The 64,755-nt window shown below is 39.2% G+C and overlaps 5 protein-coding genes across 6 annotated transcripts in view; 1 reads left to right on the forward strand and 4 right to left on the reverse strand.

Moving 5' to 3' along the window:
* The window catches only part of taok3b (TAO kinase 3b), a 14,228-nt gene extending 13,470 nt beyond the window's left edge, over nt 1-758 (reverse strand). The window contains exon 1 of the mRNA XM_041811118.1: nt 54-758. The gene's annotated coding sequence lies outside the window, so the exon portion shown is untranslated. The remainder of the gene's footprint in view (nt 1-53) is intronic.
* A 5,768-nt stretch (nt 759-6,526) lies between these two features.
* Nucleotides 6,527-10,527, reverse strand: LOC121525464 (heat shock protein beta-1-like). The gene is made up of 3 exons (XM_041811479.1): nt 9,939-10,527; nt 9,729-9,792; nt 6,527-6,953 (listed from the first exon to the last, which is right to left on the reverse strand). Exons 1-3 carry the CDS (start codon nt 10,327-10,329, stop codon nt 6,797-6,799), a joined length of 612 nt encoding a protein of 203 aa, XP_041667413.1. The 5' UTR covers nt 10,330-10,527; the 3' UTR covers nt 6,527-6,796.
* A 1,876-nt stretch (nt 10,528-12,403) lies between these two features.
* Nucleotides 12,404-25,780, reverse strand: LOC121525521 (sushi domain-containing protein 2-like). The gene is made up of 16 exons (XM_041811559.1): nt 25,687-25,780; nt 25,399-25,597; nt 25,148-25,299; nt 24,865-25,032; nt 23,237-23,411; nt 22,934-23,135; nt 21,844-21,929; nt 19,987-20,255; nt 19,777-19,911; nt 17,789-17,947; nt 15,564-15,812; nt 15,274-15,457; nt 14,983-15,077; nt 14,723-14,902; nt 12,841-12,937; nt 12,404-12,759 (listed from the first exon to the last, which is right to left on the reverse strand). The coding sequence occupies exons 1-16, from the start codon at nt 25,745-25,747 to the stop codon at nt 12,714-12,716; spliced, it is 2,457 nt and encodes an 818-aa protein (XP_041667493.1). The 5' UTR covers nt 25,748-25,780; the 3' UTR covers nt 12,404-12,713.
* Nucleotides 25,781-27,638: 1,858 nt separating this feature from the next.
* myo1hb (myosin IHb) lies at nt 27,639-42,520 on the reverse strand. 2 transcript variants are annotated; one of them, XM_041810700.1, is made up of 32 exons: nt 42,495-42,520; nt 41,633-41,794; nt 41,146-41,261; nt 38,608-38,806; nt 38,445-38,525; nt 38,193-38,372; nt 38,100-38,114; nt 37,815-37,928; nt 37,234-37,305; nt 37,031-37,150; nt 36,833-36,900; nt 36,644-36,749; nt 36,367-36,447; nt 36,196-36,287; nt 35,983-36,077; nt 34,806-34,852; nt 34,563-34,643; nt 34,354-34,459; nt 34,126-34,243; nt 32,369-32,482; nt 32,207-32,283; nt 32,059-32,127; nt 31,900-31,984; nt 31,658-31,820; nt 31,484-31,567; nt 31,308-31,401; nt 30,869-30,924; nt 30,655-30,790; nt 30,506-30,576; nt 28,334-28,431; nt 28,145-28,244; nt 27,639-28,063 (listed from the first exon to the last, which is right to left on the reverse strand). In XM_041810700.1, exons 2-32 carry the CDS (start codon nt 41,756-41,758, stop codon nt 28,037-28,039), a joined length of 2,991 nt encoding a protein of 996 aa, XP_041666634.1. In that variant the 5' UTR covers nt 41,759-41,794; nt 42,495-42,520; the 3' UTR covers nt 27,639-28,036. The 2 variants fall into 2 exon arrangements, with proteins under 2 accessions (XP_041666634.1, XP_041666633.1); XM_041810699.1 differs by having other exon boundaries at nt 38,016-38,114.
* A 12,444-nt stretch (nt 42,521-54,964) lies between these two features.
* On the forward strand, nt 54,965-63,917 carry LOC121524814 (synaptic vesicle 2-related protein-like). Its single transcript, XM_041810328.1, has 16 exons — nt 54,965-55,026; nt 55,247-55,380; nt 56,931-57,016; nt 57,107-57,205; nt 57,492-57,563; nt 57,645-57,769; nt 58,013-58,076; nt 58,157-58,282; nt 58,364-58,492; nt 59,553-59,626; nt 60,309-60,385; nt 60,477-60,581; nt 60,818-60,929; nt 61,023-61,104; nt 61,188-61,277; nt 62,995-63,917. Exons 1-16 carry the CDS (start codon nt 54,965-54,967, stop codon nt 63,181-63,183), a joined length of 1,626 nt encoding a protein of 541 aa, XP_041666262.1. The 3' UTR covers nt 63,184-63,917.
* The last annotated feature ends 838 nt before the right edge of the window (nt 63,918-64,755 follow it).

Raw genomic sequence — 64,755 nt, forward strand, 5'->3', positions numbered from 1 at the left:
CACGCGCGCGTTTTTTTAATGCACACGGAGGAAAAGAGTAGGGAGCTGCGTACCAAAGATGCTGATTTGATGGTGGCAATGTGTTCACAGATCTTGCAGTCGAGAGACCGGCTCTTGTGAGAAGTAGGCCGCAGCTCTGGCCTGGTGTCCCTGTGCACAGCCTCATCCCTCACGCAAGCATGGTCCTGCAGGGGGGGAGGAAAAGGAGGAGATAGTGGGGCTGGGTGCTTCCCAGGCCCTCCGCACTCGCCGTTTTTGCTAGAGCTGCTATTATTGCCGAATCTCCCTGAATGCAGCACACATCCAGCTTTAAATGCATCCTTCCCCGGCTTGATCCCCCGCTAGTGGCTGCAAGTTCTTCCTACGAGAGAAAAGGACATAGCTCCAAACAATTGCAGGCAGCTTCTGGGTCTAGTCGTCTTTTTTTTCCCGGCGTCCCCCCTCTTCCCAAAGAGGAAACGGCTCCGGCTGGAAAAAGGGTGAATTATGCAATGCCTACCATTGATAATCGGAGAAAGATAGCACAGGGTTGTATTTTACTGCCACTCTCCTTCTCCGTTTCAAAATGCAAGAAACGGTGGGGAGGAAAAACACTTTCCCTGTGTTCCTATGATCGCATGTGGTCGCATATTTGAAAAGAGCAGATTCAGTAAAGGCACATCCAAACATGGTTTTCCCTCGAATATGTCGCTTGATGATCCGTTAGTATTCCACTCCAATTTCTGTCCTACATTTACAGCGCACTTGGTCATGGTAGGTGGTTCTGGTGCCTTCTATTCATCTCTTTCCTCTGTCCCTCTTCTACACTCCCCCTTCCTTTAAAGAGACACTGCAATACTACAAGCACATCTCAGGATTTATTTGCCCTTTCCCTTCATATTTTACAACAGTTTCTCATTTTAGTCCTATTTGATGGAGAACACGTAGATATGTCAGTTTCAGGAGATCGGTTTAGAACTAGAAGTTTGAACATTATCAAAAACTATGACGGTACTGGTCGTGTGAGAAAAATCTGAAAGTGGAAAGAGTCAAATATTTACAGGCTTTGATGTGGATCAAATGTCAGATGTTTAAAATGAAGCTAATGTGAGTGCATAGATAGTTGCAGTTCCTTGAGTGTCCACTAGAGGCTGGCGCCGAAAGTCAAGGAAGCCCCCTCAAAGCCTGATTTGTGCTTCTGCGTTGCGTCGACGGCGTAGCTACGAATAGCCCTCTGCGTCGACGCACCCCCGACGCGCACCTCCAAAAAATCCTAACTACACGTTGCGGCGACGCAGACCGCAACGGCTGTGATTGGTCCGCTCAAAACGTCATCCAGGTCCCTCAGTGGGCGGACCAGTGTGGTAAATTCATCCGTTCTCAGCCTCGACTCGTTTAGTGGTTGTACAGACCACCTCGGCAAACGTCTTCCCTGTCGTCCGCACTTCAACATTTGCAACAAAAGAATTTGTTCATCAATATGGATGAGCTCCAACTCCAGACACACCCGCTCCACCTCGGTCGCCATGACCGTAAGATAAACAAGGATTCTGGTGTGAAACCACACACACACAAGGTCACACACCCTTAGCGGCATGGAGGTGAATTGCAGAGCAACGCGTTCCCTCGACGCAGAACTTGGTCAACAACGGCGTCGCGTTGCCAGCAAACCTATGCCGTAGACGCGACACAGAAGCATAAATCAGGCTTAACACCCATGCAGAAGTATGCTAACCTTACGCGCCAGGTGGATTTGTTTCACACATCCATGTGGAAAACCTTCAATACTAGGCGTTTGGGAAAGGGCAGAAGATTGGAAAAAAAACTCAGTGTGATTGGATGAACGTCCTGTCTGTTACATCTTTACGGGCCCATCAGAGCAACAAAACACATGACGTGCACAGCTACCAAGGAATAACGTGAACCATGGCGACTGTAGACGTCAGTACTCGACTTTTGTTGTTTTTGAAAAAAAAAAAAACAACTCACTGCTGTTCTTTCTTCTTCTTTTAATGAAGAAATGTCATCAAGTTCTGATCAAACTGGTGCTTTAGCAACATCCGCGCTAATGTCTTCCACCATAACTGCACCGGCCTCTTGCTGCCGCTTGCTTACGTCACGACTCTGCCGCACCTGAAAGTACTTCCCCTTGTCGCTGATTGGTCCTGTCACTTTCTAACTGGGCCCAAACAGTTCAGACGGGAGCTTTGCAAGATGGATTTGCCAGTGAGAAACACGGAAACAAGCGTATCCATCTGCTTTGCAAGGTTAGAAGTATGCACATTAACAGGGGAAATAAACGTGTTTACAGCCTGATTTAAAAACACGTATCCATCTTTTTTAGCTACTTTTTATTACTACTTTATGCTTTAGGGGGGTCACATACGTTAACTTATCTGTTCTGAGTGCATTAAGGCCAGGTGAAGTAATGCAATATTTTGCATGAATCTAATCCATTTTTTAAAGGTTTATTTTGGGCATTTTTGTGTCTTTATCTGATAGAGGAGGATAGTGGATAGAGTTGGAAACAGGGATGAGAGCAGGGGAGAGACATGCGGTAAAGGGCCTCAGGCTGGATTCGAACCCGGGCTGTCCGCGTACATGGGGCACGCCTTAACCACTCAGCCACCTGCGCCTCCTAATCCATTATTTTACTTCAGTGCTTTAATGTACTTTTCTAACCTGACACACCAGATCAACTGTTTAAAATCTCCATTGCATGAAAATATTTCATATTCATCCAGGAAAGCTCCCAGAGAAAGTGTTTGGGGAAGGCAGGGCTTTTCAAAAAAAATTCTCTGATGGTGATTGGAGGAGCATTCTGTCTGACGGGTCAATCAGAGGGACAAAATAAAATGAGGTTGTACGCGTCACTTTTCTTGAGCTGACAGGTCACTGCTGTTTTAGATTTTTCATGGTGGAGTATCTCAGTGAATAAAAGTGATGCAAAGCATAGGGAGACATGCAAAAACGTCTTCTCTATAATAATAATAATAATAATAATAATAATAATAATAATAATATCTTGAATTTATATAGTGCCTTTCAAGGAACCCAAGGATGCTTTAAAGGAACACATAGACATTGACAAACTATGTGAGGGGTAGGATGAGTGTAAGGGGTGGTTTAGTGAAGACTGTAGGCTGTGGTGAACAGGTGGTGCTTGAGACGTTTTTTGAAAATGTCCAGAGATGGAGCGCTACGAATGTCTGCAGGAAGAGTGTTCCAGAGGGTGGGGGCTGCAGCACTGAAGGCTATCAAGACAAGCTTTCAGTGTGGCTCTATGCCCTTGTTAAAAAAAGAAATGTGGTTGAGTTCAGATTAGACTGCCGTTTTCCTACAGCTACATCCAAGCTAACAGCTACTGTGGCAGCAGCCGTTGGGCACACCAGCAAATTTCACCTGTAAAGATCACAAACCTGTGCCGAAGCAGACCGGCAGAAGAGCAAAAACACCTTTTATGTCATGAAAAGCTTTCAGCATTGCTCTTTTTGCTTGTTTTAATAAAGAAATGTTGTTCAGTTCTTTTTTAGCTTTAAATCTAGTAAAGCACATCAATTAGGTTTCACTGGCCTGCAAATTGTGTAAGGCAGTGCTTCCCAAAGTGTTGGCAGGGGTCCAGGACTGTAGGTGGGCCATGAGAGATCATTTACTTCAACTCAAAATCACATTTTAAATGATCATACAAGACCTATTATTTGTTATATTAAGTTTTAGGAGTAACACCCCCAGAAGTTTTAACTCATGTTATCTTTTAATCATTCTTTTTGTTGGTGTATTGGTTTAACTGGAGTTGGATAGAATCCACTGGTTGCCAGGGTTTTATTTTGCTATTAAGCTCAAATTACCTTCTTGTTAATGCTGTTAACATGCTTATTTCCTCTGCTAACCTCGGCCTTTCAGTGCTAGATTGATGGGAATTGAGCCAATTTTGCAGCAAGCCCCAAGTGGCCAGTCTAGGAGCTGCAGGTTTTGGCACTTTGTTCAACAGTGCTGATGTCTAAAAATGGTATCTGGCGTGCCACTCAGAGATCAGTAGCAGGTGCCTGAACTTCAGACTTATTCTGACTGGCTATACAGTCAAAACTGGTGATGAAATCTCAGGGATTTTAACTCCCAGGGAGTGGATTTAACTCCATTCTGAGTGAAATGGTCTTCAGTATTGGAGTTATTTTAAAGTGTTGATCCACCAGTGTTAGTCCAAATCTGTAGATAGTCAATTGATCTGAGCCCCGCCCACTGCCCTTTCCAGCCTGGGTGGCTAGAATTTTCCCATCATGCCCTTGGGCAGAGTTGCATACAGTACAGTGATCCCTCCTGGTTCCTTTTGCTCCTTTCTGGCTGATTATTGTTGCTCTTAATGTTAAACACTTCCACATCCACATCCACTGAGTTAGGGACATCCCACCTGTGGTGAATGATGGATTTCAGCAGAGGGTGGAGTGTGGAGTCAAAGCAAAGGGTTATCCTGAGGCCTGCAGAGATTTCTTAGTACCATCGCTGCATGGTGAAACATGACTTCGCATTTAAGTGTACAATACAATCTGGCATTCTTGATAAAATATTAAACGTGCAGGCTTTGTGCCATTAATGAAAATTGTAAATATTTCAAATTCACACTCGAAATGGAAGGAAATAACACCATGTTGTGTCAAAAGTACACTGTAATCATAGACTGAGGGAGTCTGTTTTGAAAGTTTTATCTGATTAAACTTTATGGATGAAGACAAAAGAAAGGAAACTAAATATCAACATTTATCCTCCATGTCTTGGTTTGATAATGAACACAAAAACCAACCAATCACTGTGTTTGATTCATTTTATTATGATAAGTGTTCACAATGAGAGAGCCTCTTTAACGGTCCCTTCTGTAATTTCAAAAATTATCCCTCTAATTGCTTCCATTAATAATGTATTTGTTGCCAATGAGTAAAAATAAAAGCTTGGTTATCTTTATATGTAACACCCAGTTTCAGCACTAGATGTCACTGTTCACTTGCGTTTCTAACATTTACCTTTCATTACTGTCAGCCCTCTTCTGCTGTTGGAGCTGGAGCTTCACTAACACACTTTCATTAACCAATAGCTTCATTTCAACAAACTTGAGGCCAAAATGTCTCTAGGGAAACTATATAAGACCACAGTTAACTGAAAACAGATTTTTCTTGACATTTTGGGGGATCTAGAAAGAAGAGAATTGCCTTAAAACTTAAACTCAAAACTAGAGCATTATATGAACATTAGACCAGACAGGACTATGGTGCCCTCTAGTGGTGGATTTGACACATCATGCTTTGAAAGTATAGGAATCTTTAGTAATGATAGACAATCAATACTCATTTTTTATTTATATGGCAGAGGCATTTGTATACATTTAAGAACAGTTTCAAAAGGTAGCATAATCGCTGTAACTGCACAGATTTCAGTACAAACAAACTAGATCTACAGCTTTTAAAAAACGTACTATTCAGTCACATCAATTCATGTGCAACTGTCGCTCTGTAACACACTAACTGAATTACTCAGCAGTCCTTAAAAAACAAGCTGTTAAGGTAAAAGGCTGATTACTCTGAAAACTATCCTTTTCAATTCTACACCATTTCCACTGTAGCATCAGGATGAAACACTGAAAAGAATGAAGGGGGTCTGAATACCTCCTGAATGCACTGTATTTGTTGTTAGACATGAAAGCATTAAGTTCTGACATGCAAAAACAACGTGTCTCTACTCAACTCTGTTATACATTTGTTTAGCACAGTGGTTCTCAACCTTGGGGTCGGGACCCCCCTTGGGGGTCACGAGACACTGAGAGGGTGTCACCAGATGCCTGAAAAAACTAAGAATATTTTTTAAATCACACTGTAGCCTCTTTACACCAATTATACCAAATTTTAACCCCTTTACTGTCACTTTTAATACCAATTTTGCCAATTTTAGCAGTTTTGCCACTTAAAACCCATTTTTGTCCATTTTAAACCCTTTCCATCACTTTTTCTGCCTGTTTTTGTCACTTCTTAATCAATTCTTGCCACTTTTGCCTATTATTGACTCCTTATTGCCTCTATAACCACTGTTTATCCCCCTTTTTGCCCATTTTAACCACAGTTAACCCATGTCTGCCAGTTTATATCAATTTTTCATCCCATTCCACATAATTTTCGACCATTTTTGTACTTTAAAGCCATTTCAGCCACTTCTTAGCAATTTTTGTGCCTGTTTTTGCCACTTGAACCTGTTTTTGGTTATTTTTTGCCACTTTAAGCCCATTTATGTTCTTTAAAAATCCAATTTCACCATCTTTTCCACCATTTTTTCTACTATTATTAACCAATTTTAGCAATTTTTAACCCATTTTGATTATGTTTTTAACAAATAATTACATATGTTTCTTTGATAAGAGTGGTCATTATGCAGGTCAAATATAAAATATGGTTATCACAGCTTGACTTTACAATGGACCATGGTTTTGCTGACCTCCATGGGCTCCCAGTTTGGCTGGGTCCCAGAAACCTCCCCCTTTATCCCCCTTTTGGACATCTTTGTCTGCACATGACTTTTCTGGAATGTTCATGACTGTTCAAGCACCTTCAGGTACAGCGGGGGTCTTTGGCACCCTTATTTTGGGGGTCGCAGGCTGAAAAGGTTGGGAACCACTGGTTTAGTAGACAGTCCCTCTTTACATGCAAACGTGATTATTCTTAGACTCATCGACTTCACTGTATTAATTTTCTCTTTTTTTATGCAAAAACTTACAAACAATGAAGCCACAAACAAAAAGAGCTACAGCTGACTGTAGATCCAGAGTCACTTCATTCTGTCACTTTTCTCCATCCGTCTGTCTGATCTGCACCGGTATGACGATCTCATTGGCTGTTACACCCAGGGACGTCCCAGGGGTGGGGGCCTCTATGGACAGGACTCCATCGCTAGAGAGAGAGGAGCTGATGTGCTGCAGGTCGACTCCCTGTGGCAGCCTGAAAGATATGCAGAGTGTTGATCACTATCTGAGTCCCATTCAGTGGCAGCAGCAGCAGATGGCTGTTCAACAGGATTCTGGTTGTGCTCGAGGTTTCTGCCCATTAAAATGAAGTTTTACTTCATCCATGTCACTCTGACAAATGTAACTCACTCCTGTGCTCATATTAAATTCATTTTTGGGTTTATGATGTAAATATTTGGCCTCGGTTGTTTTGTATAAAGTTTAAGGAAAATTTTTCTCAATTAATGTCGCTGTACAAGTTAGAATTTAGTGATTGGTGGAATTTTTTCAGCCAAAAATTTATTTTCTCCTTTGAGCAAGTCATCATCTTGATGCAGCAAGATATCTTAAAGGCAAACAAGCCATCATCTTGTCAGGACAATCTCTTTCCTTTTGGAACTACAGTAGAAACTTGTGGCAGAAATCATGTTCTTGTGGGAGGAGGTTATACAGATGTGGAAACAAGATATTTATCTGGATCAAACAAGATCATGACCTTGTGTGTGTAAGTTAGATTCTAGAAGATACAAGGTAGTTGTCATCTGCCAAAAAGATCATTTCTCCTTAGAGCGAGTCCTCATTTTTTGGTAGCAAGATATTTAAAATAAAAAACAAGCAATGATCTTGTGAGAACAGTCTCTTTGCTTGTGGAACAAGATACTTGTTGCAGAAAACCTACGTTCTTGTGGGAGCAGGTTGTAAAGATGATAAAACAAGGTATTCATGTGGGTTAAACAAGATCATTATCTTGTGCATACAAGTTATTATATTGAAACTATCATGTCCTAATAAAACATTTTTTCTCCTTTGAGCAAGATGTTTTAGAGCAAATAGGAACTATTAGACCAAACAAAACTACAGAACAAACCATTTCCTTGTGGAACAAGATACTTATGAAAAAAAAATATGTTCTTGTGTAAGCAGATTATAAGAGTGCTGGCACAATCTGGATCAAACAAGATATCTATTTCATGCCAAGAAGTCATTTTCTTCCTTAAACAATTCGCTATCTTGTGGGAACAAGATTTTTATAAAGTAAACAAACTTTTGCTTGTGGTAGCATGATGATTATCTTGATAAAGCAAGTTGTTATCCTGTGTGATTTAGTTACTCACTCGTGGGGACAAGATATCTATCTTGTTCAAAAAAGATCACAATCTTGTAAGTTACAATCTAGATGGAACAAGTTATCATTGGCCAAACAGACATGTTGTCCTTTGAGTAAGTCATCATCTTGTGAGAGCAAGATATTTATAAAGCAAACAAGCTATCATCATTTAAGAACAAACCTCTTCCTCGTGGGTGCATGATACATATGATAAAACAAATGTGTTTGCAGAATATAAGAATGTAGGAACAAGATATTTATCTGGATCAAACAAGATCATTATCCATACAAGTTACTGTCTTATAGAAACGAGATAACTATCATGGGCAGAAAGTTATTTTCTCCTTTGAGCAAGTCATCATCTTGTGAGAGCAAGATATTTAGTGCAAACAAGCTGTTATCTTGTGCCAGCATGATAGTTTTCTTGTTAAAGCATGTTATTATCCTGTGTGATCAAGTTATTCACTTGTGGTAACAAGATATCCAATCCTGTTCAAAAAAGGAACAAGATAGTTAACATGACCAAAAAGTCATCATCTAAGGGAAGCAAGATATTTATATTCTTGTAGGACCGAGGCACTCATAAAAAAAACAATCTTGCTTGAGCAGGTTATAAAAATGTGAAAACAGGATATTTATCTGGATTGAACAAGATCACTATCCTGGGCATACAAGTTATCATCTTGTATTAAGATAACTATCATCTGCTAAAAAGTAATTTTCTTCCTTGAGCAATTTGTCATCTTGTGAGAACAAGATCTTTGTAAAGCAAAGCAGAACGTATTGCTTGTCTGAGCATGATATTTATCTTGTAAAAGTTTTTATGCCATGTGGTCAAGTTATTCACTTGTGCAAACAAGATAAATATCTTCTAGGAAAAAGACAAATATCTTGTCAGCACAAGATGAATATACTATATGTTCAAACATGCTGTAAAGCTGATAGCAAAAAAAAACATATTTGAACAAGATGTTATGTTATATATAAGAAGTTGTAAAGGATTTTGTACTGTGATCTGTGTGAAAATACTGTATATATATATATTTTCTTGTTGGAACAAGATGTTTTCCTTGTGCCAGTAAGTTAGAATCTTGCAAGAACAAGATCACTCCCTCATATAGCTGATATATAATTGAATATTATTTATTGACACAATATTTAACGTGGGCTCACAAGACAATTAGAGTGCCAACATGATTAATATCTTGTGTGCTCAAGATAAAGATGACTCTTTCACAGTCTTGCCTTTTTTCTTTTTTGTTTTCTAGGGATTTTAGAAACAAGATGCCATTTTGACATCTGTTGTAGGAAGTTTTATCACCCTTTAAAAGTTTAATCATTGTTTAATCCTGACAATTATATACTATTTTTTCTTTATTTAATTTATTTATTTTTATTATTAGTCACACAAAGAGCTGAGATGATTGGTGCACAGTCAAAGAAATTATATTATTTTATTTTTGTTTGCTTTTTCTCCTCTTTTATTCCCTCATTTTTGTCTTTTTTTCTTTCTCAATCTGTTGTCTCTTTGTAATGTTTATTTTATGTATACAATTTTGTATTGAAGCACCACAACTTGCTACCCATTTATCTGTTTGTTCACAAATATTGTTCATACGCACTTATTGGTGAAATTAAAAATAAAAAATGAAGATAACTTACTTGTATTTGCGGGTGAAGCATCGTGACACTGATCCATGCTCATCCTGCCTTTCCTCGTGATTCCCTGGTGAAGAAATTAAAAGCAACAGTGTGTGGATTAACTTAGTTTGCTACTCATTATAAAGTTTTTACATGAAATAAAATCAAAGTTATAGTAGGCATGTGAAGCATTTGTTAACTTATTCTTCAAAATACTATACTATACTATACCTGATATCTGCAAATATCCCTCCTTGGTTGTGATGGTAATTTCTTCAGGTGAGAAGTGATTGACATCCAGGCTGATCCTCCAGCTGTCCTGTCCCGTCTGGACCTCTGACACCCCACCTGTCAGCTGTCTCGCACCCTTTGGATTCCCCGCTGCAGGGTGCTGACCGCTGAAGGGAGGCAGAAGAGGAGTCTGTGTGTACCCAGGCCACGAGAACGTTGCCAGCCTCCTCTTCGCCCAGTCTAACCAGTCCAGATCACTGGGCTCCAGGAAAGGAGGGAGGCCAAAATCCTGCGAAAAGATGCGGCTCGGCTGGGTCCAGTTTGGGAAAGGGTCCCATCTGACATCTCGGCGGAATATGGGACGGGATAATACTTTATTTTGGTCGCCCATATCTTAGAAAATGTGTTCAAAATGAGTGAGAGGGAAGTTGAAAGCCTGAAGCTCCTCCTGCACAAACAAGTCTGGATTTATGACCTGGGCTCTAAACAAAAAGCACAAAGTGAGCTGGGTCTGAGGAAAAGGCTCCTGAGCTGCTCCCTTGGTGTACTTTATATACCCAGCTGATTCATTTTATCACTTGTCCAGCACTGAGGGTGATCTAAGGGGTGAGAATGAGCTGTACTGTTGCCCCGGGACCTGGAGAGGCTAATGTTAATTATTTGTATTTATATCTTTGGAGGGTCCATGGCAAGTTGTTGGGGAGTGACTCTGAGGGCAACAAGCAGACGGATTATTCAGCACTGGCCTTTGCAGTCTTGTCACATACTGTCGCCCTTTGTCCAGAGACATCACAGCCTTGTGTTATGTGAGGGAACAGCCAGGACATTCAGTAAACAACACAGTTACTCCCTGTTTCTAAAGGCAGGGCCGGAGGAAAACACTCCAGCTGGACAGCATGGTCATGAAATGTGTGAATGAGGATATTATAAGGCTAAAGCTGTGTTTAATTCAAAGATAAAACAAGAAACTTTATGATTGATGGAGTTGAGTTACTGTGAGGAAAATAACACCTGGATCTGAAATCTCATGTGAGTTATGTTGGACAAATCATGACCCCGACTTTAGAGAGATAAATCAAACCGTTCCAAATCACGGAGGAGTTTAGTATTTATTAATAAGTCTTTACATCAGCATTACATAAATAAGCTATGGTAGAAATACAGCCAACAAAGCCAAATGATGTTTCAAATCAGATTATTGTAAGCATTGCCATATTGAATTACTTTGTTTGTTTCCAGTACAGACTTACACTTTAACTGTGAAAACCTAAATATGAGCCGGTTTATCTACAGTAAACAAGATTTGGGAAATCAAGATTGCCTTGCTGGAAAGCCATAGGTCCTTGCAGACTGAATATGATTGTCCTGTAGGATTTCCTATATTCATGTTACCCTCTACCTTCATACGCCTCCCAGGGCCGGCAGCTTAGAAGCATCCCCACAGCATGATGCTGCCACCTCCATGCTTCACAGCAGGGATGTGCAGTGTTTGGCATCCAGCCTCTTCTCTGATGGCCAAAAAGCATCATTTTGATCTCATCAGACCAGATGACCTTCCTTCACTTGACCATGGACTCTCCCACATGCCTTCTGACAAACTCTAGCCCAGATTAAATGAGTTTTCTTCAACCGTGGCTTCCTCTTTGCCACTCCCCCGTAGAAAGCTTTGACTGGTGAAGAACCTGGTCAACAGTTGTTGAAGAGTCTCTCCCATCACAGCTGCTGAAGCTTGTCCTTCATAGTCATAGCTGTCTTAATGGCCTCTCTCACTAGTCTCCTTCTTGCACAGTCACTCAGTTTGTGAGGATGTCCTGATCTAGGCAGATTCACACATGTGCTGTATTCCTTCCATTTCTTCATGATGGATTTATCTGAACTCCAGGGACGTTCAGAACGTTGGATTTGTTTTGTATCCATCCCCTGGCTTATACTTTTCCATAACTTTTTCTCTAAGTGTTCTTTTGTCTTCATGGTGTAATGGTAGCCATGAATACTGATCAACCAGTCACTGGACCTTCCAGACAAATTCACTGCACACATTCCATTTTGAATATTTCTGCTATCACTTATTTTACATTGCATATTTTCTGTTTTTTAATGGGATTATTTTGTAGAAATCTGTTTTCACTTTGACATTAGATTTTTTTTAACAAGAAAGCCCAAATTAGTCTGACCATGATTGATTTATTCAATCAATGCAAAGGTAAAACCATCAACTTTATGGGTCATGTAACATGAGCTACAGCTCTCTGGTCACATGTGTAAAAACATATGTAGTCGTTTTTAGCACAGTAAATGAAGATATTCATTAAGCCTTGAATGTGCCTCAAAAATGTTATTATGTGAAGAGAGAAGTCCTAAAGTTTATTCACCCTGAAATAAAGCTACAGAGAAAACTATATTTGGAAACTTTATTGTAAAAAAACGCACATGTAGACCAACATTTACCAGTTTTAGATGACAAAATGCAAACATACTAACAGTGCAACAACTGTCTAAAGAGCTAACCAAGTTTTTCTACAGAACATTTGATGACATGAACAATCATGGAGTGTTAGTCAGCGTGGACAGGTTAGAGGTTTACTGAGCAGACTCTCTGTATGTTTGACTCTTAGACCTGCTTAGTGTAATGCAGGTACAAATGCTGGTGTGAGGCTGTTTTCTAAAGGTTGACAGCCAAAGTTAAACTCAGTCCTTTGTATTATATTTTCATATTCTAAAGTGTTTTATACAACAAGGTGAAGTTTTGATTATGTACATTGTGTCTGATTTCATTCAGAAGGACTCAACTTTGTCAACTTCAGCCGGCCGTGCAGCTTTTCTGAAATGAAAGACAGTTTATGAGGGGAGAGATTTTAACTTTACCATTTCACATATTTAACAAACATTAACTAAAACTTACTTTTTCTTCTTTTTGGAGTGGAGCACTAATGTTGTTATGATCACAATCAGTGCGATGGCTCCGATGACTGAACCAGCGATGATCCCTGCATTGTTACCTGCAAAAGTAGACAGGTGTGTGAAAGTATGTACACATCCCCTCTGCCCCACAGACACGGGGAAGTCCAAAACACGTCAACGACACTTCAGAGAAAAACATAGTGCTTACTACTCTGTAATCCAACAGATGATCAAAATCATGATTTTTGCTCATCTTTAAATTTCCTATTAAAATTGAAGGCATGTTTTTTTATCCCTGTCACCCAGCATCCTTTAGAAAGCTTTAAATTAAATAAATGCCACAATAGATAAATATAAAAGAGACATCGTTTCACTTACTTTTTACATATTTATGTTGTGGTTTTCTTAATTTCCTTAAGTATTATTTTACCAACATATTTACATTTTTCTTTAGTTCCTTTTAAAAGGGTCAAATTAAATCGTGTTTAGTACTCTACTTCCCCTCCTTTTATTTTCTATGACTTTATTATGTCCTTGTTATTGATCAGTGTGCAGTTTTGTTTTTCATTGGCTCTCTTTTTTGACACCACAGATCTATCGCTTCCTCATTATCTTTGTTTCCCAGAGCTCTTTTTTTTAATCACTGACTCACAACAAACCAGATTTAACACTTTTCTACATTTTCTTCTGCCTTGAATTTCACAAGTTCTTTCTTGGGAATTTTGGAAATCTATTTGTATATTGTTGGGATATTTTGGGGAGGCTTTAGAATTTTCTTGAATTCTGAGGAAAACTTTTGGGTATATGTTTGAATCTATTTTTATTCCTTTTTTTGCATTTGATTGGAAATTTTGGGGGAAATTCGTTACATTTTCAGGAATTTTCATGAATTTTGGGGAATATGTTTATACATTTTGGAGTTTTAGATCTGAGGGTGGCTTTTGGAGGGAGTGCTTGAATGGTTCAGATAATTTCAGGAATTTATTTCTTTTGAGGAATTTGATTGGAAATTTTGGGGATATGTTTGTTTATTTTGGAGTGTTTATTTGTAGTTTTGGAGTGGATTGCTTTGATATTTTAGGTTAAACCATGTGAATTTAGGTAAATTGTGTATTTTCGATCCACATTTGGGGGTAATATTTGGGGGGGGGGGGGGTTCTTTATAAAACTATGGGAACTTGATTCAAAATTTTGTAGGGATATTTAAGAATTTTCGCTGAATTTTTGGCAGTATCTTGGGAAATTTTAGGGAATATGTTGGGTGTTTTTCTATGCAAATAAAAAAGTTTTTTGGGAAATTTTCCAAGACTTCCAGAACTTTTTGTGGAAATTTCATCTGTAGCACACACGTAGGTTTTATACTTACCAGGTCCTGCTTATCCTAAATAAGTGTGAGAAACTAAAAACATATTCCAAACACAGGGCTCAGCAGGGATGGTCATTCACATAAACAATTAAAGCTCCTGTGAGGACCTCTTGGTTTCTGTCGTTTTTGGCGCCTCCCTGTGGTCAAAGCAGTAACTCTTCTTTGCTAACTTTGAATTAATGTGATAGAAAAAGTCCTTCATGTAATGTAACCCCTGTTTGGTTTTAAATTTCAGTCTTCATGCTCATATTTGTTGCTGCTTTTGAAGATCATAAAAGCATCAGTACACGTTTCAGCCCATAACCAGCTTAGAAAACCCCACAGGAGCTTAAAGTACAAAAGAGAGATTTAATTTTTGTGGACTTCACCACATCAGAGCTGATTCAGTGGATCAAATGATGCATTCAAAGACAAACTCACACTCACATGCTTTAATACAAACACTCCCACATGTGCCACTGCTGATTTGAAAGGAGCAAAATCATCGGCTGAGACTGATTTCATCGTTTATTCATACTGGGAATCACGCAGCTCGTCTCCTCTCCAGACCACTGGCCATTCTTCTGGCAAAATCGCTCGGCTGATCCTCTCAGAGTGTAGCCGTCATCACAGGAGAGCCGCACCGTAGCTCCTTGCAGGTATGTGGTTCCCTCCTTTTTACCGTTTTGTGGTGGTTTCAGCCATCCACATGATACCACTGCATGGTTAGAAAACATTAACACTGTGACCAGAGAAATATGCTGCAGAGACACCTGCTGATAAAGTCCAGAGACTCACCTGGCTTTAGATCCTGAACAAGAGAAATGTGACTTTGGAACGACACTCTGGTGGCATTCCCCATGGTTGGACTACGGCCCACCAGGATATCATACCTGAGAGACAGATTAGAAAATCAACTACTGATCGTCCCATTCAGGGTTGCAAAGATCTCAGCTAGGCGGGGGTGCAGGGTGCACCCTGGACTGGCTGTCAATCAGTAACCATGGTCAATATGTTCTGGCAAATTCAGTCACTTATTATTGTAATATTCATTATTTTTGAAAGTAGGTTGTAGTTTTCTCATCATACTTGCAGAACTGTGATCCCTCTCCAGAGCAGATCTCTGACGCCTGATTGGCTAAAGGATCATCCGGATTCTCAGGAAGAGAAATTACTGGAAGAAAATTCTGGTCATGTTTGGGACTATGGAGATATTCTTCCATGAGGTACTCTGAGTCATATGTGAACAAAGCAGACTGATTTAAGACCGCCCCTGTAAGACAAAACAACAATGATTCACAGAAACTTAGAAACCTATCCTTTAAAATCCTCCGTGTCTGTGTCTGTTACAGCAGCCCACTAAAACAGCTTCTTCTTACAGTCCACTCCAAAGCTGAACAGCTCTTCAGGGTTGCTCTGGTTTTGTACGAGTTCCCCATTGCTGAGCACGAGGTCATCTTTGGGGTCTCCGTTCATCCGGCCCAGCAGACCCAGGGTGGAGTTTGTGAACTCCTCAGGAAGGAGCACAGTGGTCGTCATGGTTCCCTCTCTCAGTCGCACTTCCACCCCGGCTCCAGAGGGAAACATCACGGTCACGTTTGTGGAAACAGGAGAGAACAGGAACACACCTAGAAGAGAGATTGGGTTAAAAATGAAGGAAGTCGCCACTGTTTTAGCAAGTCTACCCTAAAAACCTAGAAAAATATTCTCTAAATAAGCAACTTACTTTAAATACCTACATAACAACAGTTAAAATAAGATATGATATCATACCAAAAGACATGCTACAATATGATATCATATGATAAGGGCTGTACAGAGGCTGATGCATGCTTCTGATGTTGCCTCATAGCAAGAAGGTTCCTGGTTCACCTCCTGGTCAGGGCGTTTCTGTGCAGAGTTTGCATGTTTTCCCCACACATGTGTGGAATCTCTCCGGGTACTTCCTCCCACCAACAAAACCAAGACCACCAACGGGATGAGTGGTGGATGGAAAATGGATGGATGATATGATAATAAGATACCAGCAGTTACAATATGATACAACACAATGGGATACTATGTCAAGACAGCACAACGCAACATGATGTGCTGACTTAGTCAGATAAGCTCCAATATAAGGGAATATATATCAACATGAAACCGAAGAATATGAAAAAAAATATGGAATAAAACAATACAATTAAAAAAAAAACGCTACAGTAGAGACATCAATACATTATGATATCTGATAAACTGAAAACTATATAAGCAAAAGCAAAATCATCATCTTATTATAATAATAATAATAATAATAATCATTATTATTATTATTGTTGTTGTTGTTGTTAATAATTTATTTGTAAATCAATGGGAATTTGATTGGAAATTTCATAGGGATATTCAAAAATTTTCACTGAAATTTTTGGTATTGTCTTGGAGATTTTTTTTAATCAAATTATTTTTAAGGAATTTTTTTCTAAGACTTCCATAACTTTAAGTGGGAATTTTGATTTAGTTTATCCTTGGCCATAAACAAGTTCTTCCAATAATCTAATAATTCTAAAAAAAAGTAATAACAAGTAAATTATAAGTAAGTAATAATAATGTTAAAATTATTAATTTATTTGTAAATAAATGGGAATTTGATTGGAAATTTTGTATGGATATTTAAAAATTTTCACTTAAATTTTTTGTGGTGTCTTGGAAATTTTAGGTAATATATATATATATATATATATATATATATATATATATATATATATATATAAAACAACTTCTTCTAATAATCTAATAATTCTAATAAAAGTAATAATAAGTAAATAATAAGTAATAATAATATTAATAATACAGCAATAATAATAAGAATAATAAGAATGATTAGAACAATAAGAACAATAAGAACAATAAGAATAAGAAGAATAATATAATATTCATCGATAATTGGCACCAGGTATTTGGTGACTTTCATGGACAAGTCGGGATGGTGATATATTGTATGAATTTTAGTTCAAGCTCTCAAATCACCAGAGGCCCCAGGATACAGTAATTAAAGCAGTCTAGATTTAAAAGAGCAAATGTAGTTTTTTGCTCTTAGTGGTACAAATTTTCAGTCTTTGTTATGATGCATTCACATTTAAAGCAAAAAAGCAGGTGTGCCAACATTGCCATAATCACCAGTCAAAATGTTTCAGAAACATAACAAATTAACATTTTCATAGCACTAAATAAAAGACGTAACCCTGTCTCTATCAGAATTGTTTGTGTCCCTTAATGCTATCAGGGTAATGACAAATACATGTGTATGCCGTTAGGGCAGCCCCTCTCTGAGTCATCCTGCAGTCAATGAATCAGTCAGGTATCTGAAAGGAGGTTTATCTGTGGGTCCTTTCTGCTACACTAAATCAAAACGGTCAATGCAAAATCAATAGAACCATATCTTATGACATGTTTAGTTCTCTTTAGGCTATCTTTACTTCCTGCTGTGAGTCACAAACTCAAGGTTGACTGTTAGGAAGCAATATCAAAGTTATAAATCTACATTCTTTTTTGGGACTGCAGGAATATATGGTAGAACAGGAACATTTTCTATATTATTAACATAATCAGAGAATCAGAGTCTAACCGTGCAGGTCCATCCAGCTCTGCTCAGAGAATGAGAGCATTTTCTGATTCTGCAACACTTCAAGACCAGCATGGCTGCCACCCAGTCGCACCTCGATCACGTCAGAGTTTGCTTCCTGCATGGCCACGGAGGACAGCTTTGTAGCTTTTATAGAGGTTCCTAAGAGTGAAAAAAAAATAGTTTAATAGGGAAAAAGACAACTGCAGCAGTAAGTTACAGTATGTATTACATGCAGAAATGTTTTTAGTTGTAGCCAGGAGTGTGTCCAGTGTATTTGAATGGAATGTCCCAGCTAGATAGCTCATGAATTAGAGCTTTTTATTAACAATTTCATCCTCAAATAAATCCGTCTACTTTAACCAGCAGCATAAAGTTAGCAGCAAGTGAAAAGATACCTGTTTCCTCTTTAACCGAGTACCACCAAACAACACTTTAACTCCTGAAGGACGAAAAAAAATTGGCTCAAAGTTAAAATATAAAGCATCAACTGAAGTCTTAAACTAAATGTCATTAAAGCTCTTATCTGGGAGCTGTAACCAACCAGCAACCTCCACTGTTAAGCCTTTGCAGCAGTGCAAAAAACTGCAGTTCCTCTAGTGTCCACTAGAGGCTGGCTCCAAAAGTCAAGGGATGCCCATTAGAGCTCATATCATGTTCCCCATATTTACAGCAAAATTAAACCTGTTTACAGCTTTGTTTAAAAATTCATTTGACATCACTCACCCATTCTTTTACTGGCACACAGAATAAGGGGGGTGATTATTTATAACTCACATGCAGCGCTCAAAGATCAGTTCACACAAACTGAAAAAATTAACTAGCTAATGTTTGTAGTTTCTTTTTTCTACCGCAACAAGCTTCTTTTTATTCAGTAAAATGTGTACTTTCTATTGCCAGCATTTACTCTGAAGTTTTACACAAATTAAATCCATAAATATAAACTCTTGAAATTCTTTGTTTTTAAAAATATCATAAGGGTTGATCTAAGACAGAGCTAAGCAGCCTGATAGACTGATATATTTCACACTTATCTTTGAAACTTCCCATAGAAAATTTTTGGGAGGGACTTTACAAAAAACTCTCAGATGATCAAATGTCCTGTCCTCCACATTCGGTATGGGCCAATCAGAGGGACAAGACAAAATCAGGTAGCTGTCTTTTGAGACCTAATCTCTACAGGCGGAGCTTATCGGTGGCTAAAAGTCATGCCAAAGCCTATCAGGAGACATCGTGTTTATCAAGACAAGGTTTCGGTGTGGCTCTTTGCTCTTGTTTTAATAAAGAACTGTGTTTGAAGTTTGATTGAACAGCCGCTTTTCTACGGCTACATGTAAGCTAATGGCTAGCAGCTGAGAGTAAAACTCAACCCCCCCGTAACGATCGCAAACTCGTGCCAAAGTAGGTCGGCAGAAGAGCGAAAACATCTTATGCATCACCAAAAGCCTTCAGTGTGGCTTTTTGCTGTTTTTATACAGAAATGTTGCTCATGGTCTGATAAAACAGCCACCAAATTTAAGCTACGTCCAAGTTAGATGCAACACTGGCGGTGGCCATTGCTATCGGCTCGTAGCACTTCAAGCTAACTGCTAATCTGTTGTGCTTTCTGCTCACTCATGCATGCTATCATTTATCAGACCCGGTCTAGATACTAGATTGGATCTGTCCCATCTCTATCGATGGGTGAGTATGATGTCCCTGTATGGCAGCTACATTTATTCTTGTTTCAATCTGTTCAGAGGTTAGATTCCTGGTAGGCAGCTGCCACTGTTTGGCTTCATAGAGGTGATATCACTGAGACTTCATCCATGTTTTACAGTTGATGGTTGCAACATTTATGACCCTACCTGGAATCTTATTAGCCACCCAAGCTCTAAAGTCTGATTGGTAACTGCCTGGTCAGAGATAGGAGTTAACACCCTTTGGACATCCTGGTGGTATCACTAATCAAAATGCCAGACAGTTCTAACTAATGGCCTTCAGTATCTCACCGTTCACTGGCTCCGTTCTGCCCTGGATAGTCAGCTGTTTCTCTCTTGAGGAGACCAGAGTGTACTCTCCTTTACCATTGAAGGAGTATCTGACACCATCAAATGTTATGAAATGAGGATCTCCAAACACCACAGCTGGAATCAAAACAGAACATTAGGACTTGACACCAATGATTGTCTTCTAGATTCAAGTAAACACCTCTCCCTTACCTGAGCCGGGTGCCTGGTAGCGCCTGCAGTCGCTGGATGGTCGGTGTTTGAAGTAGTAGCTGCAGTTGTCCGACCAGAGGCAGCAGTAGTAGAAGCTGAGCACATCGTACACCCAGTGGGACTCTCCGGGAACTCGAGGCGGTTTCTTGAAAGGAGGAGAGCCCCAGTCGTGGGCTCGGTCTGGAGTGCTGCCCCCGATCGAGTCTGCCGTGAGGATCTGGGCACCGGTGCTATCGTAGCAACACTGCTGTCCTGCTGCGTACAGGGGGCTGTGGATGGATCAAATAAAACAGAAACATTAACAATTCAGCAGGAAGGCTTCTACAGCCAACGAGAGATTTTATCTGAAATTTAGTTAAAGCTCACGTGAGGAGTTTAGACGGTGTTATGACACAGACTGAAATCTATACTGATGTCTCTTTGTGACCTAAACAACAAATACTAACATCAATGACATGACTGAATATTTCTCATAGTTTTTGACGTCTGCAAACACTTCTGCAGGGTTGGTGTCAAAGTGCTTTTCAAAGACTTTTATTACATTTAGTCTTATATTAGACTGTTAAAAGAAAGCAAGCAGAAAACTCAAAGACAATTAACCTCCAAAGTCTAATGAACTTAAAGTCAAAGTGCAAATTTGTGCAAAGTTCAAGGAAAATCCATCAAAAGCGAGGATGGACATGAGGCCTGCAAAAATCAATCAGCATCCTTGAGTCAGAGTGGATATTTTCACCACAGTAAAAATGAATCTAATTAAACTGAAAAATCAACACCAAGGCATGAACATGACGTCCAATGGCCATGACCTTTGGCATTTCTAATGTAATCAGTTCCTTTTCAAAATCAAAGTGGACTTTCATGCAAAGTAGGGCTGCACAATAGTTGCAGATGGCGATAAATTATCAGCTGATTGCAAATGTTTTATAGTGTTTCAGCATTCCAATAACAACATAAAAACCAATAAAACCCACTGATAGTAAAGGTGTTTGTTTACTTCTAATGAGACTACACATTAGCAGTAGCTGACATCTTGGCTCATTAGAGAAGAAGAATCTGGGCGCTGAGACCACAGCTCAGACTTAACATGTCTCTACCAGTCTTTAGTAAGCTTTACTTTATGAGTGTTGGAGTTTTCAGTGTTTCAGTGGAGGATAACAAAATTGTGTTTGTGAAACACTCTAATGGAAAGTTGCCTTCTGGATGAAGTGTATTGAAGTCAGCATTATCAGGTAATTTTATATGAGGTTATTCAGTCAGGCTGTTGCAGGACACAATAAAACAATAAAGATTAAATAGCTTATATAAGTTTGTATGTTTTAGTAAGAGGAAAATTAAAGACCCTAAAATGATACAAAGAAGTCATTCTGATCTGTTTACACTGCATTTAAAGATTTTAACCTTTAATGTCTCAACAGTAGAGTGAGTCTAGAGGAAATAACAGTTAAAATTGACACATGATCTTATCTGGAACAGAGCAGTAAAACCAGCGTGACTGCGTCTCGGAGGGTTGTGCTACTACTTATTGTCAGGGTGAGGTAGTGTGCACCAGGTCATTGAGGTCATCATAATCATAGAGGCAGCGTAGATCAAAGGCCAGTAAAATAATTGGACTAAAGATTATACTCGTCTTAATGGTTTTCTACAAAATAATTCACTGTTGTTTGAAGTTTTCCCTCCTGAACAGTGCAAAAAAATGCCCTCAAAAGTCTAAAGAAATAAATCAGACTATCAGCTGGTAGTTACAGAACAAGCCTTACACCATGGGGAAATATTTGGCCCCTGCTTTAGGAATGTATTGATAAAATAATTGATCATCATGAGGTCATCTGACCCCGGGGTCAGAGTTCCAGGACTCACCTGGCCTGGATGGCCCTCACACAGTGAACACTCCCAGGATGGTAGGTGCACACACTCCCTTTCTCAATATCACAGCCGTAGTCAGTCTGAGTACAGAGATACAGAGCGTGAGCAGGCAGCTAAGAGAGCATTTTACAATGTTTAGTCATAATCATAGGCTGGGTTTATCAGCATAATTAGACAGCATTGTAAAGTTTCGAAACACTAACTACAGATATTCCATTTGTATTTAAATACCCAGTATATGGTGCTGTGATGGACGCCACCTTTGCAATAAGACAGCTCCTGAAATTTCACTCCTGCCTGATTTTCCACAGTTAACCATAAGTGATATTATTAGTGGAAGCATTTAGGAACAACAGCAACTCAGCCATGAAGCAGAAGTCCATGTCAGATCACAAAGCAGGGTCAATGACTGCTAAGGTGCATGGTGGGTAAAAGATGTCAACACAGGTCTGGGCTTGAATTTATGTAATTTTCTCAAGGTATCTGCTCTGTCTCTTAGACTGATTCATGGGTATAAACCCATAAATCTGTCCTGCCCCATTCAGCTATAGCTTTTGTTTTGCATCTACAAACAGACAGAAGCTACCTGCACCTTTACTTTGCACATCACTGCACTTTTAAGCTGTTTGAGACCACATTGATCCACATATACGTAGATGATGAGCTTGAAGGTTTATCGTAAAGCCAAATTCGAAAAATGTGTACCAATTTCCCCCTGAATATAGCAACAGAGGGCAACTTGCAGAAAAAGCAACAGTTATCTCATCTTCAGACTGTCTCCACACATGTGGAGCCCCAAGAATAATTTAACCCCAGATTATATCGACCATACCTTTATCTTAGGTGTGCCCAGGCAAAATAAAGGTTGAAAACTGCTGCTGTACATGACACAAACACTAGTGTTTGTGAACTGACACACTAAAAGAAGTTTTGCTTCAATTTGCATTTGTAGTTGCCTGTGTTTTTGTTTTTATCTGTTAAGTTTAACATCACACAGTGATTGTTGCAGCTCTATTTCAGTCATAAAACCTTCCCTATAAGGCTTTTCCATTTCACAGGCATGCATTAATCGCTCAACACTTACATGAAACCTCCCTGTGTCGGCTCTAGCCTGAGCCAGGGTGCAGGGGCAGTCGATGATTTCAGCGAGAAAGTTAGGCAGCTGATCCTCCAGTTTGTCCCACGCTAAACATTTGTCCAAAGCCCAGACTGACGAGTTCTGCCTGAACTTCTCCTCCAGATGCCAGGCCAGAGCGTGATCCTCGGTCCAAACAGCCTGCACGTTCCTGCGTCAAAGACACATAAAATCAGTCATCGTGCATTTTCAATCAGAAATTCAAGCTTAAATTATGTATTTTTTAATACAACTGGAAGCATTGGTACGTACCACACTCCATCAGGGTAGCTGCTGGCACCGACACGCACAGCACCAAGCTCCCAACTTGAGAAGCCATTTTCTGCTGGTTTGGGCAGAAAGCTAAAAGAGCCGTTGTTGGGATAATCCTTAGCGAGGGAGTAGAGATAGGCCCACTCACCCAGCCAGCTGTCTGAATAAGGTTTTCCTTTAAAAAAGAGAAGAATATGAACAGAAATCAAATTTTTGTAATTGGACAATGTACAAACCACATACCACTGTACAAAAGTGAAGCCATAATCCTCCAACAAATGGTGCTGACATCTTGTATTCAGAAGCAGAATCTGCACACTGATTGGCTGGAGGATCGCTGTGTTGATTATTGTTAAGCTAACTGAGACAACCATTAAACCAGTTATCAAACTGAGTATTCAGACTCTTTGTAACAACACTTGAAATTTAGCTCAGGCTCCTCCCATTTTTCTGGGTCTTTCCTGAGATGTTTCTACACCTTGAGAGGTGACCAAGAACCCGATGGTCTCTCTGACTGAGCTCCAGAGATCCTGTGTGGGGACGGGACAAAGTTCCAGAAGGACAACCATAACTTCAGCCCTCCACTGAACTCAGCTATATGAGCGTCTAGACCAGGGGTGCCCAAACTATGGCCTGGGGGCCAAATGTGGCCCATGGTTTATTTTTGATTGGCCCACTGCAAATTCTAAAGAGTAAATGAACACATTTGAACAGGATGTTTGTGCTTGGCTGTGTTGTACTTCTTGGTTTAAGCACAAGGCAGGGCTTTCATGCTAATTCTGTAAACAAACATTTTGACATGCAGAACTTAATTGATTTGAGTTTTTGTGACTAAATAAAGACAACATTGTAAATTGACAACATACTGGCAACCAAAAATAATAATAATATTTTGATTTATAATGCCCTGATGGATTACGAAGGCTAATAGCAGTACCGATGGTGTTTTAAGGCAGAACCAGTAATAGCCAGGGATGACCAGGGCCCCCTGAAATCTGATCGGCCTCCCTAAAATCCTTAAAATGAGAGTCCTTTTTCCTTGTCAGCCATTACCCCAATCACTATGCATATCTTAACCATCATAAGACTGGTTTTACTGACTTTACTATCCTCAAGGTGAGGTATATGACAGTGGCCCCACCATCCTTATATATTTTCGTATGTGGCCCTCAGAAGAAAAAGTCTGGACACCCCTGGGCTAGACGGAAGCCTCTCCAGGGTGAAACACGTGAAAGCCCACTTGCAAAAAATTCCATGTGAAAGGCAAGCGAAATCCTGAGGGGAAACTTTCTGAATACTGAATAGTCAACTTTGGTTCAGTTGGTGGAGTTGGTCGTCTAACAATTGAAAGGTTGTGGGTTTGATACCCGGGTCTTGTAGCCACATGTCGATGTGTTCTTGGGCAAGAAACTAAACCCATGTTTGCCTAAATGGGATTAGCTGATGCTGCTGGTCTCCATAGCAACCTCTGCCACCAGTGTGTGAATGGGTATGACGTGTAAAAGCAGTAGGAGCGTCAAATGTTTTGGCTTCACTACAGATCAGCTGTCATGCCGTCCATCTTTTCACAATGTCTAAAGCTTTATACTCAGCTGCCACATCTGAGTGTGCCGGTCAGGTGTACTCACCTGTCTCCCTGTACCCCCACAGCTCTATATTGACCCTCTCAGCTCTGACCAAAGACGTGTTCCACGTCATCTCCAGGATTCCTCCGACACCAGGAGTGCCGTAGTACTGCCATTGTGTTGAGTTGGTCAGAATTGCCTTGAACTTCGAGTTCAACTTGCCAGTGTGAACTGAAGCAGCACAAAATAATTAAATAAAACAAATACTTGTGTTATAATGGCAGCAACCAGAAACTATGCATCACACATGGTCCTTTTATATAAGATTATTTATGTATTTATGCACCTGAGAGCCAGGATCCCTCTCTGTTGAACGTAGTACCGTTATCAGAGGAGACTTGGAAAGGGACCCATCCTGTCTGATACAACAGTGGGGAGATACAGTGGCCCCGACTGTTTTCATCCAAATATCCCACAGTGTCTGTGTCATTATTGAACCTGCCAATACAACACAAGTTTTTACACATCATCTCACTGTGTTGAAGATACTTTATATTTCCTAACTTATATGCAAACACAACTTTAAAAAGGTCTTACCTGCACACAATGTGAGAGCTCTTATTGAAATTTGCACCCAGCAGAGTAAAATCTGTCCCACCCAGAATGGAGCCGGAGTAGGGGAGGATATCCAAACAGTAGTCCTTGTAGTCTGAGCAGCAGATTCCCAGAGAGGAGCACGTCGAGTGGCATGAACAGGACTGGAATATTTCCCCGCAGGAATATTCACAGGATTGTCCTGTATGTAAAAAGAGAGATTTAAAGTAAAGAATCTAGTGAATCTAATATCTGGAGATTCTAAAGGTTCAAAAGGTTGTGCAAACTTACCTGATGACCTGCAGATGCATGACCCCAGCAGGACAAATATGATTGCGGTCAGTCCTTTCATTCTGACTGGGTTTCTCCTCTCCTTTTGTGCAGATTTCTCCAATGTAGCTTTCTATATGCAGCATTTAAACCTTGGCCCTTCAATCCCTGCCAAACCCGGGTTTAATGATCAACCAGAGGTCAGCGTGATGACATTTCAGTTTTGGGTGTAATTACACTCACGAGGCTAGCTTTGTTATCTCTCACTTTACTGGTTATTATGTCTTTTATAGATCTACTTACCTACTACTTAGATAAGATAAAGGAAGATCATGGGTCTGTTAAATTAGTCTTATTGATTGTAGTGAGGACATTTTGTCTTAAACAGCAAAATATTTAATAAAAAATAGCTCACATAGACGTATTTCTGAAAGTATTCAGCCCCCTTCACCTATTTCAATTTTGCAATGTTACAGCCTAATGCTAGAGTGAATAAAACATGTTTATTCCCATTAATCTACATTCAGTACCCATCATGACAAAAAGAAAACTGATTTTTAGATTTTTTTTTTTTTTTTGGTGCAAATTTATGAGAAAAAAACCCCCCTGAAATATCACACTGACATAAGTACTAGGACCCATCAGCTCGTCTATTTTGTTGAGTCTGGTGTCTCTCATCTTCCTCAGAGATTCTCTACAGGGTTCAGGTCAGACCAGTGGGCAGGCTAATCAAACAGTTACACCATAGTCTAGTTTTGGCTTCACTGTGGACAGGTGCCAAGTCCTGCTGGAAAAGGAAATCAATAAAGCTTCTCAGCAGATGGAAGCATGAAGGTCTCTCAAATCTCCTGGTAGATGGCTGACAGCGTTGACTCTGGACTTGATATAGTACAGTGGACCAACAGCAGCAAATGACATGACACCCTAAACCATCACTGACTGTGGACACTGAAAAACTGGACTTTAAAGGGGACATATTTTACCCTTTTAATACAAGTTTGTTTTGTTCACAGAGGTCCCCAAAACATGCCTGTGAAGTTTGTTGCTGAAAAAAACTCTATGGGTATGGGTTTAAATGTTACAGAGCTGTCTGACTCCGCCCCTGACCACACCCTCTCAGGAAATGGATGTGGCACTCCTGATGTTACTTGGGACTTTTATCCAAAGTTCAGGACTTTGAACGCAAAGTTCTTCCAAGCAGGGAAGGCCAACCAAACCTGGGGGTGGGGCTAACTCCCCACATGACATAATGAGGAGGAAATCTGAAAATGGCTTGTTTCAGCACACATTTTCTGAAAGGTGGAGAAAGAGAGGGTGGAAGCAAATTTTTCTGGTATTTGAGGGGAAAAAAAGCCTGGAAAAGTGATTTTTGCATAATATGTGACCTTTAAGCACCTTGGATTCTGTGCCTCTCTTATTTTCCTCCAGACTCTGGGACCTTGATTTCCAAATAAAATACTATAGTTACTTTAATCTGAAAACAGGACTTTGAACCACTGAGTAATGGTCCAGAGTTTTAGAGTTGAATCTAGAACATATAGAAGTTTAACTTTCTGCAGTAAGTCACAGGGGAAAAAATAACTCTTACATGATATTCATGCACTTGCTACTATGTGTTTATTTGTATCCTGATCCTGGGTTGAGACCATCCTCTGTTCATGCAGGTTTATGGGATATCCAGCAGAGTGTGCTGCAGAATAAGCTACTACAGCTGAGTGAAGCACAGAGTCTCCATTCTTCTCCTGTTAACAAATCAACATAGGACTCTGACCACGGTACGTTGTAAAGTAAAGCAGTGCTTGACGTTTCCACCAGTCAGAAAGGATAACTTCACTTCCAGCAGCTGTTCCAGCATCCATACTGAAAGACCTGTCCTGCCGGGTCACACCAGTGAGAGGAGCTGCTTCCTTACTTTGCTCTAAACTCAGAAAAATCCAAACAAAAGCACAGACACTTCATTCAGTCTGGTTAGAAATGTTTTAATGTGCCAGTACAACATGAGTCAGGTACAACAGTTACCTTCACTAGCCACACAAACAGGATGTAATTCTTTCATCTTTTCTATTTTTAACATCAATCGGGTCTAATACAAAAATGAGACTACAAGTGCTTCTACTGATAAGGAGGGTGCTTCATTTTTATGTGTCTCTGACCAATCAGAGACCAGCAGACTGATTCTGGCGATTCTCCTCTGTGGGCTTGTTGTCTGCTCTCTACAGCTCATATGTTGGCAGTGCTTGTGTATGGTTCGATAATTTTGCCATCAAGCTGCATAAAAAAGGGTAATGTAAAACAAATTGGCAACAACCATGAGGCAGGACGGAACACAGACGGCTGTTACTAGAACCTGCAGCACAAATCACCAACAGCATCACCTGGACTTCGATCGAGTAGACTCCTAAAGGAAGAGGTAAAGAGCTCAGTCACTTTAAGGCAACTTCTTGTAATGACTTGATATTTTATTTGACACCAGTCTTACCACCATCAGATGGCCGTTCTTCGCTCTGTAAACCATGGACTCCTGACCACTCTTGAAGTCCACAAACCCCTCCCTGCCAGGCTGGATGTCGAACCGCACGCTTCAGTTTAAACACATTAGACATTAAGTCCTACCCAGCCAGCATTTAAATATCACTGGGATTTATCCATAAATTTAAGATTGATTTACCTGCCCTGGACCACCTTAATGCAGTTCTGCTTGTTGGCAATAACACTGAGCTTAGTCAGGGCCTCAAACAGGTACTCACACTGCAGCACCAGATCTCCCTATACACACAAACAAAGGGTGTGAGTCCTTCACATGTGTGATGAGATGATATTTAGAAGGCTGCTGTGTGGTACTTATGACCCCTAGGATCTTAAATCAACGATCTCATCTCATGGCCATCAGATGAGATACTATGATTGGTGCACATCATCACAGACACACCATCACCACTGCAAAACATGGTGGTGGCAGCGTCATGCTGTGGGGATGCTTCTCTGGAACCAAATGCAGCCAAATACAGGAAAATCTGGTAGGACAATCTTAGTCAGTCTGCTACGCAAATTAAGGCTTAGGAGAAGATTTATTTTCCAGCAAGACAATGACCTGAAGCATACAGTGTAAGCCACACAGAAATGGTTCTCAAGGTGACAACAAGGTGAATGTTCAGGGGTGGCAGAATCAAAGCCCAGACCTCAGTCCAATCGAGAATTTGTAACTGGACTTGAAAAGGGCTGTTCATGCCCTATCCGAAAAAACATGACTGATTTTTTAAAACCAATCAAAGGTAAAACATCCAGGGGGTGAATTTGTTTTCTGTTTATAGGCTTTAAGTCAAGATACCTCCTGCTAACCAGTCTCCACTGAAGTCTCTCTCCTCTCTTTCTTTACCCTGGGTCTCCATCTGTAGAAGTTCTTATGTGTGCACTGGCTTATTGCTGAAGTATCACCTCGTATCCACATTTAAGGGTACGTCATCACCACTCAAGTCAAAATTACTCATTTGATTGTTGTTTTATCTTATTTACTTCTTGTTTCCTCTGCAAAAGCCTGCAGACCCAAACAGCTGTTCAGATACACTGAGGCAGGGGAGAATGTGGCTGGTAGCCGAAGCTCGCATCACAAAATAGTGCTAAACACAGAGGCTTTCTGAGTGAAAAATTAAACGCTTACAAAATTTTTGATTAAGTGTACAATTGAGCCATTGCGTCTTTGCCAGTTTTTGCCTTAAAGTCGCTATATTACATAGAGAAACTATACCCATCTGCTACACTGTAAAGCCTTAACCTGATATGCCAGATGGATTTGTTTCACACATCCATCTGGGAAAGCTTCAATAGGAAATGTTTGAGAAAAGGCAGAGGATTTGAAAAAACTTGGAGTATGATTGGGTGAACGTTCTCTCTGTCACATCTCCACGGGCCAATCAGAGCAACAAAACACGTGATGTAGCCACTATCAACTATAGACATGTAAGTACTCGACTTTTGTCATTTTGAAAAGAAAACAACTCACTGCTGTTCTTTGTTCTTCTTTTAACGAAGAAATGTCATAAAGTTCTTTTAAAACTGGCGCTTTAGAAGCATCCATGCTAATCTCTTCCTCCATAACTGCACCAGCTCTTGCTGCTGCTTGTTTACGTTATGACCCTGCTGCGCAGGAAAGTACTGCCCCCAACACTGATTGGTCCTGTCACTTTCTAAGCGGGCCCAAACAGTTCAGATGGGAGCTTTGCAAGATGTATTCACCAGCGAAAAACAAGGAAACGGGTGTATCCATCTGCTTTGCAAGGCTAGTAAAGCCTAGCATCTCCTAGAACATTCTGTTTGAGCGGGCAATGGTCACTGAATTTACTGGAGTGGCTAATGCCACTACTATAAATTACATTTTAAAAAACCCTGAAATATCCCTTTAAGCTAAACTTTCTTCAATTATCCAACAATCAAGCGTGTCCCTTGAAAAATGTAAAAAAAAAAAAAAGTTGTTTCATCTAGCCTGACACCTAACCCCCCCTGCTGTTTCAGACATCAAAATAACTATAAAAATTTTAAGTGTTTGTACTGATGGTCTTATTTGCTTTTAATATCATAGAGAACTATCCAAATTAACTCTAGACCCTTTCATATCTATCAAAAATAATCATATAAATAAAGGAAAGGTCTAATAAAACAAAAATAAAGTAGGTATAGTTCCCCAACTGTTTCTGGTTGGTATGTAAACATCCTATAAGTTTAATAATCTACTGGTTTGGGGTCTTTAAATTATACCCTTGTCCAGATTGAGATTTGATGTGGTGTTGGTAGGACTTTGTAAATCTTATAGTCAGAAAATTAGTCACAATAAAAGTCTTCATACCTTCTGCTTGATGTCATCAAATGTGACATGAAAGATCAGGAAGTTGTCACTTAGGTTGCTGACAGAGATACCTATGAAAAAAAGAAAATCTGCTTTAAACTAAAGTCAAAGTTAGACTCATGCATGTATCTAACTGTCTCACTTGTGACCTTTCAGGGAGCTGTAATCGATCCGCTGCTTGATCTTGGTCTCCTCGACCAGGTAAGCCGCCTCCTGAGTGAAGATGAGCTGCCGTAGACGAGGCCTGAACCCGTTCCTGTCGTACTTCACCACAGGAACGCTGTACTGTAGAAGGGACGCACAAACATGGTCAAAGTGGACTAACAAAACCCGGAATATGCTTAGAACTTTAATTTAGTTTACCTTGATGTGCTCGTGCCGGATCATCTGGAGCACTTTGATGCTGATGTCCTCTGAACCTTTAGTACAATAAGAGAGCATTCAGAGCACTGTTTTCATGGTTCTCCATCATATGTAAATATTTTTAAATGAGTTTGTTGTGAACATCAGTATTAATTGTGGACTTCTTTGATGACAAGCAACTACCATCCACATTCAAAATCCACAAAAATACCAATGGAAAACCTCATATGTGTCACTGATTGAAAATCTTTCCTTTTGGGTGCCTTCAAAATGCTTTAAAATCAACCAAAATTATTCTGAATGTGCAGATCAGAAATACAAGCAAATACAAACAGTACCAAACCAGACTGGACCGTTTTGTGGAAATGCACCGATAGTGTTGAAGTATGTTGTACCAGATACTGTACCAACTTCAAAGAGAGTAACGTTGTCTTCTTACCTATCCTGGTGTCCACAAACGGTCTGCACACACTGAAGGGGTAGTTTTCCTTCTTTCCTTTGAACATGGAGCTCGTCTGTTCTTTCATCAGAAGCTGGAAAAAAGGAAATGTGCAGTTTAGTGGAATGATTTTGTCCCAAAGAGAGCATCCCTGTGTTAAAGCGAGTGGACTTTACCTGTGCTTTCTTCTGTGCATTGATTCCTCTGACGTACTTCCTCACCATGTGGCGAATGTAGAGCTTCTTTAAAAGCTGGGAGGCCTTAAAATATAAAAGACATGTTTCATGTTGTGTCTTATAACTTATAACTCTTATAACTCATCACCATCACCCTAATAATGTATCACCCACCTCCTGCATTATAGGTGGAGGTGTGGGCCAGCAGTCTTTCTCCAGGACTGTTTTTGGGAGGTTTTCTTTCAGCCGTGTGAGGTAGTTCTGCCTCACGTACGCCAGGTACTCACTGTTATCAGTGCAGGCAGGCTGATTTCTGGTCATGAAACCTTTAATGAACCTGGGACAGACCAACAGACATGTAGGAGCTCATTATGCTGTCTGTTCATTCTCATTTTTGATTTGGTCCGTTCACTTACTTCTTGATGACCTTGACAGCCCACGCCCTCCTCTCACGCTCCTTTCTGGCCATCAGACCTCTCCAGCAGTTCTCGATCTTTGTGGCTAAGTTAAATTAATTATTATTTGATATTAGGCATTTTTTCCAACTTCTAGTCAAAATCTGTGACAACACTCACCAGCCTCTCTCTGCTTCAGAAAGTCTCCTTTCACCCTGTAGCCTTTGTACTTGGCCTGAATCCTTGTTGCTGCATCAAAGTTTAAGTTAAAGGAGTGTTATGGTGCTAAAAGTAGAAATAAAGCTAGATTCATAGTTTAATATCTTACCTAGCTTGTGCTTGCAGACCTGAAATGCATCCTCAGTTGCAAACAGAGTTCTTGGGTGCCGGATGAAGATTTTCGTCCTTACCAGACAGAGACAAACAAAAATAGTTTTTGCTATGTGTCCCAGGTCAGCCAGAACCAATAAACATGTTATTCTCTGCATACCTGCCCATCTTGTACTCATCAGGTTGGTAGCCAAGGTGTTTGATCAGACACAGCACACCCTCTGCTGCCGTACCTTTCCATTTTGGCCAGGTGTCAGGACATAGAGGCTTGTACCTGAGCACAGAAGAACATCATGCACACATTTTTATTAAACAGTGCCGTGTACGTATAAGGACTGCCCCATCCTGATTTCTTTTCTTTTGCACAAAATCAATATTAGAATAAAGTTTCTCTACTGCAGCTGCTGCTCCTCATCCAGTTTGCTGCTGACAGTAAGAGTGAAGAGTCACCACCACTACAAAGCACAAACCATGAAAGTTAGCTGGTAGTCTTTAGCCAGAAAGTGTTAGTTTTTATAAGGAGCACAGCCTAAATCTGCTCTATTTTAAAATTGCCTGGGAAACTAGCCTACTAAAGACTTACAATACTGTTAAACCTGCTGTCAGAGGTCTAATCTGGGATAAGATTATGTATAGACATCTTTAGAAGTAGTTTACAAACACAATCTTGATGTAGCTTCATTAGCTTCAACTAAAGCTAACTACTAAGCTACCTACATAATAAACATAACTACATAAGTCAACGTAGCTAAGTTAGCCCTAGTAAAACATGAGTTGTAGAAAACAAAGCCAAAGGGAATGTAGCTATGTAGTTTGCATATCTGTGTAGCTTACATGGCTATTTTGTGCACTTAGCTTAGCTAACAGGCATGCTAGCTAATAAAGTGTGCTAACTAAGTTAGCTTGAGCAATGTGAGCTCTACAAACATAGCTAAAGCTAACTTAGCTAAATAGATACCTATCTTGCATAGCTGCTTTGTGAGCCTAGCTTTAGCTAAGTTTGCTACATTGCAGGGTTAGCTGCATAGCTACATTATTAAAGGTGAAAAAACTATGGCCAAATGTTTTTGACAAGTACGATATAAGCCTTGGTGTTCTTTTTGGTCAGCAGTGGTTTTGGCCTTTGAACTCTTCCATGGATGATATTTTTGCCAAGTCTCTTTCTTATCGTTGAATCATGAACACTGGGCTCACCTGACTCGAGCAAGGCCTGCACGCCTTTAGATGTTGTTCTGGATTCTTTCGTGACCTTCTCATTGATGCACTCTTTGAGTAATTTTGGTTGCTGGCCACTCCTGGAAAGGTTTAACATTGTTCCAAGTTTTCTATTTTTGTGGATAATGGCTCTCGTTGTAGTTTGCTGGAGTCCCAAAGCCTTAGAAATGGCTTTTTAACCCTTCCCAGACTGATGGATGTCAGTGACTTTGTTTCTGATCTGTTCTTCAATTTCTTTAGATGGAGGCATGGTGTGTTGGTTTTTTGAGATCTTTTAGTCTACTTCACTTCACAGACAGGCTCTATTTAAGGTATTTCTGGATTTGTCAAGTCTGGAAGTAACAAGGCCTGTTTGGAGATGGTGAAATTGAACTCAATTCAACTTTTCTGGGATGGAGTGGTTTGAGGTGCGCAACCACGTATGCGGGCGGCATGGGTTTGAACCAGCCTGTGGCCCTTTGCCGCATGTCTCTCCCCACTCTCTTCCCTGTTTCAGAGTCTATCCACTGTCCTTCACTACCTAATAAAGGACCAAAAATAAATCTTTAAAAACTACCCCTTTATCTCATAGTGCCAGGTAGGTGTGGATGGCTATTTTCCCCTTTATAACTGAAATCATCATTTAAAAACTGCGTTTTGTATTAACTTTGGTTTTCACCGTGATAAACATAAAAGGCATGTGGATTTTAGAAACAAAGTTACCTCTGGAGAAATATTTCATATTTGCGGCGGTAAGCAAACCCAGCACGTCTGACTCTCAGGTGCTCCATCAGCCCCAGGTACTTCACCTGATGTCTGATCAACACGTCATTAAAGCGACCTGTGAAGATTCATTGAGATTTAATTCAGTTGTTAAAAACTGGCTGGTCCAACCTACATGTGCTGGCTAAAACAATAAACAATGTTAGTGGACTATCTTCAAGGTATTACCTGGCTGTTTAGCTTCATTTGGTTTGATGCAGCGGACGTACCACGGCTCTTTAGACATCAAGATCTCAGTCAAGCCTACCAGGCTGTTCTTAAACTGAGTCACCACCTGATGAAGCACAGGACAATAGCAGGTATCAAAGTAGTGAAGTTTTGTTAATATTAATGATGAAATCAAAGGGTCACTAAGTATCATCTGTATTATTTCTCACAGTTTCAGGCCTCTTCTTGCTGTCTGGTTCAGTAGAAGGGAAACAGTGTTTGATTATAGCGTTCTTAGACTGGCGCATGACCTAACAGAGAACAGAAGAACGATTCAGATTACAGTATTTACCTGAAATAATGGAAGAGTTTTTCCTTTAAGTTTCTTCTTTTTGTTCATTAATAGCAGAGGCTAATGAACAAACCAACCTCCTTTAGGTATTACAATATTCATACAATAAAAATGAAATTACCTCCTTCCCATTTCGATACAAGAGATCATTGTTTTTGTCCAAGAAACCTGAAATTAAAAGAGGGGAAACAGATTATAGCCACACTTGGGGGGCTCTACCCTATAATACTCACCCTTTCTATCATAATCAAATACAAAACAAGGCCATACCAGCCAGTGGATGGCAAAAGATTACTAAAATCATGGTTATTGATGCTAAGCTAATAAAAAGAAATGCATCAGACAACTACTGAGGGCTCTAGGGGTTGAGCATTTGAAAACAGGAATTGTGATGGGGGGTAAAGCAGCTTCTCCCTGCCTTGTAATACAGAAAGGGTGAGGTCACCAGCCTTCAATGGAAAACAAAGTGGTTGGGTCACGATTGATTACCGGGAAACACTGCTGTAACGGCTGAACTGATTGAAGCTCTCTCCAAGGTGATTTCAAATCTTGGAGAATATGTTTCCCATCATGCCCTTGGGCAGAGTGTTCAGATGTATTCATATGTGTTTAGTTGTGTTAGGACTTTTCCTGTAGTACATTGATCCCTGCTGGGGTTCTTTTGGTCATGTTTCTGGTGGATTGTTGTTTTTTATGTAAGACACATTTGCACCATGAGTGAAGTTATCCAATGAGTTAGACTTTACCTGAACAAACAAGATAGAGATCAGTTATGTTGTTGTTCCTAGTAGCTACTTCAGATTAAATACTTGAGTAAACTTATACAGCAGTACTTTTACACAAGTACAATAGTCAGGTACTTTTTCCACCTTGTTTTGTAAGCTACAAGGATGTCAAGCTAGGCTATGGCAGCAAGTTTCCCTTGTTCATTCTTTCTTTTTTAACTTTTTTTCTGCATTTTAAATTGAGCGCTTTTACAACACTTGTCTACCATGGGTAAGGTGGTGGTTTAGTATTAGCCAATATGCTGTTGGTACAAATTTGATGTCACACTTTCCAACACTAAACTGAACAAAACTTTTAGAAACTTCTGGATTATTTAATCATATTATGGATTGAGATTGTGGGGAAGAAGACAAACTTTATATTACAGTTCAATTTGTTATGTGACTTTATTCACTCTCCTGTACTTTCTATAAACGTTACACAGCGCTCTAGCTACTGTAGCTCTGGCTTATTTAATGGCATAAATGACAAAAAAAGACATTCCCTCCTCATAGATAAATCTCATCTCTTACCGATGACACAGTACGTGACTTCTCCAGCGTAGTGCAAGAGGCGGAAGTCTCCCCTCTCTAGCGTTTTCCTTGTCTTTTGGTCTGCAAGCTTGTGCCTGCAGTATGGATAGTGTAAGAGTGTGTGTGTTATGACATTCATCAGTTGCTGGCTTGTGTACCATCAATTGAGTAAATGAAGTGTTCATTAGTGTCGAGCAAAAGTGTAAAGCTCACGTTACAAAATGAGGGTGACCGCCAATTTTTTCCTCCATCTTCTCAAGGAGGGTGAGGTCTGTGGCTTCTCCAGGACGTAAACATTCTTCATCCTGTGCCAGAGGAAGACAATCAATAATTCAGCTCTGCTTGGTTTGTTAGACGGTTTACGCTCGTAGATGTTCTCTTTACCAACAAAGAGATGATTCCTCTGTGTTTCTCCTCCACAAGATCACAGATTATTTTATTGTTGAAGTATGGCACTGGTTCCCACTGTGGAGCGACCAGTTCAGAGTTAAAGCATCATTATGAGGGGTTGTGACACAGTTATCATACCACTAGTGCCAAATATTCTTATTTATTGACTCCTCAGAGGGGTATTTATGATTAAGGGTAATGTGAATGAAAGCTGATTAGCCAAAGGTACTGTATTATATTTTGAGCATTAATTCTCACTCTCAGTCGTTACCTCGATCCCTTCCATCTCGTACTCCTCCTGCTCTGACTTGAGGGTCAGCTCAATGAAAAGCTGCTGCAGCTTCTCGTTGCAGTAGTTGATGCAAAACTGCTCAAAGCTAAAATTAATAATTGGCACTGTTAGGATCTTGATTTCAGAGTTTTCATGCTGATGAATCAGCTCATGTATGAATGATCACACCTGTTCACGTTGAAAACCTCGAAACCATAGATGTCCAGCAAACCGATCACTGTTTTCCTGGATGAATCCTACAGATCAGATAGAAATAAATAATATCTAATATTATAATATTTAACTGGAAATTATAGGTTTTGTGTTGTCAAAACTCTTTGATTAAACTCCTTCACTTATAATGGTGCAGAGCAGCGGTCATCTCACCTTGTTTGCTAAAGATTCATTGATCTTGTTGACCAGCCAGTTGAAAGTACGACCATAGATGGCTTTGGCGATAGCATCCCTGGCATAAACTGCATGGTCCACAGAGAAAGGACTGAACACCTGTAATGTAAGAATGATAATGATTAAAAACAACCAATTTCAGAGCAATTTTGATGTTAAATTAAAGAAGAAAGACTAGTGACCTCCTCTGATTTGGCTTCAATCTTCCTGTGGGTTAAGCCCTGTTGTAGCACCTGAGCAGGAATCCCCAACAACTGCAGCAAAAGCAAGAAAAAACACAACACCATCAAAAACACCATCAGAAAGGTACAGTAGCTTGGATTTTTACCCTTTCATTCATGAATACAAAAAACTTCCATTGCTACATTACACCATGGAGACAAAAGAACACTCCAAGCCACCTTGAGAAAATGTTATTGAAAAGTAAAGTCAGGGGATGGATACAAACAGAACATAGGTCATTCTGAGCCGTGAATCTCTGGGGCTGAAATGAGGCTTACTCAGGCCCTGCATGGGGCAATTTAAAAGAAACTTTAAGATCCTACCAAGGAAAGCAGAAGTCAACATTTGTAACTTCATGACAATAGGTACAGATGAGAAGTGCTCATGGTAAATTTCCTTGAAGGTTGGTGGGAAAACATTCCTTTAGACAGTTTTTTGGGAAATGTGGCTTCCATGAAATCCACAGGAGTTTTGTTAAGGGGAAAGACAAAAACAGAGACAGGTAAGAGGTTAGAATAATCAGCAGATAATTTAGACTTACCTTGGACACCCAGTGCATCTCCTGGTTGTTGCTCAGAGTAGCATACCCTCGACCATCCGCTGCAAATTTGATGTTACCCAGATGGAGCACACTGGCAATTATTCCAAACAGGTTCTGTTAACACACAAAAGCATTGCCAAATAACATCAAAATTGGCCTAAAAGAGCTTTAATTCCAGTCTTTACAGATTTACAGCCTCACCTCAACATCACACTCACTGAACTCTATGACAGAGAGGGCTTTGCGCACCATCTTCCAGTCACTCTTATCATTGATGGAGCTTACTTTGGCGCAGTCACCCTACAGGAGCAAAATTAATTAAAAGTCAAATAAATATATAATAGAAATGAATGTTTATTTGAGTTCCGCTCTGCAGACCTGCACTAAATAACTGTAGTTCTTGCAGTTCCTCTCTAAGCCGAGCCAGCGCAGTAGATCCTCCTCCCCTCCCTCCACCAGCTGATAGAAGATGTGGAAGTTTCTCTCCCCGTGGTTCTGGTGCACCACACGGGACTTCTCCAGAAGATAGCTCAGGATGTGCCCGCCTACTGCACCACCCTTTAGGAGAGAGGTAATCCTTAAAAATGTAAGTTCATGCTCATTTTATTGAATAAAGTTTGTTTACTCTACCTGATGGTCGAACTGGATGTCCATGTATTTCCCAAAGCGGCTCGAGTTGTCATTCTTTAGGGTTTTGGCATTTCCGAAAGCCTGGAAGATAAAAAATGTAAATGGATGTAGCTTTTTCTACTTAAAAAGAGTCGGAGACAGCAGAAGCATCCACATCTCTGACCTCAAGCACCGGGTTGGACAGGAGGAGTCTGTCCCGGACGTTGTTCAGGAGTTTGGTACTTGGACAGCTGACGGCGTAGAACTGCAGGATTTTCTTGGAGGCCTCGGTCTTGCCGGCTCCACTCTCCCCTGAGATCAAGATGAAGTGGTTGTTGAACTCAGACTGCATTGTGCGGAAGACATTGTCTGCCAGAGCATATCTGAAAGGAAGGTCATACTGTATGTCAAAGTGAGCCGTTTTAAAAACTTCAAGATTATTGTTGGAGCTTGTCTATCATCAGTCATCAGTGCAAACAAAGCTCTGCTTGTTCACTGGTGTCAGCATGGTGGGTTTTACTCGTATAAACCAAAGCCTACTGAGACATGCAACATGCCCAGAGAACTGTCTGGGTCCCTGAAAACCCACTTAATAAGCCCCTCCCTCCATAAGTTTATGAATATCCTCCTGAGACCTCAGCTTTTGTCTTGTGTCTCCTGCTGATTTTGGATTAGTAGGGCCTGATAAGTTTAAAACCTGAACCTTTTCTTTGAGCAGGAATAATTTTTGACCCAAAAAAAGATGTCCACATATCTCCTGAAGGTCTTGTTTCTGCAGAAAATACAGCACTGGGTTTTTGACCTGATGTTTTGGCTGTGTCAGCCAGTTAGTCTGTTGTTGGGGGTCCTCAGTCAGTCAGAAAGGCTGGGAGGGGGACAAGGGAGTCAGTTTTCTGTATAAATTCATGGTGGACCAAAAGGACATGTAAAGGGCCAAGTGTCACCAGAATTTAATGGATATTTCCCTTGCCAAAATTTAAAAATACTGCTTTAAATTAGAAAAAAACATCTTAAATATCATGCAAAAATTATGCAATATATTTTGAAAATATTCCCCAAAAGTCCCCCAAAATTTCTTCAAATATCCCCCAATTATTTCAGTAAAACTTTATCACAAAGCTTAATCATTATAACGAAAAGACTCCAAAAAATTCAAAGTAAATTCCTTAAAAATTTTAAGCAAATTCCCCAACATGTTAGAGCAAATTACCCCTTAAATTCCATATCAAATTCCAAGATGGCCTAGTGGTTCAGTGCCCTATGTATGTGGATGGCCCAGGTTCAAGTACAGCCAGTAGCTACTTCCCCGCATGTCACTCCTCCACTCTTTTATCCTCTCTTCTGACTCTATCCACTCTCCTCCTCTATAAATTAAAGGCATGAAAAGCCCCAAAAATATGTCTTTCAAAATAATTCTACAAAATGTACAAATACATTCCCTAAAATTCCAAAAAAAGGGCACAAATTCCCCCAAACTTCAAAACAAATCCCCTGAAATTATCGTGACAATTTTTAGAAAGAAAAAAGTTTAAAATGCATTTCATAAACTTGTATGAAAATGTCTGAAAATCTTCAAACAAATTTCCAGATTTACCTTGAAAATACCAAATAAGAACTGAAGCACATACACCCAAAACTTCCAATAAAACTATGCCAAATCCACAAATACATCCCCAACATTTCCATGAAAACTTCCAAGCAAATTCTTCAATCATTTCCAGCAAATTACCTAAACTTCAGTGGACAATATGAACAATTATGTCAATAATTCTGACAGCAAAACTTATTATTACGTTATGGGAAAGCCATGATGCACTGTCCTCATATGTGCATACAGGGTCTCAGGATCATATTAATGTATGCAATTAGTAATGTAAGGGAGCGCTAGCCTGCTTGCTAACATTTGATGGCATGTTGGAGACTCCATGGTCAAGTAAGAAAGGTCATTGGTCTGATGAGACCAAAATGGAGCTTTTTGGCCATCAGACAAGGCGTTATCTGCACATCACCACAAACGCACCATCCCCACTGTGAAGCACAGTGGTGGCAGCATCATGCTGTAGGGATGCTTCTTGGCAGCTGGTCCTGGAAGGCTTGTAAAGGTAGAGGGTAAATGAATGTGGCCAAATATAAGAAAATCCCGGTGTTCTGCAAGATAACTACAGCTTTCAAGACAATGAGGTGAATGTTCTGGAGTAGCCGAGTCAAAGCCCAGACCTCAATCCAACAGAGACTGGATGGACTTGAAAAGGGCTGTTCACATCTGATCCCTGTGCAACCTGACAGAGCACTGTTGGAAGAATGGAGTAAGATTGCAGTGCCCAGATGTGCAAGCCTGATTGAGACCTATCCACAGAGACTCAGTGCTGTGGTTGCAGACAAAGGTGCATCTACTAAGTACTGACTTGAAGAGGGTGAATATTTATGCAATCACTTATTTTAAATTACATATTTTTATTTACTTCAAATTACTTTATTGAAATCTGCTTTCACTTTGACATCAAAGAATTTTTTTTCTCTTTTTTGGCCACAAAGAACAAATTATATTGATCATGATTGATTAATAAAATCAATAAGAGGGTAAAATATCCAAAGGGTTGAATACTTTTTATAGGCAGTGTATGAATTGCAAACCTTGAAAATTTCTACCTGCCTACAGTAAAGATGTGTACCAGACAAGAACAAAAATAAAAAAAACAAATAAGCAAATAAAACTTCTTACATGTGAGGTGGGAGCTCAAAGAAATTGACCCCCATGTAGGTGTCCATCTGCTTCTTGCTGTAGATGTCTAACTCTTTATATGGGTTGACCGACACCAGCAGAGTCCCGATGTAGGTCTGCAGAGACAAAGATAGGAAATCAGGATTTACAACTCTTTCGCATGTGATGATTCATGACATTATATAAAATCAAAATGAATGCCACCAGCAAAGACTGGTCTATGTTTAACTGTGCTGATATGTAACTTCATTCCCCTTATCAAGAGCAGTCAGTTTGGATAATCGTTTTTCTCGACCTTATGGACCTCTGTGACCTTAAGATTGCTCACTCTGCAAATGAAAAGCATGTGAGCTGCTGTTTCAGCAGCACAGGAGCCACATTCAGCAGAAGTCATGGCAGCATCAGGACCTTTTTGGGTCAAATGTTGAGGCCGTGAAGTTTCACTGGAGCTAGGTTGTTAAATATTATGCCACACAGGAAGACTCACATAGATGAGATTCTCATGGAAGCGTTTCCTCAGATTGTCCAGGAAGGCACTCTCGCTCGTGTGGGGGTCAAGGAGAACAAAATCCTGGATGCCCACGCGATCCCGGGCTGTCAGAGAGGCCTCCATGTTCCTCAGGATCTTGTTACAGCGTTCCTCAAGGCTCTGTTACAGAAACACATCACCACAATGATGAAAAAGACGGTTTGTGTCCTGTTTCCTAAAACTCCTCTGTCTGGCTGAGGATGCCACCACTTGAAAAACATACACCCACATATCGACAGTCCTGGAGGATATATATTCCCCTGTGTGGGACTCACATCCTGCCCAAATCTACGACCTTCAGTCAGAGTCATAAGTGGCCTTGGCTGCATCCTCAATGCTCAAGATAAATCTAAATCCAGCCTCTGCTATCTAATCTGCTTCTGTGTTTTGTAAAAGAGCAATCAGTCTTAATCACAGTGAGGGAAACAAACAAAAAAGTCCCCACCTACACTAGACGCTTCAAAAATCCTTATTCAATACTAGATCAAACGATAACCAAGGCTGGGTTTTAATTAAGGGATTGAATGAAGCCATTATAATACGTATAATCGCAGGATATGCTCTGCTGCTACAGCTGAAGAAGCGCCAGGTAAAATAATCATTGCACTTTAATTACGTTGCCTTGCCGTAGTGTGCTTCAGCAGCCCGGCTCTCATCACTGCCAAGTTGACTCGTCTGTCACCACATCAGAGTAACCGACACTCACAGGAAAACAAGCTGCTGCTCTACTGACCCAGCTGGCGTTTAAAGCAAAATGTCAAATTCATCATCTGAAATCATTCAAATCGAGGGAAAAAGTGGGAAAAGTGCAGATAGTTACCTCCCCTGAAGGTGCCTGATGTGTGCTTGTCTCTGCAACTTTTCTGGACTGAACATCTGGTTTTATTGGAGGGGAAAGGACAGCAGGAAACACTGATAGATTACACCGTCTACTTCCTTCAATAGGAAACCATCAATAATGTAGCGAGTGTGCAGCAAAGGAAGCAAATCTGAGTCTAAATGTATTCGTGTACGGCCTGGGGAGGATGTTGTCTGTGGATAAGTTTGTGTGGTTGCCTGACCTCACCCAGCATTGCCTGGTTGTGTTTATTCTTTCTCACAAATGATATGATGATTTTTTAAAATTAATTTATTTTCTACACTGTACTCCTACTTATCAAAAAATGGTTAACACGGCTAGGCTAGCTATATAAATAACATTACTATATAAGCAAATGTAGCAAAGGTAGCTTTGGCAATGTGAGCTTTAGCAAACATAAAGCTAATGTGGCTATGTAGCTAACATGTCTACGTAGCTTACATAGCAGCTACACAAACTACATATGCTAAGTAGCTCCGTTCTCTATAGCTAAGTTAGCTTAAGCAATGTGAGCTTTAGCAATACGAGATTTAGCAAATGTTGCTAAAGCTAACTTTTCTACATAGATAGTGTAGATAGCTTTTGTAGCCACTTTCTGAGCTTAGCTTCAGCTACATAGCTATGTTAGCTACATACTTTGATTATCTTCATAGCTTAAACAGCTAATGAAGCTACAGAAGCTCTATTTTCATGGAGGACAAGCATTTTTCCTGTGAACAGACTGTTTAGATGGCTTTATTAAACAGGTTGTAATCAGGTTTAGCAGGTCAGGTTTAATTTTTGGTATCCTTACCCTTACCTTGACCCTCGCCCTTGTACTACATTGAAGTTTAATCCAAATTTTAGCATGTATTTCTGTTCTGAAAGAGACAGCATCTCAGATGGATAGTCTGTGAGAGTGCCATTAGAGATAAATGGTCTGCTGACAGACTATCTCGTAACATCATTCCTGTATATACGGTAGCCTATTCTTCCACTTTTTGTTTCACAACACTGAAGAGGCCTGTATGAGACCAATCATTGTCTTTGACCACTTGACCCAGAAATAAAATAGCCTACCTAAAACGACATTTTTGACTGCTGACTCTTCAGTTTTCTCTAAAGTTTTTGTTGGTTGTGTGCCTTTAGTACCTTAAGTGGTTACGCGAACAACAGTTCCCTTTAGCTTTATTAGCTTTAGCTAAACAAGCCAATGAGCTACATAGCGCTACTACAAATAGCTATGTTACTATTAGCTTAAGCAATTCAGCAAACATAGCTAATGGCAATGATGCTATGTTAGTTATGTAGGTGCTGTAGCCACATCGCTAATGTAGCTAACTTTTTATTTTAAGTTTCCAATGTGTTTTTTTCCCCCTTTATTGTATTTTGTTGTCTTGTGTGAAGACCTTTGGATGGCTATGTAAGCTATTTTATGTGAAAAAAGATTGATAAGATTTTCAAAACTGTAAAAGATGTATATTTTTCAGATACATGCCTCGTTGCTTACGTTAGCTTTAGCCTTAGCTACATTAGCTGCATTAGAATGTTTTCATGGACAGCAAGGCTTTTTCTGTAAGCTGCTGTCAAAATGGTACCCCTTATCTCTTTTTTTGAATACGTCCCATAAACACAAAAGGGGTGGGATGTCTTTGTATTTTTTTTATAAACAATCTCGTCTGGCTTTCTTTAATGTATTACTTATTAGGATTTTTTTAAGACACCTATATATCATTATTTAGCAGTGCTTTTGATGATTATCTTACTTGCATTTCCCAAATAGGCATCATATTGACATTTCACTTTCTGTCTCATAACAAGGAAAAAACTGTAACATAACCTCATCAAACCCTTGTCCTATGGATAGACTGTGGGATAGATTTGTGGTTAAGTGGTGGAGGCTTTTCTTGACATTTCTGTTGTCTGAAGATAACATTGATGTAAAAAGAAAACAAAGTCTTTGATGTAAACACAGTTTGTCCAGTATGTAAAATAACTCAAAGAATACAAACAGACAAATTACCATAAACATCAAACTTTGATGTCAGCAGAACCAGAAAGTCTATCTGATCTGCAGCCATCACCTGAGAGGGCGCTCCATTGTCCCTGTCTATCCAGTATGGTGCAGGATCCTGTTACGCAGCCACAAAGTGGCAGTTAGGTTCCTGAAAGAGATAGCACTCCTCGCGGGCCATTGACTGACACCACACATCGCCCTGGGCAACACACATTTAGGGGGCTGCAGGTGTCTAGAAACCTGACTATCGCAGGCCACCAACACACCATTGGAGTACAGTACCCCCTCTGTCGCTAAAGTTTCACACTACAATACAGCAATGTGTGCTATTGTTTGGCTAAATTTTTGCATCGTGTGTGGAACTGAAGATGTGTTCATTTTGAACCCCAAATAACAGTTTGCTTCTTTGTAAAATCCAATTATAAATCCAATTATTTTTACATTTTTTTTAACCTAAAAAGGAGGCAAATGCACAGCTTTCACATACTTGGAAATTCATTGTTGTAAGTACTCACAGACAGATTGGTCACATCCTGTGTGGTTTCTTTTCATTATCTTCAACATCCAAGTGGTAATATAGCTGTCTAATATCCTGTCATTACCTTTCTTTAAAGTACATCTGCATTGTCTTTGAACTGCAGTGAAAAATATGTAGCAGCTAAATGCTCAATCAAGTTAACAGACTAGTTGCTAACTTTCCTCACAGTCCTGACTTTGCTGTTTTAAAGAGGGGGAAATATTTAGCAGCTGAATAGTCAACCATGTTTACAGGTAAGTTGCTAAATTTCTTTGAAGAACTTGTCTTTTGTGTTAAAACTCCATATTGTTGGATTTGTGTCCTAAATGTTCAACCATTTTTACAAGCTAGTCACTAACTTGCTTCTTAGCATGACATTTTCTTAAACAGTAGAAACATTTATTAGCTTAATGCTCAACCTTGTTCACAGCTATTCTCTTGCCTTATTTATTATTTTTTTGCAGTCTTAAAATATTAAAATATAATGGGGGCTAAATATTCATTAGTTTCATTGGCTAGTTGCTAACATAGTTATAAAAAAAAACATTCAAATTCAGAGTTAAACATTTAGCTGCTAAATGCTCAACCATGTTTACAGGCTAGCCGCTAACTTTCTTTTATCACTTTTTTGTTGTTGTCTTCAAACTCTTCAGTGAAACATTTAGTGACTAAATGCTCATGTTCACAGGCTAGCTGCTAACGTTCATTTCTTACTTTGTTGTTGTGTTTAAACTGCAGGGAAACATTTAGCAGCTAAATGTGCGACCATGTTGACAGGCTAACAGCTAACTTTCTTTTATCACTTGTTTTGTCGTTGTCTTCAAACTCTGCTCGGGAACATTTAGTGGTAAAATAAGCAACCATATTCACAGGCTAGCTGCTAACTTTCTTTTATCACTTGTTTTGTCGTTGTCTTCAAAGTCTGCTCGGGAACATTTAGTGGTAAAATAAGCAACCACGTTCATAGGCTAGCAGATAACTTTCAGTTATCACTTTTTTGTTGTTGTTGGTGTCTTCAAACTCATAGGGAAAAATTTAGCAGCTAAATGCTCAACCATGTTCACAGGCTAGAAGGTAACTTTCTTTTTAACTAATTTTTCTTGTTTTCAAACCCCAGATGGAAACAGCTGGTGCTGAGACCCACAACTTGTTCAAAAGCTAATTGCCAACTTTTTTGTATCAATTTGGTGTGTTCAAACTAAAGAGGAACATATTTAGCAGCTATGCAGTGAACTTTGTTTACAGGCAAGTCTAGGGTTGCCAACTGTCCCATATTAGGCAGGACGTCCTGTATTTTGATCCATATTTGTGTGTCCCGAACGGGACTCACCTTGCCCCATATATTGATGTTTCTCCCTGCAATCACTAGACAGCACTTTACTGATCCTGGACCAGATAATCTAGCACAGCAAGTAGTCCATCACATTAGTCAAGTGCCACTTAAGGTGTTTGAGGAGCACATGTAAGGGCTTCACTCTGGTGTGTGATAGGGACGAATTTACGCCGGAACAACAAGAAATATCCATGAAAAAGTGAACTTGGTGAGTTATATCTCAATTTGATTTATTTTATTATTATAAGGGTCATAGCTGTGGTTTATCTATTTGTATATTTTAAGATTTATTTAAGCGGTTCAAAGTGGTGTCCAGGGACTGTCAGAGGTCAGTAAGGGACTTAGGCCTACAGAGGATCCAAAGTTAATAATAGTATTTAAATGGTAGAATGTACATCATTTTTAGTGGTTTTATTCAATGTCTGTAATATATATATATATATATCTTAAACTGTTGTCAGACACATGTTTGTGGTATAATTTTCAGAGTAGAGACTATCTTTCATTCACGCCGCTGTGGCACTGAGCTCAAACCGAATATAGTATACCTTATTTGGCACCAAAAAAGTTGGCAACTCTACTAGTCAATACTTTTTCTTCAAACTTAAGTTAAACTTCAAGTGGTTCACTGCTACCCAGGTTTAAAGGCTGCATACATTCTTTTAAGTATTTCTTTGTTATCTTCAAACTCAGAGTCATTAAAGCACAATAAAGTCACTTTAAAGCTATCCCATTATGTGACAAAGTCAAAGAGAATCCATGTCTGGATTATGATTTGGCCAGAAGAGAAGCAAAGAGTAGCTGAAAGATGTTTAAATCACCCCCCCAAAAAAGACGAAAAAATACAATAATACAGCCACAGCCAGGACACAAATGCCATGTTCATGCAGTTACCTCCTTTACTTCCAAAGCTTGGTGCGTCATGGTGGAATCAGACTTGTGTGATGAATCCAAAATAGTTGCCACTTCAGTCCTCTGGTCTAAAGTCAGACAGACATGACCTGCGATGGAGGCTCAGTTTCTGACGAGTCCCCCCATCATGGAACCTCTTTAGGTCAGCACATATGATCTGCTTTAAACCCTGTCTCCTCTGTTGATCAGGTGTGCATCAGTCCCTGATTCTGGCGTAGAGCAGACTTGGAGCCACAGCTGGGGACACAGAGTCTACAGAGGAGGAGTGTGACCCTGTTGCTTCCTGCCGGGCCAGTGTCTTCGTATTGTAGGTAATGAGGCTGTAATGAGCTACCTGGCTCAGGAAGCATGAGGCTGCTTAAACATTGATGGAGCCCAGGCAGCAAACGCTCATTCTGCGCTTCGCCCGAGTGTTGAACAGATGTGTTTAAGGAAGAGTGTATGTGTGCCCATGAGTGTGCGTGCAGGTATGTAATACAAGTATGAAGAAACTCTATCCTCCCGGAGACCCGTCCTCACCCTCCTCCTCACAAAATTACAGCACAGGTATTCGATTACTGATCTTTGATTAGACAGATACATTTCAAACTAATTAACTGCTCGGTGGAGCCACAACCAGTGGAACCGAAACTAAAATATATTTATCATTACAAAAGACAGCATGCATCAGTTGATTTTATTTTACTAATAAACAGCATTGTTATCAAGCTCACAAGAAGATCTCAAGAAAGCAGAAATCCACACTTTATCACAGAAAACTCAGTGAAATAGAATTGTTGATGATATCTGTTTAGTGCTTTTATGCAAATGACATTCTATATCATCAGGTATGTTTACATGCACTCTAGGACATGTGACTCCTGTGGTGTCACACACCGCAGAAGACAGCGGAACTGATGTTGATATTGGGCTACTATGCATTTTAGTCGTCAGTTACATTTTAACCTATAAAATCTACTCACCACAGGGATGTTTGACCCTTTTATTGATTTTATAAATTGAAAAAAAAATATACAAAAAATCTTTCATGTCAAAGTGAATGCAGATTTCTTCAAACTGATGTCAATGAAATAAAAATATGACATGTAAAATTAATGACCACATAAATATTCAGCTCCTTCAGGTCAGTATTTAGTAGAGGCACCTTTGGCTGCAACCACAGCACTGAGTCTGTGTGGATAGATCTCATCAGACTTGCACATCCTGACACTGCAATGTACATTCTGCTTTGCAAAACTGCTCAAACTCTGTCAGGTTGCAGGGATCATACATGAACAGCCCTTTTCAAGTCCAGCCACAAATTCTCTATTGGATTGAGGTCTGGGCTTTGACTCAGCCTCTCCAGAACTTTCACCTTGTTGTCTCTAAATCCTTTCTGTAATAAATCTTTTCCCCTGCAGACTGGATAAGAATGTCCTCCAGGATTTTCCTCTATTTTGCTGCATTCATTTTACACCTACCTTTACCAGCCTATTAGAGCTAGCTGCTGAGAAGCATCCCGACAGCATGATGCTGCCACCACTGTGCTCCACAGTGGGGATGGTGTGTTTGTGGTGATGTGCAGTGTTTGCTGTCTGCTAAACATAGTGTCTCGTCTGTTGGACAAAAAGCTCAATTTTGGTCTCATCAGACCAAAAATGTTTCTTCTACTTGACCACAGGGTCTCCACTGTGCCTTTTGGCAAGCTCTACATGAAAATTTATTTGTATCCTTCCCCTAGCTTACTCTTTTGACTAATCTTTTCTCTGAGTTGCTTGCAGTGTTCTTTTGTCTTTATGGTGTAATAGTAGCCAGGAATGCCATTTGCACTTTGAATTAAATGGATGTTTTGCAATGTTTTTATTTTTACAAAAAAAGCAAATTTATATTGTCCATTATTGATTCATTAAACAATTATATGGTAAAACATCAAAGGATTACATACTTTTTGTAGTAGTCTTCATCTTCTAGATGAAAGAAAATGCAGAATAGCCTGAATCCTCAAGAAATGTCTTGGAAAATGGCTGAAAATTAAGTTTAGAACAGTTGCTGCAGCTGGAAATCTCTTAGCTTACAATAAAGCAATGAGAAAACAATGTAAGCTGTACGATAAATTACCCACATTGAGAGCTAGTGCTGCTAATGCTAGCGGCACTGATTAAGGGTCATGACTGACATCGCCCTGCTGACCCAGCATGCCAAAAGTAGAGAGAATGCACAGAGGAACAAAGACAGTAGCACTTTTGCTATTTGATATCTTTGGACAAATTCATAAACTTTTTTTAATGATATGCATTACTGAAATGCATGTCAGCATGTCAAATTAGATCATTTTTAACAGATTTTCCCCAGTAATCATTTGGCCATCATGTAAATTTTAAATAATGAAAAATTAAGCAGTTTTATAACAAAGCTCTGAAGCTCCTGAAGTCCCACAAAATAGAAAATTTTCATCTTGTGGCACAAGATGTTATCTAATAGGAACAAGTTATGATCTGATTGCATTCATTTTTACTGTTGTGACTTTTGTTTCATTACTTTCTTGCCTTTATTTAAGAAATCCATAGCAAGACAACTTGTAGGTAAAGAGACAAGATTAAGATAGTTTTTGAGATATTACTTAAGTATCTTATATGTTATTATTTATGTTAAACAGAGATTAAGATAAAAAGAAATCATTGCACTGGGGTGCTTTTGTTTCCCCCCTTTCTTGCGGCTCACTGGGCTCATTTGTAACAGGCCGGAGGACAGCGTAACGTTGCCCTCTCATTCCATCTCTTTAAATTTTAACTTCATGCTTCCTGTAAGCATCAACAAAGACGTCTTGCATTACTGTCTGAGGAATGGCCAAACACTCGGTGACATAAGAGAGCACGCTGGAAAAATTAACATAATGTAATCCATTATGCAGTCACTGAGGAGTTTCTAGATCTACTTAATCTTTAAATGGGACTGCTGTTCAACCAATAAATATACAATTACACACAAACACACAAATACACTGAAGGTTAACACCACATGTCAACATAACCATGAACCTACCCTGTGTGTCAGATACTAGATAACAAGGAAGTTATTTCACAATCCTGCACCATGGAGGATATCTTCCTACATGACGTCTCCTGACTGGTTATGCCAGTTGTGAAGAACTAAAATGTTCCTGAATAAATGTTTGCCTTTAAATAATTTTACTTTTATCTTAAAATAGTTGTAATGTTTTAATAAAAACTGTAAGATTCACAAGAAAAGTGTTAACAAACTTAAGACGGTGTCATTAAAGGACCTTCAAAGCTCCTGATACATTTTTAGCTGTTATGAAAAACAATGAAATTAATACTGATACACCAGCAAACAAGACCATCAAATATACTGATTATTCCTTTACTGTCAAATTAATATCCAAAAAAGTCAGATGAATAAATCACCATGCTGCCTAAACAGGCATTTAAAGTTTTTCAATCCAAGATTCTTGATGAGTTATACTTCCAACCTAATTCAACAAAAGTCTGGCGAATTGGTGCTAGTAGTCTCACAATTACTGAAATGTGGATCATCTGAGTGTAGTGAATGTGTCTGAAGTGATTGTAGTATAAAGACACCTGTGTCTGGAAGGTCCAACCACTGGTTAATCAGTATTAATGGCTACCATTGCACCATGAAGACAAAAGAACGCTTCAAGAAATTCTGGGAAAGGTTTTTACACATAGTGTGAATCTGCCTGGATCCTCACAAACTAAGTGGCTGTGCACTGCAAGAAGGAGACTAGTGAGGCCATATTCATGGCTTTTATTACATCATAAAGACAAAAGAACACTCCAATGAACAGGGTGATGTAAAGTATAAGTCAGGGGATGAATACAAATAATTTTCTGTCTACAGTTTGCAAAAAAGCATGTGGGAGACTCCATAGTCGAGTGGAAGAAAGTTTTTCAGTCTGATGAGACCAAAATGATGCTTTCTGGCCACCAGAAAAAAAAACGCTATATTTTGTGGACTCCATACCCTGTACATCACTCCAAACATGCCACCCCCTTTGTTGCATGTCTCTCCCCAATCTCATCCCATTTCTGAGTCTATCCACTGTCCTCCTCTGTCAAAATAAAGGCACTAAAAAGACCAAAAATAAATCTTAAAAAAACACATGCCATCCCCACTGTGAAGAACTGTGGCAGCATCATGCTGTGGGGATGTTTCTCTGCAGCTGGCCCTGGATGGCTTGTAAAGCTAGAGGGTCAAATGAATAGATAAAGGAAAGGAAATAAATAAAGGAAAATCCTGGAAGACAATCTTCTTCAGTCTACTAAAGCTTGTGAGAAGCATACAGCAAAAAGATGAACAGAAATGATTTGAAGTCAACCAAGTGGATGTTTTGGAGTGGCCAAGGCAAAGTCCTGACCTGACAGAGCTTGAGCAGTTTTGCAAAGAAGAATGGAGTAGATCTAAGTGTCCAGATGTGCAAGCCTGATTGAGACTCAATGCTGTGATTACAGCCAAAGCTGACTCTACTAAATCCTGACTTGTCACTTATTTTACATTAAATATTTAATTTCATTGAAATTACTATGCAGACATGTTTTCACTTTAACATCAGAAACTCAGCGGAGTTTCCACTTTGTTCACTCGGTCACCAATTTTACTGCCTCATTCAGTCACATTTAGTGACCTAGCAAGAGATAGAAAATGCTACAGTTACTTTCACTGTAACTATAAAAGTGGAAATATTAGCCTAGCATCTATGAAGAATTACTGTCCAGTAGTGTCCTTAGCAATATGTGGATAGTTCTATCAAAAATACATTTAAAAACCTGCATTGATATTCAGTAAAACTTAAAAAATTTAGTAATTTTTCAGGCACTTGAGGAAACCTGCCGTGAAAGCAGACATAAAACTTAGAGTATCTCTTTCCCCTTTATAGTAAGTCAATGCACAGCCTCCCTCCCTGAATTAGAATAAACTTCAGATTGTCTTTACACTTTAAAGTGAGAACAGGCAACATCTGCTCCAAAGTAAACAACATGACCTTTACAGTCTTGTTCCTAAAGATATGACATCAACAAATCCTGCTTTAACTGATTTTTAGAATAAATATTCACCGGCCCAATGAGATTCAAACCACAAAACCCTCAACCTATCCTTTATTTATGTGAGCAAACAGATTGCCGTCATCAGGTCACGACTCTGAAGGCCAAAACAAGCTGTGAGGGTATCTGTTTCAGAAGCGGATCACTCTGAGAAAATACAGCATCACAAAATGAGCTGTTTCCTGCATAAATAACCCTAGGATCAGCCACTCATAGATAAAAATGAAATCTTTTAGGAGTATTTAAGGTGAAATGATTTGCCTTGAGGTATAAAATCTTACCTCCATGCTGAAGCTCTGCTGATGTTCTGTGTTGGTCATCTGCAGATGAGGATGTGAGGACGAGGCATGTGATGTATATTCCACCTGTATTTATGACCGTCCCATAATGCAGCAGGCTCAGCATGTCCTCCGAACGTCCTACTTTACCTCTGCTTTTAATTTCAGGTCGGCCTTATTCACTCTCAGAGGACGGAGAGCTCCAACCAGTCACAGAGGAACACCTGATTGTAGAAGAAACACCCAGTCTTCATAGGAAAAATACACTCTTCCACATTATTATTAACTGTAGTGTAAACTGTAGACAAATAAGTTTGACATTGGAAATGTTCATGTAAGATTTACTTTAAGCTCTGTGAGGAGCTTTAGTCTTATGCTGATTTTGGACCACTGAGTTTTTGAACTGTTTCAATTAGGAAGGGGTCTGGCAACAAGAGGTTTTGTTTAACCTAGCAATGGGAACCAAGGTGGACGGGGCTTGACAAAGGGTCCCTTCAGGGTGTGGGCGGGGCTTAACAAAGCGTCAGATGGATCATTTACAGTCACACTGTAATGATCCATTTGTGCTGAAGCACGTTACTGACTTACTTCTCTCACTCTACTGCTTTGATTGTATTCAGTCTTTTCTTGTGTTTTTTCATCCAAAAGTCTCATCCTGCTTAATTTCATGTCTATATTTGGACATTACATCTTCACAGACATGTTGGGGAATCTATTAGCATAATTTTGGATTTACAAGATTTCTAAAGGAAATTTAGTGGATATGTTTGTATAGTATAATTTTGGAGAAAATTTTCATTTAAATTTTTAGGCATTATCTTTGGAATTTGGAAAATTTGTTTGGATGCTTGGGGGAATTTGCTTTGAGATTTTAAGGTATTTCATGGAAATTTGGGAAATGTATATGTATCTTTGTTTATTTGATTGGGAATTTAAGGGTTTCCTTTAAATTTTATTATTAGAATTTTCATGGAAATGTTAGGGAATTCTTTTGGATATTTGGTGGATTTTTTTTGGGGGGGTGCACTTTGGAACTTTTGAGAATTACAGAGAATTTGTTTAGATGTTTGATTTTCTGTCATTTTCATGGAATTTGGGGGGATTTTTATTTAAATGTTAAGTAATTTTCATGTAAATTTGGGATAATTCTTTGAAAATGTTTGAGAATTAGATCCGAATTTTTTTTTAAATTTGCTTGGATATTTGGTGGAATTTGGAGGGATATTTTGTGGAGGGGGGTGTACTTTGAAATTTTTAAGGATTTCAGGAAATTCATTTGGATGTTTGAATTTCGGTCACCTTCATGGAATTTTGGTTTAAATTTTAGTTTCACAGGGAAAAAAACGAACGTTGTCATGATATTTATTTTTTAGATGTACCAGTACAACCAGCAAACACAGAAGAACTACAGCACAGCCTGCTGTCAGCAACATTAAGCTGCAGTTACCAGCTGGACAGTAAACAGTAAACTTTTGCTCTCCATTAGTTTAGCTCTTCTTTTTCACTCATACTTTAATATTACTATTATCAGAGAAACCTGTACAGCCTGTGTGCTTTCCATTTTAGTGACCAGTTAAAGAAGCTCAAGCTAAGCTTCTCTTTGAATTATTATTCTACAAATAAGAACTGAAGCAGACAGCCTTGTCTCAGTGAATAAGACAAATCTGGACTGATTTATCTCCATTTATTTTCTTCTTTTCAGTTATTGTTCTCTGATATACAGCTGTTTTGATAGGAGACACTTGGTATGAAAACATTTGTTGTATTCCTTGTTCTACATTTAACCACAGAGTTGTTTTTATTTATTTATGATGTTGGTGGCCTAGATCTTCATTCATGCACTCTAGGAATACAGAATTACAAAGTAATTCTGCAGTGCATCTTGGTGTGCAGTATCTGTTGAACTTTATCTGTTGTTTCTCTTGTTTAATCTTTGTCTGATTCTTATGTGTCATTACTTAAGGAGGTCAGAAGAGGGGGCCAACCTGTCAGTGAGCATCTCTGACATTGGAAATGTTCTATTATCATGTCTGTGATATCATCATTTAATCTTTCCCACCCTATAATCTTGATAAATGTGACTCCCTGAGAGGACTTTCCTATAAACATAGCGGTCAAATCTGAGCCAACAGTCAGGTTATAACCCCTTTACTTTGTCCATATATTTCTATAAACGGCACACCTTGACTTCTTGGTTTGACCCCGCCTTCTTCCCTCTCCTCAGGTACTTTTCTCTGATTGGTTGGTTCACATTAACAGAAAACTGCTCCAGCAGGTTTCCCCACAACACCGGTGTGGTGTCATACGTGGTCAGGCTCAAAGCTGCCTCAGAAAAATGGAGAACTGGGGCAGACCGGAGAAGATCACTTACAAGCGGTGGAGAAATCCTGATGAGGGGTAAAACAACAACATGATTTTAAAGAATTTCCTCTTTTACTTGTAACGCTAAATGGGAACACTTCTAAAACCTTCCTTGCTCTGTTTACACTCTTGCCTGGGGGCACACTTTTAGACTGACGCAGACTTGTTTCATGGTTACTGTTGTACTTGAGTGCTTTAGATCCAACTTTTGTGCTTGTTTGTGCTCTGTTTGTGCTCTGGGTATGCTGACATGTAGGGGCAAGTCCAATTTTGTGGGCCAAAGCGATGAAGTTCAGGGCTCAGACTATGAGATCTGCACTGTAGCCTCAGCAGCTCTAGACATGGGAATTAGAAAGTCTTCATCTGGATCTAGACCAGATAAAAGTGAAGGTAAGTGCAGAACTGTTTTTAACACATTCTAATGTTGTGTCTATGCCAGTCTCAAAGAAATGTGTCAAACTTAAGGAATTCAATAAGGAATATACTGTATAAGGAATTCAGTTTGGTGGGCTTTGGCGCCTGACTGAGGTCCCTGAGTGCAACTGCACTTTCATGAAACAGTGTTTTTATACCTATTTTATACCTTTAATACCTTTTCGAGTGGAGGACTTCTAAAAAAAATTAGAATATCATGAAAAGGTTCCTTTTTTTTCCTGTGATTTAAATCAAGAAGTGAAACTTCTTCATATTCTACATTAATCTCATCTTTGTCTCAGCCATTGTATAAAACAATCTTTATCTGAAGGCTGGTCTGGGAACTAGAACTAGGCTACTGTCATTGTCTGTGTTAGCAGTTATTGAAAGTTATTGCATTGTTGAAAAAAAAGGCTAGAGTTGCTTGTGGTAAGTAAACATATCTGCCAGTGACGCAGTGCAACGTACTTTGGCTGTTCTTATGACAATTAACAGTCACAGAGTGACTTTGATGATTGCTAAACAATCACGGAAAATAGTTTAAGAAAGCTCACTGCAGTAAAATTCCTCACCTTGTATGCACATTTGCACCCATTAATCTATTTACTGTAACTTAAATACTGTCTGAAAGCTCACTGTCTTAAAATGCTAAACCTCATATACAAATACTCCAATATTTTAAGGAAGCTCACTTCGGTAAAATGCCCCTGGACATATGCATATTTGCTCTAATTCATCTCTTTACTCTTGTCAAATACAGTAAGAAAGCTCCCTGTCTTAAAATGCTTAACCTCAATTTGAATATTTGAACTAATTCATCTATTCTCTGCAGTCAGATACTGTAAGAAGGCTCACTGCAGTAAAATGCCTCACCTTTTATGCACATTTGCACTAATAAATCTATTTTTTGTTACTTAAATACTGTAAAAAAAACTCACTGTCATCAAATGCTAACCCTCAATTTGCATATTTGAACTAAGTCATCTATTATCTGTACTCCAATATTGTAAGGGAGCTCACTACAGCAAAATGCCCTGACTCAGATTCACATTTGCACTGATTCATCTATTTAATGTTGCAAAATACTGAAAAATCTCTCTGTTTTAAAATGTTTAGCCTCAATTTGCATATTTGAACTAATTCATATATTTAATGCACTCAAATACTTTTAGAAGGCTCGCTGCGGTAAAATGCCTCACCTCATATGCACATCTGCACTCATTAATTTATTTTCTGTAACTTTAGTACTATATGAAAACTCACTGTCTTAAAACACCTAACTTAAATTTGTATATTTGAACTAATTCGTCTATAAACTGCACTCAAATACTGTAAGCTCACTGCAGTAAAATACCTCACCCCATATGAACATGTGCACTAATTCATCTATTTTCTGTACTCAAAGAATGTAAGAACACTCACTGGGGTAAAATGCCTCCACTCAAATGCACAATTGCATTAATCAATCTTTGCATTGTGCTCAAATACTGTAAGAAAGCTCACAGTGCTTTTGTCCATTTTTACAGACACTTTTACAGTTGAAGATGCACTAGAGGCCGTCGGCTTTGGCAAGTTCCAGTGGAAGATGTGTTTCCTCACTGGACTGTCATGGGTAAGATTCCCTTTACATTTAGAAATGTTCCATTTTTATTAGTACATGTTGTTTGTATCTCAGGTAAATGCTCTGCCTCTTTGAGAGCAGGTAGGAGACGCCATGGAGATGATGATCCTCAGTATTTTGGCCCCCGAGCTGCACTGTGACTGGAGGCTTCCCAGCTATCAGGTGGCTCTCATAACATCGGTGAGTTCTCAGGTTTATTGCTTGTTTTAGTGTTGAAATGTGTGATAGTGCTTGGTTTTGTTTGTTTGTATGGTCTCGTCTTTGTTTATGATCTGTATTCAACATTATTTTTGTCATCTATGTCTTAAGTGCACAGACTTTTATTGCATCAGCTGTTTTTTGTCACTGTGCTCTCTCAGAATTAGTTAGTGATGTATGAAACACATGATGAATTTTCAAACACTAGGATGAAAAATACACACAAAACCTAAATCAATTGATAAACTAACTGACTTCTTGGTGTCAGGTGGTATTCATCGGGACAGGGGTCGGCTCACCTCTATGGGGGAATTTTTCCGACAAGTACGGCAGAAGAATCGTGAGTCCTAAATATTTGTTTTCTACCAGTATTTTCTAATTATTTGATGTTGAACTTGTGGATTTTATGATTGTTTCTCAGGGCCTGATCTTTTGCATGTGCTGGATTCTGTACTTCGGCCTGCTGAGCTCCTTTGCTCCAGTGTTCGGCTGGCTGTTGTTCCTGCGGGGCCTCGTAGGCTTTGGCATAGGTGGAGCTCCTCAGGCGTGAGTTTTTCTCCTTAAATGAGATTAAAGCTGATTTAGATAGACGTGTTGGCTCTCATGTTTTAACTGTTCCTGGCATGCTCTTATCTGAAGAAATGATTGTTCTTTTTCACAGTTAATCTTTGTTGTGTAAATGTCAATAAAGACTGTCTGGAGTGTAATCAATCACTTTGTTTTTGATTGTGTTGTGCCCTTTTTTTTATACCATCCAGTTTAAACCTTTAAATCTTTGTCTGTTTTTAGGGTTACGATGTACTCTGAATTCCTCCCAGCGAAGGCCAGAGGCATCAGCATCACGATGATTGCGGTAACTTTTAAAGTTTTTAAGAGCTGTGTCTCAAATCAGATAAATTTCACAGCTCACTGAATAATGTTTTTATGCACCAGGCATTCTGGGCCATTGGTGCTGTGTTCGAAGTCCTCCTGGCGTTGTGGATTATGCCCACGCTTGGCTGGAGGTGGCTTCTCGGCTTGTCCACGATACCCATGGTTGTATTTCTGTGCCTCTGTTTTGTAAGTATTCAAGTGTTTATGAAGATCCCAACCCTAAAACCAGCTGATTTAAGTCAGAACTGAACTGTTTGTGTCTCACAGTGGCTGCCAGAAAGTCCACGTTTTGACGTGCTAATGGAGAAAAGAGACAGGGCCATGGCAACTTTAACACACATGGCCAAAGAGAATGGGAAGGCTTTGCCTAAAGGGAAGCTGACTGCTGTCAAACAGGTGAGGCTGCAGGTTTAAAGGATGTTTTAAATTGAAACAGACAATAAAAGACAAGTTACTATATGCCCTTCAAAAGCTGATAAAACCATTAGTATCTTCATTTACAATTTTGTTTTTGGTCCTTTAATTCTCTCCAACTGCCCCTGAAGGGGGATATGCATTAATATCAGTTGTATAATAATATTAATAATAACAATTATTATTATTATTATTATTATTATCTATTATTATTGTTATTATTTTTAACCAATTATTATTATTATTATTATTATTATTATTATCAGTAGTAGTAGTAGTAGTATTTGTATTATTATCATAACTCTTACAATGATTATTTTCTTTATTATTTATAATATTATTGTTATTTTTCCCTATGATTATTGTCATTGCTATTTGAGATTATTGTTATTATTTTTGATGTTATAATAAAAAAAAATCATTATTATGATTTTACCCTTATTTATTTTAATTTCATCATTTTGTGATTGTTATTTTTATTATAATTATTGTCAATATCATTATGATAATTATTATTTTGATGATTTTCGTTATAACTATCATTATAAAATGTAAATATTATATTTTGATTATCACTATTGTTTTTGTATCATTATTTTTTTTACTATAATTAACCTTTTCTATTATCAGTTTTATCATTATTGCTGTTGTTTTTCTTCAGTATCATTAAAGATGAGTTAATAATGCTAATAATTCAATTATTATTATTAGCTTTGTTATTAGCATTACAGTCTAGACTTTCTGTCTTTGAAAATTGACCTTTCCTGCATTAATAACTAACAATTTTAGTTTTCTGAATGATAAATGAAAACTTCTAACAGTTAAAATACTCAACCATTGTTATGTTTTCCTCAAGTTGCTTCTTTGAACAAATCAACTTCATAATATGAGATCCTTCTTTGCCCACAAACTGGCACAAGCAGAAAGTTCCTAGCTTGGAAAAAAAGCCCTGGATATGTAGAGTATATGGAGATGTGGATTCAATGCGGTTTTTTATAATGCTAAATAAATGATGAGGACATTTCTTTGTTTTAATTCACAGATTCAACGCGGACGTATCAAAGAACTGTTTGCTCCTCAATACTGGAAGACGACTCTTCTTCTGTGGTTCATATGGTAGGATGGAGTTACATTTCTTCTGTGTGATGTCTATTTACCGTTGTCCAACAAAAGTTCTTTGATTAGAGTGTTTTTTTAAACAAGGGTGTGGTTCAGCTAGTCTTTTGGTCATGTGGTAGAGTGAATGTTTGACTGACGATCACAGTTTAGCACACAATAAAGTAAAACCACAAGAACTTCTCATCAGATTTTAGTCTTCTGATTTTATTTGAATGTTAATGATAAAACTGTTGACACATGCCAAACTTTCTTCAGTTGATGCCAATCCAGTCTGTGATGGGAAATCCATCTCTTTTTAGATATCTGGATCATTTCGCTCAGCTCAGTAGAGCTAGTTGTTTGGCTCCCAAACGGCTCTTTTTTTAAAATGTGGATTAGATAACAATAAAGAATGGAGGAAAGGAAACTGGCACTCAAATGGGAGCTTTATATCTCATATTAAAGAGCCGTTTAGTAGAGCAGGCTCGTTTGTTAATAGCACATCTTTACCGGGTCCACAAGGCTAATTCGGTTGATATTATATCATTATTATTATTATATAATATATCCTATAAAATGAGGATTCTTATTACGATAAAAGTGGCTCTACTAGCCTCTTAGTTTAGGAGACTGGAGAGTCTACTTTTACCCAATTCATTATGCTGGTGTCTGTGTTTTTGTTTCTTAACTCCATCCAAAGGTTTGCCCATGCCTTCTCATATTACGGGATAGTCCTGTTGACAACTGAGCTGTTCCAGGCTGGAGATTCATGTGGCTGTAAGTAACAGCTGCTCCCTAATATTCACTTTTACACTGTATTTTCATCTTAAATATCAACAAATACTGTTCAAATCTTTATTCCTGATAGCGACCCAGGGAGCAAAGATCGAACCAAACTGTAGCCTGGAATGCAAATATTTGACATCAGCAGACTACAAGGACCTTTTATGGACAACCTTTGCTGAATTTCCAGGTAAAATGCCACCTACTAGCACTTCATTTAAGCTCCTTCAACTCACTTCATCATCCTTTCAGATTAAAATCTCCCTGGAGACAATTTCCAAATTATGCTTCACTGTCCAAACGGGTTTTAATAGTTTGGGTTTGTTGACTGAAGCTTCACAAAAGCGTCTTAATGGGAGTGGCCTGGGTGGATCAGCTGTAATGGTGCAACATTGTGTCTATGAAAAGATTTGTATTGCGTTTCAGGGATATTAGTCATCGTTGTTGCAATCGACCGAATTGGCAGGAAGAAGAGCATGGCGCTGTGTTTCTTCATGTTTTCTTTGTGTATTCTGCCTTTGTATGCCTGTATTGGAAGGTGAGTTTACTCCACACCTGTGTTATTTCATTATAATGGGACAACAACATTGAATTAATACATTAAAGCTGATCTCCATCTCTGTCCATACAGGATAGCTCTTACAGTCTTCATCTTTATTGCCAGAGCGTTCATCTCTGGAGGATACCAAGTCGCCTTTGTCTACACACCAGAAGTATGTTTACTCAACCTTTTTAGAAATATTTGTTTTTGGATAGTGTAGGCTGAGACAAAATGTTCTATCTCCTGTTTTGCTAGGTTTTCCCTACAGAAAACAGAGCACTGGCGATGGGGACTTGTAGTGCAATGGCCAAGGTGGGCGCCTTGATTACTCCCTTTGTGGCACAGGTGAGACAAAGTGAGCTTTTTGTTGGCAGCTCAAAGGACGTGTCATTAAAAATGTGTCACTTACCAGTGATCTACAGGTGCATCTAAAAAATGAGAATATCATAATTTATTTTAGAAAGTTACATTTCCATAAATTCTGTAATCATCTCATGCAAAGTGAAAGTGGGTTTTTTGTTTTAATCTTTGTTACTACAGCTTACAGCTCATAAAAATCTCAAAGCCCTTATCTCAAATTATTAGAGTATTGTGTAAAAGTCCAATTTGCTATGGTTCCCTGAACCATCATTCTCCAAATCTGGTTCAGTTCACACAACCTCACCCATGGGGAAGACTGCTGACTTGACAAATGTCCAGAGGACAATCACTGAATCCCTTTACAGGGAGGGTAAGCTACAGAAGGTCACTGCTGAAAGGCAGACTGTTCTCAGAGGCTGTATCAAAGCAGATTCATGGAAAGTTGACTGGAAGGGAAAAATGTGGTTAAAAAAAAGGAGCACAATCAACAGGGATGAGCTTCAGAGGATTGTCAAACAAAGCAGATTTAAGAACATAGGGGAGCTTCACAAGGAGTGGACTGGGGCTGGAGTCAGTCGATCAAGAGTCACCACACACAGACGGGTCCAGGAAATGGGCTTCAAGTGTTGTGTTCCAAGTGTTGCTCTGTGGTCCAGAGTCCTGTTTTCAAATGAAACAAGAGTTTGAATTTCATTTGGTAACAAAGGTCCCAAAGTCTGGAGGAAAATCTAAGAGGCCCAGAATCCAAGGAGCTTGAAGTCCAGTGTTTTCAGTTTCCACAGTCAGTGATGATTTGTGGTGTCATGGTCAAGTCCAAAGTCAACACTGTCAGCCATCTACCAGGATATATTTTTGAGACCTTCATGCTTCCATCTGCTGTGAAGTTTTATGAAGATTATTTCCTTTTCCAGCAAAACACCCCAGCAGTGCCACGGCCGATTTGCTCCATGCCAAATCACAAAGATGCTGCTGTTTGTGCAAAAAGGAGCTTCAACCAAGCGCTGAGTGATAAATGGGAATCATTTCCGAGCAGGTCAACATTTCTGCATTATAAATCCTTTTCTTGGACTTATATTTTGTGATATTCTAATAATATGGTATAGTGAGGTTTAGATTTTTAGCTTTAATCTACAATCATCAAGTTTAAAACAAAAAAGTCTTAAAATATTTCACTTTGCATTAGATTGATCTAGATTATAAGGAAGTTACTTCTTGAAGTAAAAATTCAAATTTTTTGAGATGCACCTGATCTGATTCAGGGAATATAGCCCTCTGCTACCACCTGTAGGATGGAGGAGATGTCTCTTGTGTCTTGGGTGCAATTTTTCGGCATCTTAAGGAGCTACATTCTCTTGAATGAGAGTGGAGTTTATCTGCATGTACAACTTATAACAAGAGTCAGTGGAGGCCTACAGCATAAAAGACTTTTGTGCAATCAGCAACTTTTTAATTTCCATTTTTAATGCAGACTGTACATTTAACTCTGTACAATATAAATAATTTACATATATGCACGTTTAATTATTGATTTCTTGATATGATGTTTTCAAGGAATTTTAAAATATGTTCAGTGGGGGTTTCTTATTCCCTTTATGAAAGGTGGGGGGATGATGCCACAGTGCCCTCTTTTGACCAGTCTCCACTGATGTTAACTCTGTTGGATAAGGCCATGTGTTTCTCTGTCTGGCTCCTTATTTTTCAGGTGATGCTCAGGAAATCAGTGTATCTGACTCTGTCCATATACTGCGGCTGCTGTGTGCTGGCTGGCATCACAGCCCTGATCCTGCCTATTGAAACACTTGGCAGGAGTCTGCAGGAGTCCAACATAGACCAGGAGACAGGAAATACAAACACCACAACCAGTCAGACAAATGGTCACACAAACTCTTAGAAATTACAGCCAGGAGATGGGATCAAGACGGGGAGTGAAAGGATGTTTGGCATCTACATCCAAGTGCCAGGCTGGTCTGTGTTTACCATGGATTAAACCATCTGAGTAACGATGAGCTAAGTGCAACCATGGAGAGCCTTCACGAGCAGGAAGAGATACCTGTGGAATGACCTACCTCCCATAATGAGCGTGAAAGTGCAATGTGTTTGCACTAGTTTGTTTACAAGTGATCAGGAAAACAAGGACATTCTCAAAGCAGTAATATAGCGTTTTAGCTAAATTTGTAGCTACATGTTTAAAGAACGGGTGTGCACTTACAGTGTTTCTCAACTGGTCTAGCCTCAGGACCCACTACCACCATGAGTAATCACAAACCACATTTGTGATCATTTTCAACCTCTTAAAAGTATTTAATGAAAACTGTTGACCATGGAGCCTAATGGAACACAACATGTAGATGTCATGCATACAGTTTATTTACACCACTTTCGATGACAATGTAAATTTAGACATTAACACATTCTAATGGGAAAAAATAAGTCCAGATCATGAGAAAACAACCAACATTTTTCACTACAAACAGCTCTGCAACCTGCTTTTGGCTCCTGACCCACCAGTTGAGAATCACTGACTCAAAGGACTCAACATACAGGCTAGTTAATATATTTTGTAATTAAGAAGAATATTATTGTTTTACTTTTAAATGTTTTCTAATTAAATTTGTAACATCTACACATGGCTCAGTTCCATTCATTTTAATGTTACTCAGTTATATCCATGGTAGCCTTCAGCAGGCTTGTATCTGCAGTGCCTGTAAAAGTATTCACCCCCTTAGATGTTTTACCCTTTGACTGATTTTATAAATCAATCATGGTCAGCATAAGTTGATTTTTTTTTAAAAACATCTTTAATATTGGAGTGAAACAGATTTCTACAACATAATGTCAAATAAAAACATGTAAGGTAAAATAAGTGACTGCAATAAATAAAGTCCCTGACCTAATTTAAGAGAAGTCCAGCCAGTTGGTGCTAGCAGTCTCACAATTAGTAAAATGGGGATCACCTGACTGCAGTTAATGTGTCTCAAGTGACTGCAGTGAATCAGTATGTCTGGCTATCAGTCAAGAAAACTGATTAGATTTGGACTAGAGTTCACCAAAAGGCATGTGGGAGACTCCATGGTCAAGTGGAAGAAAGTTCTTTGTTTTGATGAGACCAAAATGGGGCTTTTTGGCCATCAGACAAGATGGAATGTTTGGACAAAGCTGAACACTGCACATCACCACAAACACACCATCTTCACAGTGAAGCAAGGTGGTGGCAGCATCATGATGTGGGGATGCTTCTAAAAAAAAGGCAAATTATATTGGCCATGATCGTTTTTTGAAAAAACAAACAGGGGTAAAAAATCCAAGGGGGTGAGAACTTTTTATAGACACTATATAGGCTACATTTCATTAAACTGTGATTCTGTGATCATGAGTCAATTTCATTTGGGCTTTTTTCTTTCAATTTTATCTATTTTGTTATCTTGGGATAACAACAATGGCTTCCTTTCTATCATTTGCCAGT

This window comes from Cheilinus undulatus, linkage group 17 (assembly GCF_018320785.1).
Source record: "Cheilinus undulatus linkage group 17, ASM1832078v1, whole genome shotgun sequence".
NCBI lineage: Eukaryota > Metazoa > Chordata > Actinopteri > Labriformes > Labridae > Cheilinus > Cheilinus undulatus.

Bases quoted from the DNA above. Each gene is read 5' to 3' on its own strand.
- LOC121525464 (XM_041811479.1), bottom strand. From the start codon at position 10,329: ATGGGCGACCAAAATAAAGTATTATCCCGTCCCATATTCCGCCGAGAT. The intron at 9,793-9,938 runs GTATAGTATAGT...TTTCTTCACCAG, and splicing joins GGGATATTTGCAGATATCAG to GGAATCACGAGGAAAGGCAG. The intron at 6,954-9,728 runs GTAAGTTATCTT...CATATCTTTCAG, and splicing joins TGCTTCACCCGCAAATACAA to GCTGCCACAGGGAGTCGACC.
- LOC121525521 (XM_041811559.1), bottom strand. From the start codon at position 25,747: ATGAAAGGACTGACCGCAATCATATTTGTCCTGCTGGGGTCATGCATC. The intron at 25,598-25,686 runs GTAAGTTTGCAC...TTTTACATACAG, and splicing joins ATGCATCTGCAGGTCATCAG to GACAATCCTGTGAATATTCC. The intron at 21,930-22,933 runs GTAAGTGTTGAG...CTCTGTACTCAG, and splicing joins CCGACACAGGGAGGTTTCAT to ACTGACTACGGCTGTGATAT.
- myo1hb (XM_041810699.1), bottom strand. From the start codon at position 41,758: ATGGAGGCCTCTCTGACAGCCCGGGATCGCGTGGGCATCCAGGATTTT. The intron at 36,750-36,832 runs GTGTGATCATTC...TATTAATTTTAG, and splicing joins GAGGTTTTCAACGTGAACAG to CTTTGAGCAGTTTTGCATCA. The intron at 32,483-34,125 runs GTAACTTTGTTT...TTCTGTGCTCAG, and splicing joins TATGAAATATTTCTCCAGAG to GTACAAGCCTCTATGTCCTG.
- LOC121524814 (XM_041810328.1), top strand. From the start codon at position 54,965: ATGGAGAACTGGGGCAGACCGGAGAAGATCACTTACAAGCGGTGGAGA. The intron at 59,627-60,308 runs GTAGGATGGAGT...CTCCATCCAAAG, and splicing joins CTTCTTCTGTGGTTCATATG to GTTTGCCCATGCCTTCTCAT. The intron at 61,278-62,994 runs GTGAGACAAAGT...CTTATTTTTCAG, and splicing joins TTACTCCCTTTGTGGCACAG to GTGATGCTCAGGAAATCAGT.